The 72,089-nt window shown below is 44.4% G+C and overlaps 1 protein-coding gene across 1 annotated transcript; it reads right to left on the bottom strand.

Annotated features, from left to right (window-relative positions):
• Window positions 1–2,914: 2,914 nt before the first annotated feature.
• RAB32 (RAB32, member RAS oncogene family) lies at window positions 2,915–47,036 on the bottom strand. Its single transcript, XM_075596534.1, has 3 exons — window positions 46,463–47,036; window positions 9,653–9,933; window positions 2,915–3,964 (listed from the first exon to the last, which is right to left on the bottom strand). Exons 1-3 carry the CDS (start codon window positions 46,698–46,700, stop codon window positions 3,815–3,817), a joined length of 669 nt encoding a protein of 222 aa, XP_075452649.1. The 5' UTR covers window positions 46,701–47,036; the 3' UTR covers window positions 2,915–3,814.
• Between the last annotated feature and the right edge of the window lie 25,053 nt (window positions 47,037–72,089).

Genomic DNA, 72,089 nt, shown 5'->3' on the forward strand with positions numbered 1-72,089 from the left:
CTTATATATAGGATACTTGCCTGCTTTAATTGTATCTATTTCGGCTGGGAGTGAAACTTACCTGCAGACCTGGAATATTTGATTCTGAATAATAGACGCTCACTGATAGCAATTAACTTGATATTATCATCAGGATACCTATTGTATTGCCTATCTTGCCACTTCACTATGGGGTTATTTTAATGTTTGAATGTGATTTATGTGTTTTTATTCCATATATTTGAATAAAACTTTATTATTTTTCTTCCTGGCTATTCCGGTAATGATAGGCTAATTTTGACCTCTCGACAGTATTTACCTGTTAGACCATTGTTAGTCTACTCACTGTACTCCACACATTGAGTGCTCTACTGTGAGGGAACCTTTCTGATCCCCCTTTGGATCAACTCTGATATACAATAAAGCTACAACAGCACTGGATACATACCAATTAGACTGTGTTCTAAATATTATATTTAACCTATTTGTCAGTCATATGACGACTTTGGTATTGAACAAAAAGATAACTGTGGTTTATGTTTATATTTTCCTATAAATACTAAACTGCATAGATGTCTGTAAGAAATTAATTTATCTATACATCCGAGATATCAATGATTGAGTATGTACTATAGATGGATATATACTTTTCAGAGAGTAATACAACTCTCTGTCACAGATTGCCACGAATATATTCTGTGATTGATCTTTTTGCAATATCTTCGCATGACATTTGAAGTAACACAGGTACTATTATACCCATTATAACTGGCAGTACGTTTTACCTATATTATATAGTCGGAGCAGGGACTCCTTTTCCTTAATGTTGCTTTTATGTCTGAAGCACTTATTCCCATGACCTGTTATTTATAATATCTATTATTATTTACTTGATTACCCCGTGTATTACTACTGTGAAGCGCTATGTACATTAATGGCGCTATATAAATAAAGACATACAAAACAATGAAGTATGGTATGGTGATCCAAATTTAACATCACATGGATCGGGAGGATAAATGCAGTAGAAAAACTCCTAACCAAGTATCCTTTACTTGTTCCACACTTTACATATCCCATTGCCTCCCACTAACGCTATTCAATACATATTAATGCTTTTATTTGGAATAAGAAACCCCACCCAGTGAACAAATCAATCCTTTGCCAACCCAGATCGTCCGGAGGCTTAGCCTTACAGTGTCTAATTTCATATCAGAGCGGCTCAATTTAATGAAATGCTTTCGTGGCAGTCCAGAACCAACAGAGATTGGTGGAGTGAGCGGCAGAAATAGTGGCACAGCTTGATATAAGCTCCCCACTTTGGCAACTGGACTTGGTCTGTAAAATGACCAAGAAGACCCTACCCACTATCATTTACAATTTCTGGGATAAGAATAAAAGGAAGTTTCACCAGTCAGCCAAAAACTCCATCGTGACCCCAATTTTTTTCAACTCAGACTTTGCCCTGCCCTGAGCCTCCAGGGTTTCAGGGTGTGGAGGGAGAGGAGAGCACACATAGTGAAGGACATGCTCTGTAAAGAGAAGAGCCAAGATTTCACTGTACTGGGGGAGTCCCTTAAAATCCCCAATAAAGTATTATTCCGGTATTTACAGGTAAAAGGGCTTTGTCCAGCGGTTTTGCCCACTTCCTCCTTTGTCCCAACTAAAGATCTGCATGTAGGCTCCTGCTCAAAAGGACTTAACCTCTACTCTCTAAAGCTCAATTTTTCTCGAATCCCCAAAAGATAACTAAAATCTCATAACACAGTGGAAATCCAATCTCAATCAAAGCTAGGAGGCACAGGACTGGGGAGAGATCTTTGAGGTCGCTGCTACAAACTCCATTTGCACTTCAATTAGAGAAAATTTCTAGAAGGTATTATACAGGTGGAATTTAACACGGACAAAGCTTTCTCGGATATTCCCAGGAGTATCTTCCACCTTTCACATCTTCTAAAGGGTGTGATCAGAGCCCCTATGTTACCCATGTGGTGGTCTGTGCAAATTTGGGCAGAGTGTCCTGGGATTTCCTTAACCTCTAGACACACGGTCATGTCTCTTAAATAGACCATTGATGTAGATAGGAACTCCAACAAACTAATCTCTCTCATGACGGTGGCGAGATATTCCATTGCGGCCTCCTGGTTGGGGGCGGACATACCAACCCTATCCCAGAACAAAGAACTTGGTTCTCACTCAAAATAGAGAAATTAACCACTATCTTCATGGATATATGCCCCAAATTCCAGAACGTCTGGCAACCCTGGCTAATATGATAGCCTCCATTCGAGAGGACAGCCTCCTCTCACCTGCCACTATTTTGGTTCAGTGACACACAGTTGGGGGTCAGTTGGTCAGATTCTGCCATCAAGTTCTTCTGTTGGGATAAAGTCCTCCGTTGTTTGACTGTCTCGTGACCTTGGTTGGAGTAAAGTATTAATTATCCAGATTGTACCGAATATATCTGTGTGGAAGAGTATTTCATGTATGACCCCTCCCCCCAATCTCTTATATTGTACTCCTCCCCCCTTTTTTTACAGTATTATTCAATGTCAAAAACAATTAAAAAAATTAGAAGTTAAAAAAAAAATGGATCTTAATTAGTCTTCAGTATTGATATTCTGGCAGACACAAAACAGTATTGGGAGGGGGGAGGGCGGTGAGGGTGCAATATCCTTCACATTTAACTTTTGGCATTTGAGCAACACTATACTAAATATATTAATGTGTGCCTTCTATGCAGTCATGTATGATTGGAAATGATGATGGACGGCTGCCTTTATAGAAGACGCGGTGTGCAAAAACATAAAAATGTCACATCGCAACACATTTTGCATGCAGGGATAAAATAATGCCAAGGGATCTTTTTTGACAGGTAGAGCAAATATTTTATTCATTTTCACCACCCCCGAAACAAACATAGAATACAAGTGTATAGTGTGTTTAATTGTTCAGATTTATTTTTGTAAAATAATGCATGTTGGAGAATACCTCTATAGAAAATAACTTTGCAGCATCAGATATAATATACATCATAGACATTAGACAATAAGACAGAACTGCACAAAATTACTACATCATTACCCATACCTCCACTTACCAGGAAGATTTAAAAACAAGCTGAAGCAGCTTAACAGAGGTGGCTCTAACAAGATATTTAGTGAAAGGTCAACATTTGACCAATTCTCATACTTATTAGGATGGAGAAAACGTTAATAGAAGATCAGGGCTGGCCTTGTTTCTGGGATCCCATAATACTCGCCCACATTGGAAATTGTAAGTTTTCCTTGAATTGTATGCTTAGTATGCAAAAGCAAGGTCATGAATATTAATACTAGTTCATAACTTCAGTGCACCTATATGTGGCTACATCAGTTTTTGCTTTGGAAAATGCATAGTGTGTTGGCTTGGTAGTTTATGTTATTTCTCCGAATGTGCAATAATATGCAATGAATAACTATTATTCTGTGAAAATATTTCCTTGCAACCTCTAAACAACTTATAGAATGCTTGGCATTTTATTTTAAAGATACACATTTACATTCCTATGGTGAGAACACCAACACCTGTTAAGTTTAATTAGTATAAAGTTCACAATTACTTTAAAAACAAACTGTGCCAACACCTACTACCCATTGTTCTGAATATGACAAACATACCATAAATGCATGATACAAAAAGAAAAAAGTACAGCATTTGTAAACTCCATTACCATCAAGATAAATAAGATCTCCTGTAGCTGGACATGGAAACAGCATTTAGCAGCAGTTTGATTGCCAATGGCAGCTACAGATTCTTTGGCTGCATTGTTTGTCATGTTTATGCACACGTGATGTTAACAGCATTGCGATTTACTCTCTGCTGGCATGGCTTCTGAGTTGATCTCTATAGTACCATCATTATTCTCTTCTGCAGGAAAGTTTTTGGAGTTTGTAAGTATATTTTCAACCAAGAATCGAGCAGCCTCGTCTATGTTGACGTTGTCCTAAAAAGAAATAAGTAAATCCGTCAATAAATGTGAAACGTGGCTAAGAAAGTATGCACATTTATAGCAACTGATGGCAAATAAGTAAATTATGCAGATCACATTCTCACAAGTGCTATGTACAATATATCCTTCAAAACGAAGAACTAACAATGGCAACACATAATTGTTGGCCAGGCAATCAGTGCAGAGGTGCACTACTGTAATCATGCCCCAACTTGAACATATTTTGGAACCAGATATACTGTATATAAATTAGTGTTGACACTGAGCACATTATGGCCACTACAGATGTATTTTAAAGCAGCAGTCCAAGCTGGTGTGTGTGTGTGTGTGTATATATATATATATATATATATATATATATTTATATTATATACACACACACAACTTTTAATATGGGCATCAATATAATCCACACAATGATAAGTAATTAGCTAAATAGCTGATCGCTCCGTTCTCCTGTGATCAATCGGTGAAGATTCAGCTCAGGGGTTCACTAAATAGCTCTCAGGGCAGCAGAAGAGGACCAAAGATGCAAAGTTCTGTGGGGAAGATCATGTGACCAGGCAGTCACTAGATACAATTTGTGCACTGCTAGAGAGAGGGCAGGGCTCAAAAAGGGGTGTGCCAGAGCCTGTTCCAGAAGAGGAAGGAATGTGACTTTGTAAATAGTTGCTATAGAAACAAAAATGCTTGTTACATTAAATGTTATTATAATACATTAAAAATGTCATTCAGAATTTTTTTTTTTTTTTTTTAAATGTTAGTATTTTCTCATACTACAGAACTGATTCATTAAAAAAACACATGTAGAATATTGCTTGGTCTGCAGCTTAAATGTCTTCGGTGCCTCGGCCCCTGGATAATCATATGTACAGACTATAAATATTTGAATGTACTTCCAGTTTTATGTATGACTAGCTGAGAGACCCGGCGTTGCCCGGGATGTAATGTTCCCGTTCCTCTCTCTCCTCCCCCCTCTCTCTGTTTGTCCCCCATTCACATCAATCCAGTCCCCCCCCTCCCTCCCTCCTTTACAGCTTCATGTAGCGTGTGTGCGTCAGTCACTGTGTGTTTGCTCGCGCGTCAGTGAGTCTGAGGCAGAAACACAAACACACACAGACTGACTGACGCACACACAGTCAGTGTGTGCCTCAGTCAGTGTGTGCGTGCGTCAGTCAGGCTTTGTGTGCGCGTCAGTCAGTGTGTGCGCGCGGGGCGTCAAAGGCAGGGGGGGGCGTCAAAGGGAGGGGGGGGGCGTCAAAGGGAGGGGGGGGGCGTCAAAGGGAGGGGGGGGGGCGTCAAAGGGAGGGGGGGGGGCGTCAAAGGGAGGGGGGGGGGCGTCAAAGGGAGGGGGGGGGCGTCAAAGGGAGGGGGGGGCGTCAAAGGGAGGGGGGGGCGTCAAAGGGAGGGGGGGGGCGTCAAAGGGAGGGGGGGGGCGTCAAAGGGAGGGGGGGGGCGTCAAAGGGAGGGGGGGGCGTCAAAGGGAGGGGGGGGCGTCAAAGGGAGGGGGGGGCGTCAAAGGGAGGGGGGGGGCGTCAAAGGGAGGGGGGGGGCGTCAAAGGGAGGGGGGGGCGTCAAAGGGAGGGGGGGGCGTCAAAGGGAGGGGGGGGGCGTCAAAGGGAGGGGGGGGGGCGTCAAAGGGAGGGGGGGGCGTCAAAGGGAGGGGGGGGGCGTCAAAGGGAGGGGGGGGGCGTCAAAGGGAGGGGGGGGGGCGCCTCAAAGGCATGGATTCCTCCCCCTGCATTTCCTGCAGTGGACAGGAGGGGGGGGGCAGTGGACAGGAGGGGGGGGGGCAGTGGACAGGAGGGGGGGGGGGCAGTGGACAGGAGGGGGGGGGGGGCAGTGGACAGGAGGGGGGGGCAGTGGACAGGAGGGGGGGGGCAGTGGACAGGAGGGGGGGGCAGTGGACAGGAGGGAGGGGGCAGTGGACAGGAGGGGGGGGGGCAGTGGACAGGAGGGGGGGGGCAGTGGACAGGAGGGGGGGGGGGGCAGTGGACAGGAGGGGGGGGGGCAGTGGACAGGAGGGGGGGGGCAGTGGACAGGAGGGGGGGGGGCAGTGGACAGGAGGGGGGGGGCAGTGGACAGGAGGGGGGGGGCAGTGGACAGGAGGGGGGGGCAGTGGACAGGAGGGGGGGGGCAGTGGACAGGAGGGGGGGGGCAGTGGACAGGAGGGGGGGGGCAGTGGACAGGAGGGGGGGGCAGTGGACAGGAGGGGGGGGGGCAGTGGACAGGAGGGGGGGGGCAGTGGACAGGAGGGGGGGGGCAGTGGACAGGAGGGAGGGGGCAGTGGACAGGAGGGGGGGGGCAGTGGACAGGAGGGGGGGGCAGTGGACAGGAGGGGGGGCAGTGGACAGGAGGGGGGGGCAGTGGACAGGAGGGGGGGGCAGTGGACAGGAGGGGGGGGCAGTGGACAGGAGGGGGGGGGCAGTGGACAGGAGGGGGGGGGCAGTGGACAGGAGGGGGGACAGGAGGGGGGACGCAGTGGACAGGAGGGGGGACGCAGTGGACAGGAGGGGGGGGCAGTGGACAGGAGGGGGGGCAGTGGACAGGAGGGGGGGGCAGTGGACAGGAGGGGGGGGCAGTGGATAGGAGGGGGGGCAGTGGACAGTGACACACACACACACACACACACACACACACACACACACACACACACACACACACCTCTCAGTTGATGCGCCCTTTCTCAGTTCCGTTTGGCGCCGGAGGTGGGGAGCGACACCTACCTGTACTTCCGGGCGCCGCCACCGTCTGACTCGGCGCCGCGAGGGAGGAAGGGGGTCCGCCATCTTACGCGCCGCGTGGCAGCTGCGGGAAGCGAGGTGATTTGGAGCGGGGAGGGGGAAGAGGTGATTTGGAGCGGGGAGAGGTGATTTGGAGCGGGGAGAGGTGATTTGGAGCGGGGAGAGGTGATTTGGAGCGGTGAGGGGGAGAGGTGATTTGGAGCGGTGAGGGGGGAGAGGTGATGCCGCTGGGGAGGGGGAAAGGTGATTTGGAGCGGGGAGGGGGAGAGGTGATGCCGCTGGGGAGGGGGAGAGGTGATGCCGCTGGGGAGGGGGAAGAGGTGATGCCGCTGGGGAGGGGGAAGAGGTGATGCCGCTGGGGAGGGGGAAAAGGTGATTTGGAGAGGGGAGAGAGGTGTGTGTGTGTGTGTGTGTGTGTGTGTTTTATTTTTTTATTTTTTTGGACCTTTGGCCCGTCACTCCGCCTCAGGCCAATGAGAGGTGTGGGGGGCGGGCCAAGGGGGTGGTGTGAGTGTGTGAGGCCAATGAGAGGTGTGCGGGGGCGGGCGGGCCAAGGGACCAATGAGATTGCCGCTAGGGACACCGGACATCCAGCAGGCAGGCATGCATGCAGGCAGGCAGGCAAACATACAGTGCTTTCACTAATATAGTATAAGATTATTACACTTTGTCGGAAGACAAATGGTATGAACTGTGGCAAATGTATGCACTCTTTAGCCACAGAAAATAAGGAGCACATGATACTGCTCAGACAAACACAGAGCAAAACGAACTGAGTGGTTATTTCCCATCATCTTAAATCCAGCAGGTCGGGATTTTTTTTTTTTTTTTTTTTTTTTTTTAAAGGGACTTAATAAATACCATTCAAACCAGTACAACTGCCATAAAACTGCTGTTGACCTTATAATAGCAGCTTTCAGCACATTTTGAAAGATATTTAGGCGGGATTCAACAAGCTGAAATCACACTCCCATCTGGGGGGAACTATCTTTAAAGTAAATGGCAGTTATCGCTGAATTTGGGTGTGATACGCTGCACTACAGCTTAATGAACCAGCCTCTGTGCAATTGGGTTCCTTATAAAAGCATGTTTTGCTGGTAGAGAGATAAAAAATATGATATGGCCATGGGGTCAACCAATAGAAAGCTGCCAGGTCAGCGCCTGATGGCTAGTTTTCTATTGGCTGCCACAACCAGGTTCCCCTCTGGCAGCTATATCGTTATCTGAGAAACACAGATCAGCTTGCTTAAAGGTGATGGGGAAAATAATGGCATGGGGCATCACAGCTTTAAAAGAGTCCAGCAATTTAACAAAACAGAAGACATTATGAATAGGGAGAGGGATAAATGGTAGAAAGGAGGTAGCGATGGCACATTACAAATCGTTAGTGAGGCCACATCTGGAGGCTTCATCTGAAATAGGACATAGAATAGATTGAGTCCAACATACAAAGATAGTATGGGAGTTTCTATTTTAAGCAATAGAAAGATAGACTAAAGTACCCCAATACCGTATGTACACTCTACATAAAGTAAGACAAAATGGGGGACGTGACAGACTTTCAGATACAGGCATACCCCGCATTAACGTACACAATGGGACCGGAGCATGTATGTAAAGCGAAAATGTATTTAAAGTGAAGCACTACCTTTTCCCACTTATCGATGCATGTACTGTACTGCAATCGTTATATACGTGCATAACTGATGTAAATAACACATTTGTTACAGGCTCTAGAGTCTCCCTGCTTGCGCACAGCTTTGGTACAGGTAGGGAGCCGGTATTGCTGTTCAGGATGTGATGACAGGCGCATGCGTGAGCTGCCGTTTGCCTATTCGGCGATATGTACTTACTCGCGAGTGTACTTAAAGTGAGTGTACTTAAAGCGGGGTATGCCTGTACTGCAGAAGCACAGGAAAGACGCTTCTGTCTGAGAAAATGAAACACAAGAATAAAAGGTCATGCTTTAAAAAGTGCAACAGTGGCAAATTCAGGGGAACTGTGAGAAAGTTTGTTTATACATTAGTAGCAGAAGCTTGGAAAAGTCTTCCAGAAAATGTGGTTGTGTTTTCCCCTAACTATACATTTCAAAATGCTATACACCCAATGAGACTCCTAACAGGGAAAGGAAGCATTGGAAAAAAGGTCAGATTCTGATTTTGCTAAAATGGGCAGACTACATGGACTTAATAGTCCTTATTCACCGCCAGTTTCAATGTTATATGTTTATGTGTGTTCAACAAAATATTAATTACCACCCCAAAAAAAAATCTATAAAAAATACAGCATTTCAGTTTTTTTTTACTTCTGATTCAAGCTACAGTACCAGTAAATTATATTCATATTTTAATTAATGAGTAACACTCATTCTAGGCTTTGTTCCTAAAATGATGGTAGATACATGTAGTGATTTATAACACCAACATTTTCTTCCACTGAAGTGCAACCACATTTATATATAATAATTAAAATAGCAAAAAAAGAGACAATATATCTCCCTGGGTGGAAATCTGGGTGGGTCTCAGGAGCTTTACATGTTAATTCTGGGTTGGGGAAATCTCTGCTCCCTGAGATGCTTACATCTGAAGGCGATGCCGGTATTTCACTTCTGTTTAAAGCTCCCGCCGCACACGGTCAATAGGAAGCCACATGGAATGACGTCGCGGCTTGCCATTGGCCTGCAGAATGCAAAACCGTTCAAAGTTAATTTTGTGTGCCCAGCCAGAGGGGCTACCGGCAGCTCCAACGACTGTATAAGTATCTAGGGAAGCATGGGGTCCTCGTAGCAGAAATCAACGATGTCCAGCTCAGGAGGCCCCCTGCTTCAAACCAACTAAAAATAAAAAAAACCCTAGTGGCAACGCTTAAAGTCCTAGTTAAAGGAGGTTTTATGGAACTATGTAAATGTTTACTGTATTGGGTACTGTAGATGTGTTACCTTCGCAGAGGTTTCAAACCATCCAGCAAAGCCGTTTTCTTTGCAGAAGTGGTCCATGTGAGAAGGGCTCTGGATGTTGTTTTCCTTCTTTTGGTCACATTTGTTGGCCAGAAGGACAGCAGGTATAGGACCACCATTTGGAAGAAAAACCTTGCTGTCCAAGTCAGTTTTCCACTTGGCGATGGCTTCAAAGGTTGATCCTCTTGTCACATCAAATACCACAAAAGCTGCGACTGCCTCCTTATAGTACACCCTTGTCATGTTACCGAACCGTTCTTGTCCTACAAGAGAGTAACATGTTCCTCATTTAATTCTTAAATGCATATGGCTGTAAAACCTGGCATAGACAAGTTAAGAAACATTAAATAAAGCACAAATTCAAAAATTGTATCACTCAAGGAGGAATTGCCTTTTTTACAAAACATAAAAAAAAGCTGTGCGTGCTGTGCACGGACATAGTAAGTGAAACTTCTTTGTGTGTTGTCAGCATTACTGCTTAGAGCATGAGTAAATTTGATTGGCGGGGTCATGTTTATTGGCAGCAGTACCAGCATCATGGATGTTGAGCGGGTGGGGGAGCTCACAGGGGGGGTGGGGAGCTCACAGGGGGGATGGGGAGCTCACAGGGGGGGGAGCTCACAGGGGGGGGAGCTCACAGGGGGGGGGAGCTCACAGGGGAGGGTGGGGGGGGAATAGGCACATCATTCAGGGGCGGTGTTCGGCGCATCACTGGGGTGTGCGTGTGTCACAGTGTGCGCGCGTGTGTCACAGTGTGCGTGCGTGTGTCACAGTGTGCGTGCGTGTGTATGTGTGTCAGTCAGTGTGTGCGTGTGTATGTGTGTCAGTCAGTGTGTGTGTGTGTGTGTGTCAGTGTGTCCTGCCCCCCTCTCTCCTGACTCCCCCCAGCACCCTTATCCTTTCCCTGCAGCACCCTTATCCTTTCCCTGCAGCACCCTTATCCTTTCCCTGCAGCACCCTTATCCTTTCCCTGCAGCACCCTTGTCCTGCCCCCAGCACCCTTGTCCTGCCCCCAGCACCTTTCAGCAGTCCCCCCCCCCTTATTCCTACCAGATCGCGGCACAGAGGCAATGGAGGCAGTGGCGGCAGGGGGAGGGGGGCAGCGTGTCATCGTCAGCTGGAGCCTGCTCGGAGGGGAGCGCTGCAGCGATGCCCCTTCTGATGATGCTGTGGGGGACGCAGCGTACTCAAACCCCCTCCCCCCCGTTACCGGAGCAGGAGCCGTTCCATGCCTCGGCCGCGGGAGGCCTGCAGGGACACGGGCATGCACCAGGGGGAGAGGCCGCGGGAGATCAGGGCCTGCATAGGGCCCCGGGGAGCAGTGTCCCTGTGAGGAGAGCCATGGCATCTTGAGCGTCGCCATGACTACCGTGCATGCGCGGCATGTCAATGGGCCGGGAACGGCGGTAGTTAGGAGTGGCTGTATCTCCTCGGGCTGCGGTCCGGCACCGGGTCTCCGAGCCGTGGTGTACGGTGTGGGGGAGCGTTAGGAGTGGCGGCGATTACATTTTGAGGGGGAGCGGCGCCGGCGGGGTGAGGGGTGCGGCACTCGTTAGGAGCTGCGGCGGCGAGTAAATGTTGAGCGGGTGGGGGGGGGAGCGTGTTTCCCATTTTTCCTGTACCCAAGCTTTAAGGTTTCAGAGCCTGTTAGGTACTGTAATATTGGTAACCCTGGCAGCCAAGGAGAGTGGCTACCAACATCTAATTTGGAGGATATCTGTAAGCAAGGGGTCCCTAGAGCTGAAATATATGGGATTCAGCTTCGGAGACCCAATGCTTCAAATGCAATATATATTTTAAAAAATGTGCAAAAAAAAATACAACGGCTTGGATTGCCTCTTTGAATAAAAACAAAGAATAAATATACATTTGAAAATGGCCAGACATTTAATTGTTGTTCAAATCTGAAACATCCCTCCTAAAAAGATAAGGGACAAGGAGGAAAGCAAGAGAGAAGGGTAGTAAAATTCAACCTAAGCTTAGGTTACAACAATTACCAATATTGCCAGAAACACTTTCAAAAGTAATCTAAAATTTTTTCAATAGGCTTAGTGGTATCACTCCGATGATTGGGGCCATTTTTTAATTTTAATTTGTTAGTTATATGTAATCTGCTCAATATGGTTCCATGTGGGATTGCACATTTACCAGACGTTTTCTAGCTTTATTTAGACAGGTTTGCACAAGATTTCAGTAAACGTGAGACCGTAGGGAACTACATACAGGCATACCCCGCATTAACGTACGCAATGGGACCGGAGCATGTATGTAAAGCGAAAATGTACTTAAAGTGAAGCACTCCCTTTTTTCCACTTATCGATGCATGTACTGTACTGCAATCATCATATACGTGCATAACTGATGTAAATAACGCATTTGTAACAGACTCTATAGTCTCCCCGCTTGCGCACAGCTTCAGTGCAGGTAGGGAGCCGGTATTGCAGTTCAGGACGTGCTGACAGGCGCATGCGCAAGCTGCCGTTTGCCTATTGGGCGATATGTCCTTAGTCGCGAGTGTACTTCAAGTGAGTGTCCTTAAACCGGGGTATGCCTGTATTCATTTTTCACAGTAATTACAGTAAAGGCACTTCAGTGTAAGCAAATTACTATTTATTAACCTTACATTGCATATCCAGTAATCTTCATGCTGTTGAGACCAAAAAGGTCGAAACAGCTGTCTGTGAGTTTCCTGGCAATGCACTTGTTTAACCCAGGCTGTGCAGAAAGCTGTGTAATACAGGAGGCATAAGCTTATAGGGGTCCATGTTAAAATGGACAAGAAGCAAAAGGTGACTGTGAGGATCCCTGACGCCCGGCAGCCCCGCACGTCTTCTCACGCACCCCCGCGGGGCATCAGTTGGTCGAACTTCGGATCGGGTTTGCGCGGTGCGCATGACGTCAAGTGACGCCGCTGAGGTGGGCACTGGATCACGTCGCACGCTCTCGATGCGCGGCGCACGCACGTGACTCGTATGCGACACTCCTGAGCTCTGTGGCAACAATCATTTGCTTTTACAAGCTGCAGCTGTGCTTCTATCGCACCACCTATCACAGGCTCCTGTGGAGGCCACGCCTCCGCTCCACCCCCCATGGGGATTGGCCCAGCCCTGTATATATACTCAGCTGAGCCACAGGCTCTTTGTCTGAGCATAGATTGTGTTACAGTGTTTACCACTCCTGTCTTGCCTCGATCCAGTTGTGCCTTGCTTCTAGTTAACCCTTCGTGTACCGACCGGCTTGCCCCTGGACCATCTGCTTTCTGGAACTACCTCTGACCCTCTCCAACCCAGACCACGGCATTGCAACTCGACCATCCTGCACTCTCCAAACCCGACCTTGGCAAGTATTAACGACTACCCTGACCTCTCTACCCCAGACGCAGCTAGCACGACTACTCTACACTCCGGACGTGATCCCTGTGTCTGTGGCTGGTGTGTTCATACTCCCATCTCAGTACAGGGGTCTCATCTTGTTTGTGGTGGGCACAGCGTAACAGTGACATTGTGTGCTCATTTGCATGTCATTAGCCAGAATCCCTGGCTGCAATGGAAGCATTTGATGCCAAGAGATAATGGGGATAGGTGGATTTGTTGACTTGTCTGAGATATGTGAATGTGCTCATAAAAATATCACTCATTTGCTATTTATTAACAAAAATTGGCAACGTTTTGGCCCCTATTAGGAACTTTATGAATACAATAAAAGGTCTTACAAGGGACCGAAACTTTGGCAATTTTTTAGTTTAAGGATGATTGAATATTTCAATGGAAGCTGTAACAGGGGACTTATCCCTGTTCAAAAATGTGCCTCCAATCCAGCAGTGTGGTGGTTAACTGCTGGAAGACAATTAAACCAACACCACCTGGCTGATTACAGGTGTCAGAAAAGCCTGCCTGTGAGACAGGAAGATGGTTCTTCCTGAGCTCATACGTGATCTAAGCTGACCCAGGAAGCAGAAAGACAGAGTTCCCTAGTCCACAACTGTGCTGGCCTGTGGAACAAACAGATGTCTTGAGCGGCAAAGAGAATGCACGCTGCCAGCAAGACACAGGGAACAATACTTCTAAACCTGGATTCTGACATTACCTTAGCACACAAGGGTGCGGACACCAGGAGAACAGAGAAGCCTTCCCCTACAGCTACAAGAGACAGATAAGACTTTTCTTATAAGACTGTTATCTAAATCTATATATAAATGTCTCTATGATTTGGGCTGGTGAAACGCTGGGCTAACCACGCAGTTAAAGAGGGCTGGACTGCAAATGTAAATATACTCCAAAGTGGAGTAGATTTTGTTTGCAGATTTTCACATGTTTGCTGTGTTTAAAGGGACAGGCACAATAATGCCTTATCTTAATTTTACCTTAAACAGTCTCCATTGCGTACCTCTGCACATGTCCTCTTACAGAAGCTAATAACATTTACATATGTAGACAACGTTATTTGTTATTTGATAACAGAGTATCGCGTTATAACACAGAATATCAGAAAGTTGCCATAAGATTCAATGGCAGTGATATTGCAGAAAATCCCACCATAATGCAGCAGCGGGAGCAATAACACAGGTCACATCTTTGCTTGCTTCTTGGGACTTCTCATATAACAAGTTATTACATTTGATGCAGTCACAATCTGATTTTTTTTTTAAACAAAAGGGCCCTACCAAGCACCTCAGTCAGGCAACGTCAAGCTGTTTCTTCTAATGTCAATGAATAAAGCTGCTCAGAGTAACATTTAAGGCACACATACAGGCATACCCTGCATTAACGTATGCAATGGGACAGGAGCATGTATGTAAAGCGAAAATGTACTTAAAGTGAAGCACTACCTTTTCCCCACTTATCGATGCATGCACTGTACTGCAATCGTCATATACGTGCATAACTGATGTAAATAACGCATTTGTAACAGGGTCTATAGTCTCCCCGCTTGCGCACAGCTTCGGTGCAGGTAGGGAGCCGGTATTGCTGTTCAGGACGTGCTGACAGGAGCATGCGCGAGATGCCGTTTGACTATTGGGCGATATGTACTTACTCGCGAGTGTACTTCAAGTGAGTGTCCTTAAAGCGGGGTATGCCTGTATGTAGTGAGCATCACTAGTTCTGCTGGTACATTACAGCAGGTCACACACAATGCACCCGCAGGAGAAGCAACCATTGTTTTAAAATCAGCAGTGTGCTAGAAAGGGATGGGGTTAATGTGCCATTTCCCCTGTGGGAGCGTGCCAGCAGGTGTAATAACTGTTCTGGCCCAGGCACACCCTTATAGATGTCTAGGGACAGGCAGGTTAAAGTTGCAGTTCAGTCAATATCCTGCATGTGTGGTTTTTTTTTAATAAATCAGTTCTGTAGTAAGAAAAAATACTTTTAGCATTTTCTGTTTTTTTAAAAAAAACTTTGAAAGACCAATTTTCTTGTATTCTATTTTAACAAGAATGCTTGTTCCTATAGCATCGATTTACATTCCCCATATTTAAAGATGTCGCCAAACTTTGCCGATCAATAGACGGAGAACGAATTAACCAGCAGCTATACAGTTTTTTTTTTTAAGGTAAGTAGAGATTGCCCAGATAAAACTATTGAGATGACTGCTGAACTAAAAGAAAGCACGCTGGTCTGGGCTGATGGGAAATTAACTGGGACAATACCATCTGGCAAGGGTGAGGGGGGGGGAACAGTCCATCCTGTTAAAAAAAGGCAGGGGGGTTGCCAAGGCAACAGCTAGGCTGAGGATTGCTGCCAGCCTGAAGACAGAGACAAAACACAATTCTGTTCCAGGACAATAACATTGGCTACATATGTACTCTAAAAATTTAATCTTGTGGTACTTTATTACAAAATAAAAATGTCCAGTGACTATTTTGGAAAAGGGGATAGGCTGCCATCCACAACAAAACTGTGTTGTTTTAAGAGAAATGAAACTTGCAGATATATCAAAAGGAATGTTCAATATGTTCCAATGCTGTTTTCACTTCTCTCTGTGGAACACAGTCACGTTAACAATGGTACTTTATTTACCACTAAATAAGAGTACCCGGCTTTGCATAAGTTGCATTATTCTGGAGTCATCTTTTTCAGTGCAGACTTGAAGCACTGGCTCAAAAATCAACAACAGTGCCCTCTTTAACCTGATCAATTATTCCACCTTGCAGCGAGTAAGGCTGCACCCCAAACTATAGTTACCTTCCACTGAGTGACACTGACATCCCATCAGTGCCTTCTCTCCCTCTATAAATAGGTAGAGGCGGAGTGGCCGCATACTTACAGTGCTCTGTAGATTATAACATATGAGACTACCAACATATTAATAAAGGTCTTATTTTTTTCCTACAGAATGATTGAGGAAAGTATCAAACTACAAATACTTCCTTAGCTACCTCATTATGAAGTTGAACATTTAATATTGTTCAGTAACCGTCCTGGAAGTAGATCACAACCCAAAATTTTAAATAGAGCAGTATAACAAGTATTTGAAGGCATCAACACATTTATTTAATCAATATACGAGAGATACAATATTAATACAATATATGACCAAAATAATGAAATCTCATCCAGGGAAAAGACTCTCCCGACCAATATCAATGTGTACCACTACAAGATTGACCCTAAAAATAGAAAATAATAGCATCACGTAAATTACTCCACTCACAAATATTTGAAAATGTAAAATACCACTAGTTCTTTTCCCAGAGCTTCTCTTCCTCACTCAACACGCATTCCGCCATGGTGTCTGCTTCTTACAGGGTCTTTCAAAGATTCTCTCTTTAATTCAATGTTCTAAAAATAGTTTCTCCCCCACAGAAACAAAATCATGTTCAGCCTTCACACATTACTGCAAAATGCGTGTACAGTGCCAACCATTTATGCAGCCCTTTCATATTACATAGTGACATAATAAGGTTGAAAAAAGACGCACGTCCATCAAGTTCAACCTATGCTAAATTTAGACAATAGATACTTTATCCTATATCTATACTTACTTATTGATCCAGAGGAAGGCAAACAAAAAACCCCATTAAGGGGAAAAATAAATTCCTTCCTGATTCCAAGAATTGGCAATCGGATTAATCCCTGGATCAACATCCTTCCCATGTTTACTTATTTGGTATATTCCTGTATACCTTTCCAAAAGATGTCCAGAGTATATATATTAGGCATAGTAGAGAGAAGAATATAAAAACTTCTTAAGACATGAAAGTAAACATTGGGGGAGCGGTGGCACTGCCCTGAAGACTAATACCGTGTAGAAACCTAAATTCAGATAGATGCTTAAAGTTGGGGGGGGAGGGAGGAGAGAAACCTCTTAAAAACGGTATCTAAAACCATCACGCACACAAATAAAGTATCCAGCTACCATCCAAAGCAGAGAAGCTAACCACCTGTTTTGATATCTACTTTTCTGCAGTAGCGCTTTAGAATGCACGATGAATCAAATTATCTTACATACTGTATGCACTGTGAACACTACATGATTAGCTACATACTGTATCTGCTGGAAAACATATTTAATCCAACTCATTCATTGTTGAAATATATTACAGGTATTGTGAAACAAACTGTAGCAAACATTTGCACAACCGACTTACCCAATGATTAAAGAGTGTTTATTAAATAGTATGTATGTACAAAAAGACATATACACACACAAACACACACACACACACACACACACACACACACACACGATTAAGTTTTAGGATAAAATTGCATGTTGCATTTAATTGTCACTTCTACATTAATTTTTGTATAATGAAAGCTTACTTTCTGGAAAAATAAAGTTATTTTTTATGTAAAATACTTATTCCCAGCAAATAGAATAATAGTGTGGATGGGGTAGCATATTCATCCCACTGACCTCTATCCCCGTAACGATTAGCAATGTTCATGTACATGGCCGCTTCAAACCAATTTAGCGGAACTCGTATTGAACAGGATTTTCAAGATTAATTTAGTAGACACAACCTTAAAGCTGCAGTTCAGTCTTTTTTTTTTTTTTTTTTTTTACATTTATTTTTTTACTTCAATAGTTTTATGTGTGCAATCTCTAATTAGCTAAAGAACTGTATAGCTGCAGGTCAATTCGTTTTCCATATATTGATAGGTCGAAATTTGGTGACATATTAAAAGCTGTGATTTGTTTATAATCTGCTTGACTGGCAGTGGAAGCTCATGAATATTCATGAGCATTCCTGCACTGACAAGTGCTAGAGGGAGGGCAGTGCTGACAAAGTTGTGTGCCAGAGCTTGTGACAGGACATGAAGGGGCAGTGCCTTAGCAAATGGCTGTTAAAATAGAATACAAGAAAATTGGTCTTTCAAAGTTGTTTTTTTAAAAACAGAAAATGCTAAAAGTATTTTTTCTTACTACAGAATTTATTTATTAAAAAAAACACACATGCAGGATATTGACTGAACTGCAGCTTTAATGCTGTAAAGAGATCTCTGCCTAAGGACACAAGCTACATCTGTAGCATTGATTTTAAACCAGTGATAACATAGAATACAATGGTAATGTTGACACAGTACTATGTATATCACACTCACAAAAGGCCCGTATACAGTAAGAGGCTGTAGGTATATCAATTATGCAACATGCACATACTTAAAAGGCTGAACAGATCCCATTCATGTTTTCCCTGCACAAAGTGAATAAGCTTTGCTTGCATTACACATGGCAATCACACTTAAACTTGTTCAAGTTTAAATACGGTACCTCTTCACTTGTGCAAAATATATGGTTTAGACCTTTTTTTAAATCATACACGAAACACAGAACTGATGAATAATGCCAGGGATTGCTATGTATGGTCTGTTTCCCCTCCAGCAATCCCCTGTTTTGGGGAAAATAACCAATTCTAGTTCTGTTTTCACTCATGTGACCAAATAAATGTAATTCTATCAATGATGATGGTTGCATATCAAAAGATTATAAGATTATACAGTAGTTAAACGGAATATTCAACATGTGGGCTTACAGCAAAAACTCATCAGTATCCACAGTTTGCTTTAAAAAAAAAAAAAAAAAGTGTGGTCTGTGGTATGCATATAGAGCACGTATTTATATAGATTTATTAGGAGTTGTCAAAATTGCAGGTATATGATATACAGTCACAGTACTTGCCGTTGAGGTTGGACTGCAGAAAAGTGGCACTTGATCACCTAGCTCACCCAAAAGCAAGGTCTCCGTTAACTACTACAATAAAAACGCAGAAACTCACAGCGTAGAAGACATATGGAATGAGGTGTGGATTATAGCGGCACAAAACATGCCATCTTGTTTCTGTCTCTTCAGGTTTAGTAATAAGAAAACCCCTCCAAATTATACCATTTCTAAAATGTGCTTCTAATGATTGTCAAAATAAATTCAAAAGTTTTAAATGCAATTATATTTTTTGTTAATGCAGACGAAAAAAAAAATTGTTCAAAAAGACCGTTTAATACACAATACAGAAGTCCTGGGATATTCGTACAGATATAGCAAAGGTTAGTGTCGGATGCTGCTGCCCCACACAGCCACTGAAGGATGAACGCTGTGTGGGGTCCCATTCAGACGCATGGATCTCCCGCAGCGCGATCGCAGAAGACACTGTCCCCTACACCGCAGACATTTGCTTGTTAGTCCACAGTGCCGGGCACAGCAAGTCTTGCTACATCTGTATCTCTTAGCACTTTTGCAAGAGGCCAAAAGGACACATGGTGGCTACACTGCTATAGAAGTTGTGGTGCAGGGTACTGGGATCAGAGGCATGTTAACCAGTCATTTAAAACATAAATGATTCTAGGAACATTTCTGCTCAGCCACTAGAAGTACAGTAGTAGCAACAAACTTGGGAGGGGAAAGATACTTTTCTGCCATTCAAAAACTGGGAATAGTAGGACTATTGGGAGAGAAAAAAAAAGGAAACTATGTATAAAATTTCTTTGTTCCACACGAGAAATCATTTGGAAAACATTCCACAAATGTTTGCAATTCTGGGCATTACTATAAAGTCAAGAAATAGGTTTTAATCCGTTTAGCAGAGTGGTAAAAGGATTGCCGATCACTCAAGAGGTCAAGGAAGGTCTCATTCCAGCAAAACACAAAGGATAATCCTCTGCTCGATTTTGTTTAGTGAAATTAGCTTCAGAAAGCGCAGGTTATTTTTGTAAACAGACATAAAATGACCAAGAATAACTATAACCAGGGACACCGGGAAAACATCACCGATTGATCATCGTGCAGTATTGTTTAAAAATCGATAAAGACTGGAAATGTATTGAAATTAAGCAGCTTCTTCTCGGAGTGCCAGTGCAGTGATAGGAGACAAAGGACAACACATGGGTTGTATGAAATGTAAAAATAATTCAAATAAGTAAATATTTTTCTCATTGTTAAACACAAAATGAAAATACCAGAAAATCTAAATGACCAAAAAATAAATAAAAAAAACCACACTGAAATTAGTAATCCCTAATTATAACCCACGGAAGCACAAATTCATGTCAAATTAGACTTGAACATGATTACATTGCAATGTATTGTGATAAAACAGGTCACTATACTGTATACCTCACTACCTTAGGAGAAAAAAAAAGAACCACAAAGTCAAATCTTGGTATGAAACAAGGGTCTCAAACATGCCATCACCACACAGGCCATGCTTACCACCAACACAAAAGCATTTTAAAATACTACATATACAGTACCACAAATGTTATTACCGTAGAACAGATGAGCAAAGATCACTTTAGTTATTCGGGACAAAAATAGGGGTTTATTAAAAGCAGCCTTTTTTTTTTTTTTTTTAAAGAAAGATATTCAGTGTCAAGAAGTACTTCTCCATACTCCCTTGTAAAGGTTAATGACAGGTAATTGACTCTCTAAACCAGGGGTGCGCAATTTTTTTGGTGTGCGCTTCCCTTCCTGGGAGCCCTAGCGTTCGCGACCCCCCATACTAGAAACCCAACGTCAAATGATGTCGCGGGTCATGTGACATCACATGACCCCGCAGCGTCATTAGACGTGCGTTGTAATGGCGATGAGTCGCGTCACATGACCTAGCGGCATCATTTGATGCCACCATGCGTCGCCGAAGACCCAGCTGGCAGCAGGTAAGGGACGTTACAGAAGCCTCACGCCTCCCCCGGCATTTAATTGAAATGCCTTGGGGACGGGCGCGGGGCCTCTGTAACCGCCATGCCTCCCCTACCAAATCTTGCGCCCCCCAGTTTGTGAACCACTGCTCTAAACCAGGAACATTTGCTCTTAATATGGTTAGCAGTTCAGCATCAAAACTTTGCTTAATATTTCACGTTCACTTAGCCCTTTTATCTTCTCTGATGTGGCAAGGGAATTTTTTATGTAGAATTTAATGTTATCCACCAATCAGAGTAATGTGATGTCAGTACTAGGTGCATTTTTGGAATAGGACTATGGCTGAGATTATACTTGGTGCAATGGCGCGCGTGCATAATCCCTATAAGGCTGCCCCTAGTGTGGACACGATTGAGCGACCACGTTTTGAAAAGACAATTTTTATTGTCCCTCCTACGGTTTAAATAATAACACATTCTAGTACTGTGCCAGCATTAGCACGACTCAATTTTGAAGTACTGTAAATGAATGGGAGTTAAGGTGTGCACCATTTAATGAAATTGATCCTTAGTGTCCAAAAGTTTAACTCTGTAGTGTTCCTCTGCAGAAATAAACAAAAACCCAAAATCATTTCCTTAAAAGTTTTTATTTTTTAAGAAAGTTTACTGGCATTTTTATCAATAGCTGTGGAAAAATCATAGATTAATAGGTCTTAAAAAATTATTTTCTGCGATCTTAAAAAGGTGGCTGCTTGTGAAGAATGAGTTATATTTACATTTAATTTTTCACTTACATTTACACACATACAGTACATTATATACAGAATAGTGCTGTGACTTATTACAACCTAGAACATTACATAGTGCAGAAGTTTGACACTATTTAAACATTGTAAACACATCACTAGCTATAGACTGTAACCAGGCAAAAAAAAAGTGCTAACTTATTACTTCAATAATACTTCAGATCTCATTGGATTCCCGCTGGTTATTGCTCTATAATGCATAACTTTCACCTGAACAATAAGAATACAAACAGCATCAAAAATATTGCTCATCAGTTATTCATACATTGAGTATTGCATTAATTCTATTTTATATAAATACACATTGTGTTCCATACTATGAAAGTGATCAGCGCACTTCCTTTTGTAAGCACACTTTAATAACATTTATTTTTAAAGCTCCACTATTTGACATGTTCCTCAAAAAGTGTCAGCAGCAAACAGATTTAGCCAAACGACATGTACTAATTCAGCAAGATTACAAAGCATTAAGCTTTTGGTACGTTATGATAAAAAAAAAAAACACACACAAAAAAAACCCAGCATTAAGTATCATAATATAAATCTTCACACAGACCAAATGGGGCCTTTCAGCGGTCGGTTTTCCACTAATGAAGTACTATAATAGAGCATACAGCAACTGCTAGTTGGACTTCCAATAGTAGTTTCACAAGTGTGTCACAAGATGCATAATACAATGTTAATCTCTGTGCCATGCTTTGTACTGTATGTTACAGCTTCAAACGGATTTCACAAGTTCCCGTTTTTTTTTCTTCTTATGTCCTGTTTGCTATGATTTTCTGTTGTGTCATAACGTTATGCTCTTCGGTGGTTTTAACCCTGGTCCACTTAATGTGGTCACAATAGCTGGTGGCACCTACAGCAGTATTTCTCATTTGGATTACAAACTCAATTTTAGCCTTTTTTTAACTGAAAAAAGAATTAAGATTAAACAAACCCCCCTCCACCACCATGTACATTTAGTGGCCAAAGTGTGATGGTACTGTGGGGTATGATGTATTTGCACACAGAGAACCCACCACTGTTAACGCAAGGCCGCGGGTCCCAGTGTGCACTGCAGCACGCTTGCCCGGTGGGAAAGGGGGGGTGGGGGGTCAGCGCGTGCACAGCGCTTCCTTGCGATCTGGGAGAAGATGCCGGAGATTGCGCCGGGGGGGCATGGCTGGGGGTTTGTGAAAAATTGTAGTAGAGCGCGGCTGCACATTCCACGTGAAGGTGCATTCTAGGCCCAGCCCATTGAGGGGCGGTGTTTAATCGTGCAGCGCACGCCTCGAGAAGGCACTGGGACCAAGGCCTTAGGCTGCGCGTATAGTGCCCATGATGCGTGATGTCACCCGTCGCCGTCAGCGAAAGTTGTATTTCGCTTTGCGGCGGCGTCACGGCAACCAGGCCACTGGTTGGTTCAGGGGCTGTCACGAGGCGACAGCCACTGAAAAATCAAATATTCACGGCTGCAAAAAAAATCGCGGCGACAATGCATTTGTTTTCGGGCGACATCGCGTCGCCGGCACTATAAGCAGCCTTAGCATGATGCCAAGATTACAAATATACAAAATAGATATTTCTCTGACAAAAGCTTTGCAGTGTAAAAATTGAGTATGTGTGTTCATTTCAAAGATTAGATAAGGTTATCACTGTTCAAATAATTTTAGCTCAGAGTATACAATCACTTCAAAACTATGTAGAGCAGGATGTCCTTTACTTACCTCTCCTAAAAATTAAACAAAAAAGGTGGTTGACGAATAAACATTATTTAGTTATTTGAAGCAATACATTTGCCCCAAGCATGTGCATACGTTATCACAATTGAATATGTAAAAGGTGCGGCAATAATTGCAAACAGTCAGCTGAAAGAACATGAAGTTCTGGTTTCATAGGCGAGCCTCAAGATTTTTACACAATTTGACCTTTTAATAATTTACAGCGTTTTCCTGATGCATTAGCGCAGCATTTTTCAACAGGGCTTCGTAGGAATCCTTGGGTTCCACGGTATTCCTGAAGGGTTCCCTGCAATTGTCAGGTAATTTGGAAATTGTACAAAATACAGAAGAATTTACCATGCATCTGACCTCAGACGCGCTATTAGAGAGGGTTGGGGTTCCTTACAATGCATCTGATCTCAGACGCACTATTAGAGAGGGGTGGGGTTTAGCAGAATTTCACAATAGAATTATAGGATTCATTATAAAAAATAATTACAAACAAAAAAGGGTTAAAAACCATTGCATTAATGCACGGTTGATTCATGTGCTAGTATTCCCCCCAGCTACTGAACATAAAACATGGAACCATGTAGAGCGTGGACAAGTCAGGAGTGCAACCCTGTGACAAAACTTCCCTTACCCTTCGAGTGCCCCAAGACGCAGCCACTATGTCATGAGTCCAAATATTACAGGAGGCCCCATGACGTGGTGGCTACGTCTTGCCCATAAAGTGTTTATTTTCCAGGGGAGATCACGTCAGGAGCCTAGGACACCATCTGTTGCGCAGGGAAATGGGAAGTGAAGGTTTGTTGCACAATTTAATGAAACATGATAAATATTTATAGCCCGAATTGAACGCTAGCTTCCAGGACCCAACAAGTCTATATTTGTCCAACAGTGGCGGTGGTTCAAGGAGATTAAAATAGCCACTGCCAAGTGTAGATACTACTCAGACAGTGTGTGAGTGTGTGAGTGTATGAGTACACACACACCATTAAAAAAAATTAAAAAAAATAATTGTGCGAGACAAAAATAAATGTAGAGATACTACACCCAACACCAGGATCGATGAAGACTCGGCACTGCATGATAGCGATCAATAAAGAATTGTATTGGGACAACATAAATAAACAACGTTTTGGTCCGCTGTGGAACCTTCCTCATGGTAATTTACAGTCATAAAGGACTGGAGAATATAAAAAGCGAGGGGAACCGGAAATGAAAAAGCCGAGAACACGCAAAAAATATGGGGGCCACGGCGCCTGAACCTGGTTGCCTAGCAACCCTGTGTCAACTAAACAAATAATGTGAGGTATGCGATCTCCCAACCCGGGTCCCTAGCAAGAAAGAAATATAAAATAGACTATGAGAAAGAGAAAAATGGAGGGTCCAAAAAATGATTACAGGGATCTAGGCCAAAAGCTAAAGGCAAGGACCTCCAAGGTAGTAATTTCTGAAATACTACCAGTGCCATGCGCTACTGCAGGGAGACAGTCAGAGATCAGGGAGGTTAATGCATGGCTAAGAAAGTGGTGCAGGAAGGAGGGGTTTGGGTTTTTAGAGCACTGGGACTCATTTTCTGAGAGGTGCCATCTATATTCTAGGGACGGATTGCACCTCAATGAAGAGGGATCTTCTGTGCTAGGGGGGAGAATGCTTAAAAGGTTGGAGTAGATTTTAAACTAGGATGGAGGGGGGAGGGGAATGAAACAGATAATGAACTAAATGGAATAGATGAGGATTCAAGGTGGTATGCAGGTAGTATGGGGGCAAGTGCAAGTTTGACAAGCAGTGAGACACCCATAGTAAATAGAGATAATACTAGAAAACTTCTAAAGACTAAACCAAGTGGGCGCAGAAAGGAAGGAGCAGATAAGGTAATAGTACAGGCTGAAAAAAAACTTAAATGCATGCTTGCTAATGCAAGAAGCCTCACAGATAAAATGAGGGAGCTTGAATTAATAGCTGCAAGGGAGCAGTATGATATCATAGGCATTACTGAAACCTGGTGGGATGAAACTCATGACTGGACAGTTAATTTAGAGGGTTATTCCATTTTTCGGAAGGATCGAACAAATAGAAGGGGAGGTGGAGTATGTTTATATGTTAAACCGGATCTAAAACCTATTATAAGGGATGATGTCTATGAAGGGAATGATGAAAATGTAGAGACCTTGTGGATAGAAATTAGCAGTGGAGGTAAAAGTATAAAGAAAATGTTTGTGGGAATATACTATAAACCACCAAATATCTGTGAGATTGAGGAAGCTAAAATACTTTTGCAAATAGAGAAGGCATCAAAACTGGGTCATGTTTGCATAATGGGGGATTTTAATTATCCAGACATAGACTGGGGCAATGAGATTAGCGTTACAACAAAGGGAAACAGGTTTTTGGGGGTGCTTAAAGATAATTATATGACCCAAATTATTGAGGAACCAACCAGGAGAGGGGCAATACTGGATTTGGTCATATCAAACAATGTAGAAGTAATAACAAATATTCAAGTCCTGGAACATTTGGGTAACAGTGATCATAACATGGTCTCATTTGAAATAAATTATCAAAAAACAGATTACTTGGGTTCAACAAAGACCTTAAACTTTAGAAAGGCAGATTTTAATAAACTGAGGTCTAATCTAGTAGTAATACAATGGGATGATGTTTTTGCATGGAAAAATGTAGAACATAAATGGGCAGTCTTTAAAACATTGTTAGAAGAGCACACTTATCAGTGTATACTCTTGGGTAATAAGTATAAAAGAAATAAGTCAAAACCAATGTGGCTAAATAAACAGGTAGGGGAGGAAATGGACAGGAAGAGGAAGGCGTTTAGATTCTTTAAGTCAGAAGGGACAGAGGCATTGTATCAGAATTATAAGGAATGTAACAAAAATTGCAAAAGGGCAATCAAATTAGCAAAAATGGATAATGAAAAAAGGATTGCAATAGAAAGTAAGGTCAACCCTAAAAAGTTCTTTTAGTACCTTAATAACAAAAAAATGAGAAACGAAAATATAGGACCCTTTTAGTGTGAGATGGGTAGGCAGATTATTATTGGAGATAAGGAAAAAGCTGTGGTATTAAACAAATTCTTTGCCTCTGTGTTTACCAGGGAAGAATCAAGTTCAATAGTAGCGCCACAGGAGGAAGCCACAACCTCCATATTAATGAACAATTGGTTAACTGAGGAAGAAGTTCATAAGCGACTTGAAAAAATTAAAGTAAATAAGGCACCTGGCCCCGATGGCATACATCCAAGAGTTCTCAAGGAGTTAAGCTCAGAAATAGCAAAACCATTATATTTAATATTCAAGGACTCCATTTAGATCAGGGTAATGCAGTTGATGTGGTCTACTTAGATTTTGCAAAGGCTTTTGATACGGTTTCACACAAGAGGTTGGTGTACAAAATAAAGAAAATTGGACTCAGTAATAATATATGCACCTGGATTGAAAACTGGTTAAAGGACAGACAACAGAGGGTTGTCATAAATGGAACTTTTTCAGGTTGGCTAAAGTCGTGAGTGGAGTACCTCAGGGATCGGTACTGGGACCCCTGCTTTTTAACTTGTTTATTAATGACCTTGAGGTTGGGATCGAGAACAAAGTCTCCATGTTTGCTGATGATACTAAATTATGTAAGGTAATAGAATCAGAGCAGGATGTAATTTCTCTTCAGAAGAACTTGGAGAGACTGGAAACGTGGGCAGGTAAATGGCAAATGAGGTTTAATACAGATAAATGTCTTATCTTGCATCAAACGGGCAATGGATGGAAGGGAAGTAAACATAATTATGCCCCTTTTCAAAGCATTAGTAAGACCACACCTTGAATATGGGGTACAATTTTGCCACCAATCCTAACAAAAGACATTATGGAACTAGAGAGAGTGCAGAGAAGAGCCACCAAATTAATAAAGGGGATGGACATTCTAACTTATGAGGAGAGGCTAGCTAAATTAGATTTATTTACATTAGAAAAGAGGCGTCTAAGAGGGGATATGATAACTATATACAAATATATTCAGGGACAATACAAGGAGCTTTCAAAAGAACTATTCATTCCACGGGCAGTACAAAGGACTCGGGGCCATCCCTTAAGGTTGGAGGAAAGGAAATTTCACCAGCAACAAAGGAAAGGTTTCTTTACAGTAAGGTCAGTTAAAATGTGGAATTCATTACCCATGGAGACTGTGATGGCAGATACAATAGATTTGTTCAAAAAAAGGTTGGACATCTTTTTAGATGGGAAAGGTATACAGGGATATACCAAGTAAGTATACATGGGAAGGATGTTGATCCAGGGATTAATCCGATTGCCAATTCTTGGAGTCAGGAAGGAATACATTTTACCCCTTAATGGTTTTTTTTGTTTGCCTTCCTCTGGATCAATAAGTAAGTATAGATATAGGATATAGTATCTGTTGTCTAAATTTAGCATAGGTGGAACTTGATGGACGGAAGTCTTTTTTCAACCTCATCTACTATGGACAGGACCCCATACTGGAGGTGGGGAAGTAGTAAACCACGCACCCACAGCAGTGGATGAGTGCCTGGCAGGCGGATTGTCAAACGTAGCTGGGTCTGGGTTGGGGAAGAGTCGGTTAGTCCAGATACTTGCCAAGGTCTTGGGATGGAGAGGTCAGAATAGTCAAAGTACGTTAGCCGTGGTCTGGGGTTGGAGAGGTCTGCAGAGTCCAGGGTAACCCGGGGTCAATATCCAGAGAGGTTCCAAGGTCAAGCCGGGTCAGTACACGAAGGGTTAAACTGCAAGATAAACACAGAACAAGGAGCAAGGCACAACAGACGTAGGAGCTCACGGCTACAAAAAGTTATGCTCAGCAATGACTTGGAGTGAGAGCAGGGTATAAGTAAGAGACAGGAACCAATTGCAAGGAAGGCGGAGCGGAGGCGCGACCTCCGGAGGCTTAGGATAGGCTGCAGGAAACAAGTGGGCTAAAGGAATACTTGCCACGCAGCTGGGGAGCGGTGCACGTGGTCGCGCCGTGTGAGAGGGAAGCGCGGTGCGTCCGAGGGGGCGGAGCCAAGCGCCGTGGCATACTAGAAGAGCTGCGTGTGCGCTCTGTAAGCAGAGCAGGGGTGCGCGCACGCGCTGGTGCCAGAGCGGAGGTCTGAGATAAGACAGGTAAGGAGGGAACACGTCGCAAAGCACGTGTTCCCTGATTCCTTACAACTATAAAGATATTGTATACCCTAGGAAGGCAGTGTATACATAAGCAATAAAGACACAAACATACTGTAGGGCAGGCCTGCACAACATACGGCCCGCGGCCGGGGCACCCCGTGCGGCCCCCCTTCCCTGGTAAGGAAAGAAGGCGCGCGCGGCCGCATGCTGTACGCAGTGGTGCGCAAACTGGGGGGGCGCAGGCTGCGTACGGGGAAGCCTGGGGGCGGGCAGAGCTGTGCGGGCGCGGGCAGAGCTGTGCACGGGCAGCCAGAAGCTCACAAGCTCCGTGCTGCTGCTCCCTGTGTGATCTCTGCCTGCAGCGGGGACGGGGCCTTCCCTGCACACACACAGCCCCTCCTTCTCCTGTCCCAGTACTCAGCCGCACATGGAGGACTGCAGCAGGCTTATAGTGAAAGTAAGTGAGCAGGCTTAAGAGAGTGAGAGAGTGGGGGAGGGGAAGAGTGTGTCATATTGAGGGGAGGGGGAGAAAGTGTCATATTGAGGGAAGGGGGAGAAAGTGTCATATTGAGGGGAGGGGGAGAGAGAGTGTCATATTGAGGGGAGGGGGAGAGAGAGTGTCATATTGAGGGGAGGGGGAGAGAGTGTCATATTGAGGGGAGGGGGAGAGAGTGTCATATTGAGGGGAGGGGGAGAGAGTGTCATTTAGGGGAGAGAGTGTCATTTAGGGGAGAGGGTCATATTGAGGGAAGAGAGACATGGGGGGGCTGCTGACATGGGATGCTGACTTGGGGGGGGTGAGCTGACTTGGGGGGTGCACTGACATGGGGGGGTGCTCACATGGGGGGGTGCTGACATGGGGGGGTGCTGACATGGGGGGGTGCTGACATGGGGGGGTGCTGACATGGGGGGGGATGCTGCTGACATGGAATGGGCTGGGGGGATGTGGAGGGGGTATTGTGTGTTTGATGTGGAGGGGGGTATTGTGTGGGTGAGGGGAAGAGATGGGGGTATGAGAGATAGATGGGGAGTATCGTAAAGTTTGATAGTGAGGGGTTCTGGGGGAGATATGAGGATGATGATGATGAGAGGTGCTGGAGTAGAGATGATGATGATGACGATGACGATGACGATGACTTTAGCCGTGCGGCCCAAATTTTTTTTCCTTGGAGCAGTTCGGCCCTTCTCACTTTATGAGTTGGGCAGGCCTGCTGTAGGGTAATAAAGTTTCTTACAACAAAGTCAGGGTTGGGAGATCGCATAGCTCATTGGTTTGTTGACATGGGGTTGCTATGCAACAAGTTCCAGGCACTGTGACCCCTGTGTTTTTCGCGGGTTTTTCTCTGCTGTTTCACTTTCGGGTTCCCTATACTGTATTTATAGTCCCCAGTCCTCCATTACTATACACGACCCTGAGGTAGGTTCCACAGAGGAGTGAAACGTTGCACATGCTGTGCCGTGTCATGTCTTCTTCATCGATCCTGGTGTTGGGTGAAGCACACACACACAGTAACAAATGTCTTGTCCTATGGCATGGCTGGCAAGCTGATCACTAGTGGAAATTTCATTGGACACAGATATGCATTCTAAACATGGCAGAAACCAACTATGTGGCCTGCAGCCAGATTGTACTCATTACAAAACAAATACTACTGAAGGGCAATCAATCAAAAACATTAAAAATGGGGCTTCAAAGCTTTAAAACAAATCACGTTTTCAATGTAGTAGGCAGAGATTTGTAAAGGTTTTTTCACTTCTAGAAAGGGTACGGTTTGCAATTTTATTATGTAAATGTTAAGCTATTGAACAACAATTTATCTATTTTAATCTTCACTGTAGGCCTACATAAACTTTAATTAAAAGGAATTTATATTGTTGTGTATCTAAGGAAATAAATGAGCCCCGTGACAACGTAAAACAACTGTAATTCAATTCATCTTTAAGTATAAGGAGGCCTATTCTACTGTATGCATTTGCAATTGTTAAAGCTAAATAAAAATACACCAATGTTTAAAAGTTTCATAGAAATCTTCAATACGGTATTAACTAGTAAAAGAAAAAAAACTGTGTTGCAATTGTCACTGGCCTATGAACTGCAGTCTTGGTGCAAGATAAAACCCATCATTATCACAATAACACCAATAATAAGAAGGATCATCAAACAGCAACTTCCATTTAACAGAAGCTTCGGTTTCACATGATAAAACACTGTCTTAGTGTGCATGGCTATACAGTACCCTGTACAGACTACAGTATACAGTCAGATTTTCACAGACAAAAACAAACATGTTGGTGAGCTTTCAAACTGACCATACATTGAAAAACCTGTTTTTTAGTATTTCTATACAGTTTGACTCCTTTCTGTAATAACTCCTACAGTGTCGGAGGGGCTACCAAAGAATTTTGCAGGACACCACTTGTGCTACAGTATTAGTAAGATATATTGGGCCATATTTACTGTTTACGGGCCTAAGTTACCTTGCTGTGCCTCTTTTGAAGAACGGGATATACATACAGCTCAACCCCATTATAACGCGATCCGTTACAACGCGAATCCACTTATAACGCGCTGCAAGTGTGGCTCCCAATTTTCGTATTTATGAATACTTTACAACACGATTATTGGAATCTTAAATACTTTATTGTACAATGCATACAATTGTACATTATTTCAAACGTGATCCGCTTATAATGCGATGTGTTTCTTTGGACCCAAAGTACAGCGTTATAAGGGGGTTGAGCTGTACCTATAACTTTTTTTTTTTAATCACAATGCAGCATTAGTAACTCTATGGGACCATTCTTAATGCATTTTGCTTATGTTTGTTACTGTAGTTAGAGTCTCAAAAAGCTTTAACAAGCTACAGGAGGAAAGTATATTTCAGAGAAAGAGGTGCTAGAATGAGAGGTTATGCTCTGAATCTAGAGGGTGGCAGGCTCAGGATAAACTGTGAGGAAGTACTTCTTTAAAGAAAGGGCGATGGATTTGTGGAACAGCCTCCAAACAGAGGTAGTACAGGGTTAGAGAGTAAGGGACAAAGACTATTCTAAATATGAAAAATCCAGAGACCAAATGGGTCTGATGTTTTACATTACACAAGAGTGTGGTCGGTCTTCCTGGATCACGGCCATGTGATTGCTTGGGGCAACGATCATGTAGTCGTAATCATCCTCAAGTGATGAGGAAACCATAGTATAATTAATAATGGTTCCACCCCTCAGCCAGGAACCTAAACAGTACAATAAGAACCATCTCAAATGTAGTTAACAACTTCTATAGCTGCTTCACTAATGAAAGAATAGGAACAGAATTCAGGATGGGGAAATCCACAAATTCCTTTGGACGGTGGTCATTTCAGGGTCTCATCGATCACAACTGCACTGGGCCCTGGATGCTGGAAACTGAGGTGGAGAGGGCTTCTACAAGGCACCCAGACCGATCAAACCTGGAAAATGGAGTATGTGCATCTTTGGGGCACTGTAACCATTAAATGAAGCCCTAAACTTAGATAAACTTCAACGGGGATCAATTTTTGTAAACTTTAAGGAAGCCCTGAATTGGAATAATTCTTAAAAATTCCTGCAGTGTTTGGGCATCTCAAACTGTCAGGCAATGCCCGCAGGTGCAACCAAATCCCCTTTCCCAATTAGAGAGACTAAGCCCCAAAGGAATGGGAGACATCTGTAATCCCACATCAGCAAGTCACCAGCTATTATTTGCCGTTTGTGCTCCTACTGTATGTCTGGAGCTAAACATATGGTGCAGGGTAAAAAATAAAAACAAAGTGTCTCTGTAGCCCCACCATGGGGGGGAGAGCTTGCAGTTAAAATGATCAATTGCTAAAACTTCCCCCATATTTAAATAAAACATGTTTACCTTGAAAGGAAGTACCCCATACTTCCACTGTAAATATGACAGAAACAATGCAAACACCATTATGATGTATGTGGTACTGCACCAAAGCAATCCCTCTCAAAGGCCTGCAGAGCCCAGGGCTACCGGCGCTCTCCAGACTGAACACCAGGGGGCTCCATAGGATGTGGAAGGGGCAGCACCTCACCCAACCCAATCAGCTTTCCTTGCGCCCACTCCAAGGAACTACCTGCCAGTCAATTCCGAGAGCCATCACACCTCAACCTGGTAACTCTCCAAATTCTTTTCTCGTCCATAGTGCCCAGAAACAGGTCACCTCAGAGATGTTTAGTTAACCCATTTTGGCTGAACGAGGGAGGGTGCAACTCCAGTCCCAAGTCGCCCTTCTGTTAATCATCCCTAGGGCTTTCAGGGCAGCCATTTATTAAGCACTCCCACAAAATGTTTTTATCACATCTATATATCTATCTACAGAACAGAAAAAAACTGAAGGATTACAAAACTGAATACCATGAGTTACTAAAGCAATACGAATTAGTAAATAGAACACTAGCTACATTGGTTTGAATTATTAAACTGGATATATGGATTGTTATATACAGCCAACTATGAACCACACTTCAAAGACCTTATTAAAAAAAACCAATATGCAACACAACAAATTTATGCAACAACAGGATACAAAAGTTAGGGTTTGTGCTGTAAAATGTATTTGTATTGGGGTTTTTTTTAAAGCAAACTCAGTATCTGGTTATCGTAAAAATAAAAAAAAACAAAAACCAAGTACACACAAACAAAATGCGTCCAAACTTTAGGTTAGCCGAATCAGTACCAAAACATTTATTGTGACCCAAATCTAGCTTGAAACACTTGTTTTCATTAAAACACAAATGGAAAGAAGACTGAAAGTGATGTACAGGAAGCAGATACCGATAGGAGGAACTTTTGAGAGGGAACTAAAAGCCACTGCAGAAAGAGGAACATAAAATGCAGTAAACAGATAAAGTAGAAAGAAAAAAAAAAACTATTGAAACCAACTTACTGTATGGGTTAGATAGAGATTCTGAATTTGTTATTACCATGGTTTTAAACAAGAAGTTCAATATGGGTATATAGTAGGGGGGAGGTGGTTATAGGCAACGTTGGAAACAGAAATCATGCCAACCAGCAAATGTTTGCAGATGGGGCGGGAGAGCGAGAGTCTGATAGTTGTACAGTTGCAGCCCCATTTCTTCGCAAAAGAAATGGAAAAACACTTCTATGCCGTTGATGGTACTGTAGGGTTGTGGGTGTGATCCCCTCAGGGGTTACTCACGGATCCCGAAACACGGCAAGCGCCAACTTGAATCTGGACCTGGGCTGCTCCGTATATGTAGCTGTAGCATCTCTGTGATACACAAGAACCACTCCTGTTTGTTATTACTTTATTGGGAGGTGAATGAACATGGCAATTTGGTAGCTTGCTCTGTGCTACACATTGAGCATAACACTCTAAGACCACAAATAACGTTGTGTCCATCTACAGACTGATTGCTACTTATCAACCTCCTTTGTACTAACAATATACTCAGCTAAATTAATTTTGGTGGTGTTCATTAATACACCATGCTGAGTGAATGCACGCATAACAGTGGTCAAGTAGTATCCAGCATACTGTATGGTGTTCAATTATACACCCATGCGACCAAAGATTAAGCTGCATACTGTATACAGCAACCCATCAGAACAGCTTTTTGTAACACTGTGATTTAGCAGTGTGAAGGTGATCGGATCTCACCAGCCATTAGCCCTTCTAATGATACACGGCACCAATTAGTAGTGCTTAGATTAAGAGTATATTATTTAATAATTGTTTTATTAATTTTTTTTTGTCATTAGTTTTGTGACTATTTGTTATATGTGCTGTTCGTCCTACTTTATATTAACTTTATTAATAATTAAAGGTTACGTTTTAATACATACTATACAGTACATTTACTTAAGCGAGTGCTATTACGGAAGGGGTCTTTTTGTACTTGCTTAGGCAAGTATGTGTTTGTTCAGCGCTAAAACATGTACCTTTGCTACACAGCATTTGCAACTAGCATGTATGGATTATATAGTTCCCACTACAGCACTTTGATCTCAGCGATAAGTGACAGTAAAACAATTAGTTTTTGTTTTGCAGGGTTATTACATTTTAGGATATCTTATTTTAACTGGAAGAATAAAATAAGCTGCAACCTTGTAGTTGACAAGGATTTTCCGTCATACAAATCTATGCAATTACTTGGTGTTGTTCAGGTGTAGAGGCTTTATTCACAGCCATGATTGCCCTTTTTATACGCTGAATGACGACTAAATCGAAGAGATTGTAAGTGAGAGGCCTGATTGAGAAATTCGTAGATAGAACAGGTTTACAAAAATACACATTCCATTCCTTACTAAATATGGGCCTGTTACATTATTTTCTTTATACAATGGGATCAAAATGATAAAGTGTTTCTTTAAGCCTCAATTTACTTTTGATCAGAAATTGTCCTCTTATTTTAAAAGAATGGCATTTGCATCAGAGTACTACTATGTCTACTATAAATAATGTATTCAACTCTTACTTTCATCCCTAACCATATGGTTAGGTTCTTAACTCAAGACATGTTTTTGGCCTTGTTCAATCGTCAACTACTATATAATTATACAACGCTTTTATTTTACACCGATTAGATAGCAGCTGAAATTATTACATCAAAATGACTCATCACCTCTATGTTTTCCTCCTCGTTCGCTCCCACTCTAAGTATAGTTAATAACACAGGCTGTTTTAATCAAGTGCTGATCTTTAGGCTTAGTTTAAGGTACAATAGACATTATTTACAGTATCATGGTAGAGCTTTTGTGAAGTAGATCAAATATGGTCTTATCTTTTGGCTTTTGTTTGGATCATTCTTCCACAAACTAAGTTCATTAAAATGTATTTATTGTACATCTCTGACCTATTAATGAAATCTCGCTACAAAACGTAAGCAAATTAATTACACAGAAAAGTAATAACTTCAAGGGACTGTCCTCAAAATAATAAAAATAAAAACACAAGTATAAATATTTTCATCTTTAAAATTGACAGTCCTGCCCAGGGACATAGGCAAAATGTAACACTTTTTTTCCCCTCTATTGTTTTTGAAGCTTCACATTTCAACGACAAAAAATGCTTTCGAAGAGTTACAGTATGACAATCCTTATCGCATCTTTTGATGATGTCATGTATTGCCAATCCTCTATGCCAGGGGTGTGCCAGCTTTGTCTGCGCACCCCCTGCCTGCTCCCCCCCCACATACCTTTTCTCCGGTGTTTTCTGATGTCACAATGATATGTGATGCCCTGGCAAAGCAATGTCATGTAACTCGGCAGCATCATTTGACGACGCATCGCCAGAAGCCGCCGATCAGGTAATCATGTGATCGTGGTGACCCTTAACCCAGAAACGGAAGAGGAGCGCTGGATGCAATCTCCCCATGAAAACGAGCACTTGAAGGGTATGAGTGCCAGACCCCATGACATAGTGTGTACGTCTTGGGGCATCCAAAAGGTAAAAAGGGTAAACAAAAAGTTGGAAGTCCCATATTTATTTATATTCAAACAGGAGTTTTTAAACGGAATAAATTAAGGCCTATAAAATCGACTGAACTGCATCAGGTCATGTGATGTTAACAGAACAGAACGCCTAGTTAATAGTAACGTACTTCTGAAGGACCACAACATAAAATTAAGCGGAAAGCCATGCTTTCATCTGTAAAGAGCCTAGCATTAACTAAACTCTATGTTAGTGATGAGATGCAAATGAGACATTATCACATGATCCCTTATTCACTTAAGTGTAGATGGGTATTCCCTAGCTACTATTCTACCCAATGGGCTGGCAGTTAACCCTGGTATTACAGGTTTGCCAGTAGTTGGTATGGGGTTTTCCCATTCACCTTTGGTACTGCACTTGAGTGACAGCAGGGGGTGGTCCATCCTGTTGTAGCTGGGACAACGGGGTGCCCGCCTTCTGGCTGTACTTAAGGGCAGGACCGCCCTAAATTTGGAGGTTGTTCTTCCCCCGGAGGAAGGAAGGCCACACGACTGGGAGCCTGAGATTGGGGCCTTCCCATGTGCTCTTCCCTGCGGGGAGGAGGGAGTGTGATCATACATCTGCCTCCGCTAGGGATGTGGGGAAGAGTTAGGACAGCTGCGGGTGTCCTTAGCCTGTAGTGGCGGTCCAGGGATCATCTCCATTGATAGCTGCGAGTAAAGAGACTGTAACCGGCAGAAGACTGCTGAGTAGCTGTATATTACTGCAAAGACTGTAGTAATAAACCGTTCCTGTTGGCAATATACCTCCGTCCTGGTGTGTGATCTAACTGGGGGGAAGTACAAGTTCTACCGTGGGAGATCGCCTCCATATTCCTGGAGCCTACGTCAGATGGAGGCGCTGCACTGCTAAGTATTATCTGGGATATGGACCCCAGAAGCCTGTTCCTGTGTCCCAAAGACATCGCGGACGACTCAGCCCTCTCGTTGCCAGCAGGTATGCACCACACACACCTTGTAATGGCCCCTATCTGTGATTTGGGGGTGGGGGGAGGGGGTTAACACCGTTACATAAGGTTAACAGGGTGAAGTGACATTACGCTACTTACAGTAAATCAAGTCAAAAGTTAAAGTGGGAGCGTTACTTCCATTCAGACCGTGAAACAGGGGGTTTAAAGTGTCTGCATGGGTGCAAAGTCAGAGTCACCGTACTGTAGCTATAACTTAACGCTGTTGCTGTATTTCCGATGTTTTTCCTTGCTCACTCCAGCAAAAGCTCTATAACAGGGTCTGCATAGCCACACACAATGCAAGTTAACGCATCGATAATGTAACATTAGACTATGCTAATGAGCTATTACTGCTGTTATGTTTGCATACATTTAGTCGATTATGACGTTAATTCAAGGAACGTAATGTCCGTTCCTGATTTAGGAAATGTCACATTATGTGCCCTGATCAAACTGAGTGAAGTGTATTCTTCCTATATCTCCACTGAAATTAGTGGTAGCGCATAATATAGCCAAGGCTGCGTCCATACAGGGGCAAACCGCACGGACGCGTCCGCACGCTGAGCGATCAGGCTGCCTAAAGGCAGTGATTGCGTCTATACAGCGTGCGGGCGCGTGCAAGCGGGAGGGGGCGCGCAATGCATGTGAAATCAGTCAAAACAAATTTCTCGCACGATAAGGCGGTCACGTGAGCGGTTTGCCCAATGAGGGCGAACCAGCTCCGTGACGTCACTAACCCGCCCATAGACACCCCCCCGGACGGCACGTGTACTAAGGCCAGGGAAAGCAAACGCTTTCCCACAGCCTCCGCGCCTCCGCACGGCTGCAGTGTCTATGGACGCAGCCTAAGAACTTTAACAGAATAGCATTTTAGCAAAACTTTACATCTGAAATGTGGGCAAAAGTACAAGTTTTCTAAATAAACATAAAAAGAGAACCATCTCTCAAACAAAGATTTCAAAGATTTAATTTAAGCCAGTGTTTTTTTAACCTTCTTCTGGTTAATGAACCCTATAATTATATTGTGACACTGAGGAACCCTAACCCTCTCTAATAGCGCGTTTGAAATCAGATGCATTGTAAATTCTTCTGTATTTGGTACAATTTTCAAAATTACCTTAAAAGTGTAGGGAGCCTGTTGAAAAACAAAGATCTAAGCCATACAAAAATGAAAAAAAGAAAAATCATTGTGATTTAAGACAGGGCAGGCAAAACGCATAGATAAGCTCATTTGCACAGAAAAAAGGGAAAACCAGATGATGTAACTCACATCCAAGTTATAACAATTCACTGCCCGAAGTCAGGCATTTCATAACGTGACACTTCTTCCTTACGTCATTTGCACATGGTGAGAGCAGCTCTCAAATGAGTTTACATCTGATGAGACCTCTGATAAGAAGCACTAGTTATTCATAACATTTCGCCAGACCTACTCAGCTACTTGTCCAAAAATAAAAATACACACTCAAAAAAATCTGGGGCAATCTCCCAGTAATGCTGCAACATTTCTGCAGACAAACTAATGGCCCATCGGATTAACACAGCGGGGGTCCCTGGCAATCCTATTCAAATTGACCAGGGATCCCTGCTGTGTTAATCCGACGGGCCATTAGTCTTTCTGCAGAAATGTCACAGCATTACTGGGGGATTGCCCCAGAATTTTCAAAGCAGTGTTCGGATACTCGTAGCTGCATCTGTATACAAAGAAATGTATCTTTAACTTGACAACTTTCCCTCCAAGCTCAGTGCATGCTTGATTTACGCACAACCATTTGTACAATTTCTTTTGACATTTTTCTCGCCAGTTTAAAAGCAGCAACCCCGCCCCCATAAACGTCCCCCAAAATTAAGTCAGTATTTTGAGTTCATATTGCGATGATTATTTCCTGCTTTTCATTTTTTGCCAAAATGGAGTGTAAATGGTAGCAGCCATTTACATTTCTCTTGAGCGCAAATATTCAGCACATGATACCCCCAGAATGCAACGACAAAAATGTAAAAAAAAGGTTGGCATTGCTAAATACGGCAGTAAAAATTACATCACAACAGAAAAAGGAAGGGGACATTTTTTATGGTCAGTAGATTGCTGCTCAAAGCCAGAGATTTCAAAACGAATGTGCAGTACAACAGTCTCCCTTTGCCAAAAGTTGGTCATGACTGCTATAATAGGGTTACCATATGTCTATTTTCCCGGGCATGCCCGGCTTTACGATTGAATCGCTGTTTGGGAGGAATTTTTAAATAAACTAAAAAAATGTTCAAGAACATCACTCGCGTGGTCGGTACATGTGCAAGCTATGAGCACCGATGGCACGTGCATGAGCACCGACCACACATTTTGGGTGGGTAGGTAGAGGCATACCCCGGTTTAAGGACACTCACTTTAAGTACACTCACGAGTAAGGACATATCGCCCAATAGGCAAACGGCAGCTCACGCATGCGTCTGTCAGCACGTCCTGAACAGAAATATCGGCTCCCTACCTGTACCGAAGCTTTGCGCAAGCGGGGACACTATAGAGCCTGTTACACATGCATTATTTACTTTGGTTATGCACGTATATGACGATTGCAGTATAGTACATGCATCAATAAGTGGGAAAAAAAGTAGTGCTTTATTTTAAATACATTTTCGCTTTACATACAGTACATGCTCTGGACTCATTACGTATGTTAATGCGGGGTATGCCTGTACTGTATTTTGGGTGGGTGGGGGGGAGGAAGCGTGTGTGGGGGGGGAATAAGTGTGACGGGGGTAATTAAGTGAGAGCGAAGGGGGGGGAGATTGTGAGAGTGAGGGGGTGGGATAGGGTGATGGGGGAGTTAGAGGCGAGATAGTGAGTGAAGGATAGGGGGGAGAGAAATACATGGGGAGAGGGGGGCTGGCAAGGTGTGAGAGAGGGATAGAGGAAAGGGCTCGCAAGGTGTGAAAAGGTGGGGGGGGGGCTTGCAAATCTGACATGTGGGGACATGTTAGCAAAGCATTATCAAGCTGTCGGCTGGGAGGTTGATATATTGTCCAATGGAACAGGACATTTCTGGGTCAGAAACCTCAAAAAAGTTACTGTAGAGCCAGACAAATGGTCTACAATATATTTAGCATTATAAATCTGAGTGAGCAAAGAACAGAACATTTTAACCATTTCCGGGAAGGGTGGGGAGGGGGTGTTGCACACGAGGCATATTAAAGCTGGAGTCCACACATGTAGAGTAATAATAGATCAGTGTGTAGTTGAACAAAATACAGGGTATATATTTTTCATATAATGTGTATTTACAGTAGACATGTTATATATACTGTAGAACACATGTACATTATCTCATATACGGTGTGTTATATATAAATATATTGTACAAAAAATATATAAATTATATAATATCTCTTTTTTTTTTTTTTAAATCACACACACATGCAAGTTTGATCTTGCTATGACTTTCTTCTGTTAGAATAGCCATCTAGGATTTGTGTTAGATAACTACTGCCTACAGAAACATGTGACACACATACTTCACAGTCTTTCACAGTTACTCTGACTCACATGACAAAGATCACATTGCTGTAAACGTGTGTGTAGTAAGATTTAGGAACCAGTATTTCCACTTATTTTCGCCTGATTTAAATTATTAGGTGCTAGAAAGGGGACGAGTAAAAGCAACCACACAAAGACTTTGAGTATACAGTACTTTGCAGTGCCATTTAAGGCTATTTAAGAATCCTCTGCAGTTTAGTTCTAATGTCACACAGCAAGATCGCTGAGTAAATAGCAACGAATGATTATGGCAATCTGATTTCTGCGTTCCCAGCACTCAAATTACCAGACCACAGGGTCTGTTTGACAATAATAATTAATTTGTATATACCTCTAATAGAGTATACAGTGATATATATATATATATATATATATATATCTTTATTTATACAACACCAACAGTGTTCGCAGCTCTTTGCAAAGACAATACAGGGAATTCTAAGACAATACGCCCAGCAAAGTCAGACAAAATAGGAAAGGAAATCCCTGCCCCAGAGAGTTTACAATCTAAGTGGTGTGTTAAGAGATTTACAGAGACAGCAGGTGAGGAGTAAGTGCAGGAGCTGGCAGTGCTTGGCCACAATGGTTGGTAGGAGTCACTGAGTGAGGGACAGTAGCAATGAGTTTGATGCTTCTTTTGAGAGGTGATTTTTAAAGGTTGGTTGATATTGAATTAGATTTAACACCATTAGCGGGGAAAAAGGTGGCAGGGAGGCATGGGCGAAAGCAGGTGTGTATATGGCTGGGTCCAGGATTAGGAGAGAGATCCCCAGCAGCAAGGAGAAGAGAGAGCGAGTGGAGGTGAATAGAGGATTTGTGGGGGTGCTTTTTATTGAGTGGTGTAGAAGTTGTTGGAAAAGGTGTGTGTAAATAGTGGTGCAGTGTATGGGCACAAGCACAGGTGGATGGAAGGAGAGGAAGAAAATTTGGATAGGAGGGAGTTGGGGAAGGTGGAGAGAACAGAAATGTTTACAAAGGAGTGAGGAAACAACAAACAGAAAAAGCAATACAGAGAGAGGTCAAAGGTATTGGAGGACAAGAAGAGTAGGAATTGAAAGAGCAGGTGTATAAATCAGGCCTGGGTGGGCACTGTAGCGCTGAAGATTAAACAGCAGCTTAGAAAGGGAGTCTGTAGATGTGTAAAAATTGGCAGAGCATTTAGAAAGTCAAGTTCTCACAGTTGCAGGGTTGATGATGAAGGGCCGAGTCCAATTCTTGTATTCTTCACCTCCAATTTTAACTCCACAGACACTTAAGATGTTACACAGCAATATGGCACAGCCAAGATAGACTGACTTAAATACTCTAAACATATTCACATGACTAATAATTAAGGGAGGGGTTGCGCCCCATAAGGGTTATTTGTACATGGAATATACAGATACAATGGATATTTGCTAAGCTGCTTAGATGTATAGTATTTTAGGGCAGGGGAGCGCAAACTGGGGGGCGTGAGATTTTGCTGGGGGGGGGGGGGGCATGGGCCGTTGCAGAGGCCCCGTGATCTTTACCGCGGCATTTAAATTAAATGCCGTGGGATAGCGTGAGGCCTCTGCAACACTTTACTTACCCAGATTCAGCCGCTCTGTGACACGTCACCATGGCAATGCGATGTCAAAGGATGCCGCGGGGTCATGTCACGAGACGTCACTCGCGTCAAATGACGCCGCGGGTCAAGCACGGTCAGCAGCAGCGTGGACGCAGCATAATACCCTTTGCCATAGTTTAGCGCTTGAGGAAAATCTTATTGATTGCGCTTAAAAAGACAAAAAAGTATGCACACAGCGCACCAGGGATTAGATAATTCAATATTTAATAAGATCACAATGGATCCTCTGGTTAAAATACCAGCTAAAAATATTAATACAAAAAAAAAAAAATCAACAAATATGATCACCAATGGTGAAACAAGTGAACAGTAAATACAACTAATCAAAATAGCATAGAACTACTGTGAATAAGTGAAAAACAATAATACCTTCAACGAGCATTACACTATAAATATAATGCAAATATACCCAAAATAAATATTAAAAAAAAAGGGGGAGATGATAAACAACACACAAATCAGTGAACCATATACAAAATAAATACACAGTGAACGTGCATAAACAGTGCAAAGGTCAATATAAATCGTGCTTGTATTGTGATCTATATCAAGTGAACACAATGACACAATACAACAACTGACACTCCAATGATTCTAAATAAAAAAACACAAAGTGTTCTAAAACAGGCCACTAATAGGGAAAGATACACTCATCATGGAATATCAGACAGGACATCGAGGGAGCCACTGATGAGAAAGGTCCGGACTGCAGCTACTCCTCGGCACACAAATCACTGCTGATACTTCCTGGGAGGGATCTTCCACCAATGGGCAAGCTCGCACAAACAGCTTCGGGAGGCGTTGCAGTGGCAACGTGACATTATAACGCCAGGATGTCTGAAGCAAGGTAATCGGGGGGGGGGGAGGGGGTGGGGGCGGGGACACGAGGAGAGGGGGACAGATGGCAGGGAAAAAAGAATTGCGCTCCCCTGTTTTAACCAGAGGATCCATTGTGATGTTATTAAATATTGAATTACCTAATCCCTGGTGCGCTGTGTGCATTCTTTTTGTGGGTTCTCTCTATTTAGGAGATTACGGGGAGACTCCTGTGCACCTAGCAGCAAAGGGATTGGTTTCCAGAGCGTATTCAAGAAAGGATGAGCGCAGATTCACAAATTGCATTCTGCACTTAAAAAGAGTACACATTTTATTGTTTGGAAACACTGTTGCGACTCTGTAAGGGTTAAAGATGCCGACTACAAAAAAAAACTATGCGTTTTTTTGTTTTTAAATGTTACTACAGATGTGTATGCAAAGACCCCAACTCACTCGCAGCAGATACATCCCTAAGGCCTCGGATATAGCATGGCGTCGCGAGCGCCTGTTGGCAGAGCGATCTGTGGGTTGACATCCACAGCGATGGGGAGGCATGGCCATGACATCACGAGGCTGGTTCACCCTCATTGGCTGAAGCGCTCACGTGACGTCGCACAACAAAATCAAAATCTTTTGTCGGCTCAAAACACAGCACGCGCCGTCAAACTTCATCACGTGCTCTATGGCCTGCATCAGGAGGTGCGGCCAGTTGTCCGTGGTCGCTCACACTATGGACGTGGCCTTGGATCTCTTTCAGCATACTTATTAGGCCCAGATCCACAAAAGGGTGCTAAGTTTTAGCATGCTTCAGCTCCAATTCATGTGAATGGGAATAAAGCAGTGCTAAAGCTTAGTACCCTTTGGTGGATCTGGGCATTAGTGATATCTTTTTTTGTATTAGTGATATCTTCTTTTGTGCACAGTAAAAACATACCAAGATTTGCTAGACATGACACAGGGCCTTCTTTGTCAAAAAAAAACCTCTCCCGTGTAGTAATAGCTAATTTTGGTATTTTTACCAAATTGATAGTATCAGATAGCATGAAGGCCTCTAGTTCCCAGTCTTTTCATTTTGTTAGTTTCAGCGCCAAATGTGAAATACTGTATATTTCTTCAGTTGACTTCCTATGATGTTACTTTTTTTTTATGAATAACTTCAAAGCAGTTTTACTTAAAATGGTTAGCAATATTTCACTGTTCCTGTTTACCACAGAGTGATTTACTATTTTGGGGAAAAAAATTAAAATAAGTTATTTCAAACATTTTTTTGGAAGTACAAAAGATTCCGGCTTGGTTACCACCACTCCAGGTTTTGGTGTAGATTCTCCGAGCGAAGGGCGGCAGACTAGTTGAACTGTGGACAAGAGCGAATTTAAAGCAGAGTGGCAGATGACGACGACTGGGGAGCAGCGCGCCCCAGCGGTCCGACCCGGAAGTCTTCACTGAACTTCTCAGACGGCATCTCCCCCCCCTGCATGCTCCTGTCAAAATGGCTCAGCAACATCAAATTACGTTGCTATGACAACGGGACGTCACAGCGCCATGCAGCATCACGTTGCCATGACATTGTGGCGTCTTATCGCGCTGTGAAGTCACGTTGTCATGGCAACACGACGCCATTTGATGTCGGGAACCCATTTTGATGGGAGATGCCGCCCCGGAGAAGGGAAAACAGTTAAAAAAAAAAAAATAAGTAAAAGTGTGTGTGTATAAAAAATATATATATATATATTTTTTTTTTTTTTTTAAAGTCTTCGGGTTATTAAAAGGTGGCAACCCTATTGGCCACTCATGCCAGGGTTTCTCAACCGCATTCTTGAAATACAGCATTCAGACCAGAGTTTAGGACCAATGAATGAATGGCCAAGGATACACACTTGCACTTTGAATGCGTGCAGTGTGTTTAGTTAGTAACCCATACAATATGGCCTTGCTCTGGTGTCACAGAAGAGGATTGAGAAACACTGATTTATGATAAGCAGACACACAAACAGCACTATGTCAAGACCTGCAATCCAGGGGTTTAGACTTTAGAGGATGTGAAACAAATACAGTAGTACAATACTCTCAGTTGCACTTGTCCAGGTGCTGTAGGTGCCGATACTGTAGCAGAGAAATATGAAGGCTGCCTCTGCAGTAATATCTTTTTTATGGACTCAACCTTTCACCCTAGTGTTCAAATTGCTAACACTTATATGACCACAATCTTTACATATTTCTTCTGACACGCAACCTGTGTAGACAGGCACATGTGCCCTGTAAATTACCCATTTATGGGTTACAACTTGGCTCCACAATATCTATGGGCAGGCGGTGGGCTCTGCCAGTCTGTATGGTTTTGCTGCTCATTTCCTATACAACTCAATGAAGTTTCTGTAGGAAGATCCACCAGTGTGTTATGATAAAAAAAAAACAGGGCTAGCCAAGCTTGTCCCTGGTCATCCGGAATCAGATCATAAATGTCTAGTGTGTCTTAACCATTCTTTAGATAAGGATCGTACCGCAATAAATCATTGTAGCCTTTGAATCATTGGTAGCCATGGGAGGAAACCAGGCAGACTAGGAGGCATGGGAGATTTGGTTGCGGCCATTTCGCCTTGACCAAAATCGCCGCTTCTAAGGTAAGTTTTATTATTGTTTAGGGTAGGGTGTTAACGCAAGGGTTTTTAGTGATTAGGGTAGGGGGTTCATTTAAGGAGTTTTAGCGGGCATGGGATTAATTTAAATGGTTTTAGCAGTTTTGGTAGGGGGTTTTAGGGTAGGGGGTTTTAGGGTAGGGTTTAGGCATTTACGTTAGTGAAGTGCCAGCGGTCATTAGGTCGCGGTAAAACAGCCGTGACCAGATGTCAGTGACCGACACTAGGTGAGAAAAGGGGTTTGTATTTGTCGACAAATTACAGATGGAGAAGGGGTCATTGCACCTGCCGGCGCATTACGATGGGATATTCTGCGCCATCATGGCCATTGAATCTTGTGGAAACTCAGATATTCTGGGTTCTAATGCAGTATTCTGTGTTATGACCCTTGCTACATATGTATAGGGTGGTTATTCATTCGTGATAATTCCCCGATAGGCACTCACACAAGGAAACTCTTCCTGAAGTCAATATGACTTTCTGTGTGGCAGTGCCCTCATCAGCATTAGTAAATAACACCCTATGTTTCTAGCCATAACCAATAAAATGTAAGGTGATGAAAATGGATAACACACAGTACGTTTAAAAGCACTGAATGATGTTGTACAGCGCATTGTAACATTTTTTAGCAACCATGAGTTGATTATATTTGACTACATATTGGCCCCAAATGAACCCCATGTTTATTGGGGAAAGTTATAGAAAATGGGAAATTGCATATTTTGAATATTATATCTGTAGGGTTAACTTAATAGTTGGTATTTAAAACCAGGTTGTATTTATAAAATCTCTAAATCCTTATTGTATTGCCCTGCGATATGTTGGCGCTCAACAAAAACAATAAAATGTTATTAGCCAAATGTATTAAGCGATGGGAAAAATAGTGCATTATCAATACACCCAATTGTCTCTCCTGCTCTTAGACTCAACAATGCTAAATGTGTGAGGGCTGGACATGTTGATTGGGTAGGATACCAACATCATACATAGATATTTATATACCCGATTGCTTGCATAGTTACGTTATAGGGTGCTTACCTGCAATGTCCCACAGCTGCAACCTGACCAGTGTCTTGTTATCCCAGTTAATGACTTTGAGAGCAAAATCCACGCCTATAGTGGCCCTGTAATGCTGAGAGAAAAGCTGATGCACGTAGCGTTTGATGATGCTGGTTTTGCCCACCCCCAGCTCGCCGATCACCAGCACCTTGAAGAGATACTCTCTGCGCTCAGATACCCCGGGGCTGCCACCCGGCTCCCCGCTCACCCCAGCCATGCCAACTCAGTGACAGGAGACTATTACCGACCCTGCTCAATCCGGCACTGGGTGAGCTGTGTCTGAGGGCAGAATAATTCAAGTGGGTGTGTGATCGCCCTGCTCTGGCTGCAACAAAACCTCTGCACAAAGCAAACCAAGGTGCAGGTGGGGCGGAGTGGCTTCCCCACTCTCTGATCTGTTTTGCACACCCTCTGATCTCTTTTGCACACCCTGGATACCTGCATAAGTGGTTGCTAAACCTCAACTAGGTCAAGCCTGTTTTGCCCTACAAGTATTTGGCTAACATGTACTTCTACGGGGAGTGTAAAGTTTGTTTCATGAAACTTTTTTTTTCTTCTCCTAATTGTTCCCTCCCCACTTCAGTGTCATTCACTGAACCAACCAGCTGATTGCAAGTCACAGGACCGGAAACAGTCAGTGCTACTAGAGAGGAGGCTGTAGCATTCCGAGGGGGGAGGGTGATTTTTACAGTGACATAAGAACAAGTATGTGGTCTAATAAAATGACTTGAATGCATTGTTTCCACTTTTAAATGTAGGATTACCTGTTATTTCCTGGACACCTTTTTGTTAAAGGTGATGATGAATATAAGTAATCATTGTGTTTTCCTTCAGTCTGTTCTGCAGTTAATGAACCTGCTGTAGTTGCAGTCAGTGTGTGACTCGCTCTGTGTATACAGTATGTACAACAAAGTGTATAAAAAAATATATTGAAAAACATGTAAAAATTGTGTGTGTGTGTGTGTGTGTGTGTGTGTATGTATATATATATATAAAAACAAATATCACAGCTTGCACTCAGTGTACTGGTTCATATAGACAGGTGCTAGTCTCAAATAATAGAAAAACAACATTACCATTCTCTCGTCCGGTAAAGAAAGACTGCACTCAGTTCAGTAATCATGAAAAACTGTATTGGGCATTTGAATAGAAAAGATAAGTCACCCAATCCGACGTTTCGGTCCTGCAATAGGACCTTTCTCAAGGGGGTGCTCGCGCTGAAATTTTCCCTGCTCGCGCTGAAAAAAATAAAACTCCCTCTACCTGACAGCTGATTGGCGCGCGCTCCCAGGCTTTGTGGGCGCGCGGCCAGGCTCTATATGAGCCCGCCCCCAACGAGCTGCCATTTTTTCTCTGCCAGGAGATCTGTTGGAGAGTAAGTACTCTCCAATCTCTCCATGCTGCGGCCCCTCTGCTTCTTCCCTGCCTCCTGCAAGACAACCTGCGATCCCCACATGGCTCCCCACTCACCACCGCGGCCCTCTGCTCCTGTCCTCTGCCGCGCCTTTGCGTTAGCTCTCCCCTCCTCCTGTCCGCTTCCCCTCCTCCTGTCCGCTTCCCCTCCTCCTGTCCGCTTCCCCTCCTCGTGTCCCCTTCCCCTCCTCCTGTCCCCTTCCCCTCCTCCTGTCCCTCAATCCACCGATCGCTGCCCGGGACGGGAGGTCCCCACTGCTGCAGCTCGGTTGGCGTACGCGTGTGGGGGGGGGGGGGGTCCTCACCACGTGAGCCGCCTCCCCAAAGATTACACTAAGCCCAACTATCTTATTGATGGCGCAGCCAGCCGCATGAGGTGAGGTGTGGGGGGGAAGGGAAGCCGGTCTGCCCGCCCGACCGCCCGACCACTAGCTTCATGCCGCCGCGGAATGGGGGGGATCTGGCAAACCTGCGCAACAAAACTGCGGGACATGCCGGCAAGGGGAGCAGGGCAGTGGCGGCCACAGCGGGGCTGACTGTCCCCTGGGGCGCCCGCTGGGGGACACCTCGTTACGTCACTCCCACCCACCCTTCCACCTCCCCAAAAGCTTCCACTACGCCCGCGTGAGAGGGGGATGTTGGCTTGCCCCCCCCCCACGAGCGGGAGATGGGCGCGGGTGGGGGTGGAGCGTGGTGGTGGTGCTGGGTGCGGCCTTTCCTCCACCCCCCCCGTGTGTGTGTATATATGGGAGTGTGTGTGTGTGTGTGTGTGTGTGTGTGTGTGTGTATATATTTGGGAGAATGGGTGTGTGTGTGTGAATGTGTATGGGAGTATGTGTGTGACACCAGAGGTACCCCCCGCCCCCAGTCAGTCAGTCACCCCCACCCCCCCCAATCAGTCACCCCCCCAATCAGTCACCTCTCCCCCCAATCAGTCACCCCTCCCCCCAATCAGTCACCCCCCCCAATCAGTCACCCCCCCATCAGTCACCCCCCCCCAATCAGTCACCCCCCCAATCAGTCACCCCCCCAATCTGTCACCCCCCCAATCAGTGTCACCCCCCCAATCAGTGTCACCCCCCCAATCAGTGTCACCCCCCCCCATCAGTCCCCCCGCCCCAGTCAGTTAGTCACCCCCGCCACAGTCAGTCAGTCACCCTCGCCCCAGTCAATCAGTCAGTCAGTCACCCAGCCAGTCAGTCACCCACCCTCTCTCTGTGTATCACCCACCCTCTGTGTTTGTCTCCCCACTCTGTGTCTCCCCCCCACATTCTCTCCCCCCCACACTCTCTCCCCCCCACACTCTCTCCCCCCACACTCTCTGTATCCCACATTCTCTCTCTCTCTCCCCCACTCTCTCTCTCTGTCACCCACACTCTCTCTCTCTCTCTGTCACCCACACTCTCTCTGTCACCCCCACACTCTCTCTCTCTCTCTGTCACCCACACTCTCTCTCTCTGTCACCCACACTCTCTCTCTCTCTGTCACCCACACTCTCTCTCTCTGTGTCACCCACTCTCTCTGTCACCCACTCACTCTCCCTCTGTCACCCACACTCTCTCTCTCTCTCTGTCACCCACACTCTCTCTCTCTCTCTCTGTCACCCACACTCTCTCTGTGTCACCCACTCTCTCTGTCACCCACTCTCTCTCCCTCTGTCACTCACACACTCTCTCTCTCTCTGTCACCCACACTCTCTCTCTCTGTCACCCACACTCTCTCTCTTTCTCTCTCTCTCTCTCTCTCTCTCTGTCACCCACTCTCTCTCTCTCTGTCACCCACATTCATTCTCTCTCTCTCTCTCTCTCTCTGTCACCCACACTCTCTCTCTCTCTCTCTCTGTCACCCACACTCTTTCACACTCTGGATCTCTTATTTACCCTATATATCTTAATTGCCCTATACTACACCGAAATAACCTATACTGCTTTCTTGCAGATTTGACTCAAGCTTCACACGGAAGACATCGGGACCCCCCCTAACCCAGAAGACAGGTAGGGAACACCTCCCCTCCAATGTATAACATTACGGGAATGAGGGTACCTGGACATTGAGGGACTGCGGATCAGGTAAGATCCCAGACGGATTGCTGCTTTAGATATTGTGACACAGGGGCGTCCAGGCACTGGTTAAGGGGTTCAGGAAACTAGTCATTCACACCTGGCTTTTATTTCTAGATCCGACATTTACACACACACACATACACACGTAACAAGGACTAATTGTAGTATAATGTAATACAATAAATACATTTGTCAAAAACGAATGTTGTTCTGACTAGGAATTTATTAAATGTATTTTATTTATATATTTTATATTAAAGCGGGGTTGGGGGCGGGACTAGGGGCAGGGTTGGAGGCGGGACTAGGTGGCGAGTAGATTTTTTGGTTGGGCGAGTAGATTTTTGGGTGATTTGTCGAACACTGTATATGTGTGTATATATATATATATATATATATATATATATATATATATCCTGGTTCCCCTCGCCCTCTCCTTACCTCCTGGGAGCGCTGCGACAGTGTAGTGCAGCTGCATGTGCTGCCGGAGACAAAGGCGGACCCACTGTCAGTCAGGGAGGCAGAGAGGTTGGGTCAGCTGTGCAGGGAGCGCTCCGGAGGCTCCGCGGTGGTACGCCAGGAGAGTGCCGCCATCTTGAATGTGTGCGTGTATGCACAGTATGGTTCGTGCATGCGCAATGATGCCCTAAGCTAAAGCGGCCATCTTGGTACACCTCGCGCATGCGCAGGAGGCATTGCAAGCGGTGGCCATTACAAACAGAGCTCCGCAGGGGAACTGCAATCCCCAGCAGCCACTGGGATTGCAGGATCAGGTGGCACACAGCAGCCAATAGGGCTCCATGATTCCCCTGCTCAGAGAGTTGCTACATTTGGTGGCTCACCACTGATGAAGTGACCATATGGAGTCACGAAACGCGTCTGGAGAGGGAGGAGTTAGAACTGATACGTCCGTCAGTAGCTGAGAGATCAGGGGAGACCCCACCGCGTGACGTCATTGAGCTGCGCACGGGTTGACGGCAGTCGCTCAGAGGGGGGAGCAGAGCACAGAGTGTAGTGCTGGCCACCATAAGCTGAGTTAGAGAAAGCAACCATAACTGGAAGAGGTGGGCTACGCAGAGCAATTGCGCAGAGCCAGACGCCAACTCCAGGGTTTGCTAAGAGTGAGAGCGCCATCATCCCGGAAGCTAGCCATACCTGATTGTATCAAGCTGCGGACGGCACGTTGTCAGCAGTTTTATTACAGCCTGGCTTATGTGAGTAAGCCTTTGGCTATTTTAATTTTATTGTTATTAAATTTTATCAATCTGCAACATCATTTTTTTTATGTCATCTCCTTTCTGGGATTACATGGGGACCATTTCTGAGTGGTAATACTGTGAGCAGATAGAAAAACTGGATGAATGACAGACAACACGGGGGATTCGTGATATCTGAAAAAGAGGAGGTTAAAGCACAGATTGTCTCAAAGGAACAAGGATTGTCTCAAAGTTCATTACTTTAATTCTGTTGTGGAGTCATTTATTGGTTCTTGTGGCTGCGCAATGGTCTTTTCTCTTTTGTCTATTGTACATTAGGAGGAACTTGGAACCAACAGCCAGAAATTGGATCATCATTTCTTCATCGATTGGAACATTGTAAAGAACTTTCCTTATCCACATGGACTGACCATTGGACTGGGGTATTGTTGTCACCTGGAGCGCCTGTGCACTGCATTTTGTGTACCATTATCTGTAAAAGAGTTTGTGAGAAATTTGTTAGGCAGAGACCCTTTTGACAGCTTTCACTTAGCAGTAAGCTTATCATTCACATATTGTATTTACACGTTTATATTTTTTGCCCTGAGCTATAGGTTTTATTATTATTTTTAAACACGTCTGCTGAGTTGGATGCTACGGGCCATCGCTGGCTGGCAGCACTCTTGAATTATCAATTCACCCTTAAGTACAAGCCTGGGCCTATGAACATTGGCGCTGACGCCCTATCCCGTTGACGGTGACTAAATCCTATTCCTGATGAGGGTGTTTGGGAAGAAATTCCTGGACCAGGAGTACGGGCCTTGTGCTCCCTAGCAGTGGTGGTGCAAGACAGAGTGGCTTTCTTGGAATTGAGGATAGTGGACTCGTTAGGGTGTCAAGCAAAGGCTATTCCAGGAGCGTACCGTCATCCGGACCGCATGAACATCACTCCAGAAAAATTATTGCCTGGAAGGATCTGGTACAATATCAAATTCACGATCCAGTGGTAGGAATAGTCCGTCAAGCTCTTCAACAAGGAAATCGTTCATTGCTCAAACGGGCCCCAAAAGAAATGATAGCCCTGTTAATGAAAGAAATGAACAAGTTCGAGATGTGTAACTGTCTATTGTATAGGGTAGTGCTGTATCACAACCATCCAGATAGACGACAGTTGTTCCTACCCAAGATCCTGCAACCTATGGTTCTCCGCGCATTACATGATGACCATGGTCATCTTGGGGTTGACAAAACATTCGGGCTACTTTGTGACTGTTTCTTTTGGCCCAAAATGAGAGAGTCTGTGGAGCTACACTGTAGGTGGTGTACTCGCTGTATACAGCGAAAGACGCTACCCACCCGGGCTGCACCCATGGCACATCTGAAGAGCTCACGACCCATGGACCTGGTGTGTATGGACTTTCTTTGCTTCGAACCTGACACCCGAGGTATCGGAAATGTACTGGTGATCACAGATCACTACACCAGATATGCTCAAGCCTTCCCTACTAAAGACCAACGGGCTGTGACTGTAGCTAAAGTCTTATGGGTGAAGTACTTCCTGTTGTGTGGGAATTGCCAACCCAGACAGGCAGCTGAGGTAGTGTGCATGAGTCCTACCTATAGCCAGTGCAGCGCCTCCACCTCATCAGGATCCCTGCGTCCGCAAGGGGATGGTTCTGATGAGGAACTCCTTCTTGGTGATGCCTTCCCCTGCTGAGTAATTCCAGACTCACACAGTGAAGTGTCTTTATTCATGGTCATCTTTATTGGCATGGTGGTATGGGCCAGCTGCCCCTCACAGCTATCAGCTTAGCCGCTCATTCCTTTGCTGCACTCCATCTGGAAAGATCCTCCTTCTCCTAATGGAGTTGCTTTCCACCTCTCCCGTTAGGGAGATTCAACAGCTTCTCTGTCTCTCTGCTCAGAGCTGCACAGACTCACAGCTAGCATGAGACTACTGCAACACTGTTGCAGACCTTCACGTGCCTCTCACTGAACAGAGGCAGCACAACACAGGAAACTGAACTCTAACTTTAGGCAGTGCTGTGTCTTATATCACCTCAGGAACAGGCACATCTCTGATGTCACTAAGGGTGGACACCAAGCATGTTGTCACTTCCTTTGGGACATACAGTATGACACCTCACCAGGGTTTGAGGGCAAACCTCCATGATGACTACTGGCAATCCTGCATACTTACCAGGTTTACTGCCAGCATGAGAAAGAGATATGTACACCAATTTTATACATGGCTACATTCTCCCCCCGGTGGAACCCAACGACCCGGCTGGGATCTAAATTTGCGGAACCTTCCTTCAGGTAGCACTGCAAAACACAACAATACACATTACAGTACATATCTTCATCATAACATAATAACAGATACATCCTAACGTAGATGTATAACAACCAGGATTACTCCCTGATGGAGTATCCATTAGTGGTACTACCATACCCTCTTAAGGTGGCCTACGCACAGCATGGTCCACTGGGTTTAGAGCAGCAATGCTGTAACACTCTGGGCAACATACTGGACACCCACAAACAGCCCATAACTCTGGCCTGGATGATAGTGGACTGAGAGGATCATGCCCATACACTTCCTTAAGGCGTTTCCTGGAGATGTAAGCTATCCTTTCTGCTGTCTCAGTATACCAATTTTCATCTGATACTTCACGATCCCAATTTTCTATGGAACTATCAGTATCCCAATTCTCCTCGTCTGATCCTTCCTCATCATCAGAACTATATCCTCTATCCTCATCATTGGAATCCATCTCAAACTCAATTTCTCCCTCCCTTGGATAGTGAAAATAAAGTAATAGCTTTTGGTGATCCCTGGCAACCCTTGCCGACACTGGAGGTACATAGGGGGTTCCCCGGTTCCGCTGTGCCCACCGGAAATTATGTCATGGATCTCGCGGGATTCGCCGCTGCCATCTTGCGTTGGGCTCCCAACCGGAACCTCTTCCTCCAGAACGACATCCGCCGCTGGAAGTGATGGTTCTGCTCTCCGTTCCGCTCGGGCCTGGGCTAGGCCTTCCTCCGCCGTTGCCACGGCCATGGGACTCCGCCTCTCAGGTTGTTTCTGCACCGAGACACGAGACTCCGCTCCGCCGTGACACAGGTAAGTGCCGGTTCTTTTCCAGCACCGCTGTAGTGGTCCGCCGGTAGGCGCATCGCCACCGTCATTAGGGTCACTTGTTCCTCTTTCGAGGAGTCGAACTCCGATTCAGGGAGTGGCACTCCCATAGGGGACCGACAGTGAGGTTCCGGGTTCTCACCGTGGTTGTAGACCCCTTTCTCTTCAGGCTCTGTTCTGATCATTAGGAGCGATCCCCATTCTCCGGGATCAACTGGTTCTTGCTTGAACAAGGGCGAGGCTTCAGCCATCAGCTTGGCTGTGTCCGCTCCCGCCTCCACGGTCTGCCCTGGTACGAAGGGCTGCACGGCCCCTAGGTAGTGGATGCCACTTTGGGGGCACCTAGCCGTTGTGCTGGCTTCTCCACCGGGCAACCTGCACTGCATGCACAGGCACCGCAATGTCTCTTTGTCCCCAGCCTTGACTACCAGGAAGCCTCCTGGCAATGAATAGGGATATACCCCAATGTCCATCTCGCTCTTTGTAGTGCTGGTTACGGGAGACACTTTGCCCAGTGGTCTCTCCTGTTCACCAGCTCCTCGCAACTGTGGGACAGGAAGCTCACATCCAGCTCCTCCCTCAGACAACTCGGGTCTCGCTTGGCAGAGGTAGAGACCCCTCCCCCTGGTGAATATTTGGGGAGGGTCCCACAAGGTAATTGGATGCCCCGGCACGGGCTGAACATTTCACAGTCTTGGGGGGCGCGGCCTCCGATTTCGCGCCACCACCCCCTGAGCGTAACTCCTTATTTGGCACCAATCCCGGCCAATTTCCTGCAGCCACCTTGCTTGCAAAATCCTTGTCCTCTTTTCCCCGGGCAGCACTGATTACAGGAACTACTTTCTGTAATGATACGGCCGGTTCACCAGCTCCTTGCTCCTCTGGAGTCATGCCCACGGGGCATAATTGGAAACCACTCCCCCTGGTTGAGATTAGGGGGAGGTCCCATAGATTTATCGGGTGACCCAGCACTGGGGCTGAGCTGGTCATAGTCCAAGAAGGCGCGGCCGCAGCTTTCGCGCCATACCCCCCATCAGGGCGGGGTTTTCCTGTTGGCGCCACTCCTGGCCAACTCTCTGCAAGTCCCGCATTTGCAGAATTTTCTGCAACTGGCCCACGCGGTCTCCCAGGGAAGCTGGAGCCGCCATTTTGATTTGCATCGCCAATCTCTTTAGCAACTGAGGTAGCTTTTTGTGTGTTGTACGCTGACTGGCAAGCAAATTCACCATTCTCCCCACACATTACGACAATGTCCTCCTCGCTATCATCCGGAGTAATACTCCGCGGCCCTAGGCAGGACCAGAACGGCGCTGCCACAGCCTTGGCGCCACTCCACAGCAGGCGCGCAAAAGTCATTTCTGTAGCTTGCCCTTCACCTGCACACACGCCATGTGCGCTCTCTCCATCGGCCTCCGTCCGCCATTTTGGACTTTCCGCACCGAGCGGATTCTCCACTTTTGCAGTTGCCATTTCATTGCTGTGCTTTCGATTATTGTACATGGAGCTCCTCTCTGCGGGGCAGCTACCACACCGGTACAATAAAGATTGCCTTGATGCACCACCTTGTGTTCCTAATGTAGGCTGGACTCGTGTTGCACTACCTCAGGCTAGGCTCACTCTCTCTGTGTCTGCTGTATCTCCTTCCTCCCAGTCTGTGCTCCCTTCGGTAAGTGGTCTGGAATGGGCTAGAGTACTCTGGCTCTTCCATGCAGTACTTGGGCGTCTACCTACTGTTGGCTAGCCTAGCGCAGACCCTCTCCAGAATTCCTGACCACGTTAACAGGCTATCTCTTTAGGCATCCTACCAACTAGCACTGCCTCAAGGTGACTAGAACAGCTATAGCCCCTCTCCAAACCTCCATCTCCTTTCAGGCCCCTAGGTCGTCCCTGCGAGCTGACAATACTCCATCAGCCCCCTGACTACCCCTAGGCTCCGTCCCAACACGGCACAAAGTGGCAGCATACACTTTCCTGTTTCCCAGTGTGCCTAGCAAAAGCCTGTCCTGTTGACAGGTATATCTCAGCAGCGCATCCAAATGTAACGGATTTTCTGGCCTAGCCTGACCCACCCAATCTCACATTGACCCCTGTGGTCTAACCAGTCCCCATTACAGTGTAGTGTCTGGTGGTGCACCTGTTGGCAACAGGACTCCTGAGTCTCCCGCATGATGTTGTGTGGGGATTGCCAACCCAGACAGGCAGCTGAGGTAGTGTGCATGAGTCCTACCTATATCCAGTGCAGCGCCTCCACCTCATCAGGATCCCTGCGTCCGCAAGGGGATGGTTCTGATGAGGAACCCCTTCTTGGTGATGCCTTCCCCTGCTGAGTAATTCCAGACTTTATTCAAGGTCATCTTTATTGGCATGGTGGTATGGGCCAGCTGCCCCTCACAGCTATCAGCTTAGCCGCTCATTCCTTTGCTGCACTCCATCTGGAAAGTTCCTCCTTCTCCTAATGGAGTTGCTTTCCACCTCTTCCATTAGGGAGATTCAACAGCTTCTCTGTCTCTCTGCTCAGAGCTGCACAGACTCACAGCTAGCATGAGACTACTGCAACACTGTTGCAGACCTTCACGTGCCTCTCACTGAACAGAGGCAGCACAACACAGGAAACTGAACTCTAACTTTAGGCAGTGCTGTGTCTTATATCACCTCAGGAACAGGCACATCTCTGATGTCACTAAGGGTGGACACCAAGCATGTTGTCACTTCCTTTGGGACATACAGTATGACACCTCACCAGGGTTTGAGGGCAAACCTCCATGATGACTACTGGCAATCCTGCATACTTACCAGGTTTACTGCCAGCATGAGAAAGAGATATGTACACCAATTTTACACATGGCTACATATATATATTATATATATATATATATATATATATATACAGTGTTCGACAAACCTATACATTTGCTCGCCCCGGGCGAGTGGATTTAACCCCCGGGCGAGTAAATATTGGCCCAAGCAGCACACGTTTGGTACTAGGTGGCGAGTAGATTTTTTTGTGTGGCGAGTAGATTTTTTGGTGATTTGTCAACCACTGTATATATATATATATATATATATATATATATATATATATATATATATATATATATATATATATATATATATATATATATATATATATATATATATATATATATATATATATATATATATATAGCAAGGAGAGGAGGGGACAGAGGGAGAACGAGGAGGAAGGAATGGAGAGGAGTGTGCACATGGGCAGGAGGGAATACAAAGGGGAGGTGAGACAGCAAGGTGAGTAGGAGGAGGAAACAGAGAGACAGCAAGGAGAGGAGGAGACAGGTGAGATGAGTGAGAGAGGAGGGATTGTAGGCAGGGAGGGCAAAGAGAGGGGAAGAAAGAGTGCAAAGAGGAGCAGGGCACGATAGAGGAGGGAGGGGAAGAGAGACAGCAAGGATGGGAGAAGAGACAAATAGAAAGACAGCAAGGAGAGGAGGAGGAGAGAGAGAGACAGCAAGGAGAGGGGACAGAGTGATGATGAGGAGGAAGGGAATGGAAAGCAGTGTGCACATGGGGCAGGAGGGAGTGGAAAGAGGGGGGGGGAGAAGCAGCAACGTGAGTAGGGAACAGAGACAGCAAAGATAGGAGGAGACAGATGCGATGAGTAGGAGAGGAGGGAGTATAGTGTGCACAGTACACTGTGCAGACACAGTAAGGCAGGGAGTGCAAAGAGAGGGGAGACGGGAGGGCCAAGAGGAGCATGGCATGATGGAAAAAAGAGTAAGGTGAGGAAGAGGGGACAAGAGACAGCAAGGCATTATAGGAAGGGGTTAAAACATTACAGTTTCATTAATAACCTTTAAGATCTGCTAGATCGTTGTATATTATACCAGGTATAACTAGTGTAACCCTGTTTCCCCCACCCAATCTCACATAGGGTCTCCTAGGGGAAATGCTACTCCGGTTACATGGCTTTGTGTGGTGGATACCTGCTGGTAACAGGAGGCCCTGGGTTTCCCGCATGGTGGTAAAGGGTAATAACAGGACAGGCTTCTGGGGTCTTGCTCAAATTCTACTCACAGGTGCAGCACCTCCATCTCGTGCAGCCCCCAGGTGTATGGGTTGAAGTCTGCAAAAGAATTCTCGTTCCCCTCATCCTAATAGACTTCAGTCTTAGGCCAGGAGGTATAGGTAAAAACATAGGATCTTTATTTGATCTTCCAGGATGTAGCAGCCACAGATTACAGCAGTAGAAGGGTCTTCACCCTCAGAATGTCCCTGTAGCCATTCCCAGCCAAAGGACGCAGAGAGTGGTCCTTGCTCTTCCCTTATCCCCTTGTAAGATAAGAAGTATGGTTCCCCACCTCTCCCCGGAGGGCGGGCCTCAATCCTGCAAGAGCCCTGACAGAGTCCAACTAACTAAATCAGGAAGTGCAACTCACTTAAACAGGTCCAGTGAGAACCAGCCCTCAGTCACTGATTGGACAGCAGGCCTGATTGCCCACCTTCTCTGACTCACTGTGCTGCATGTGTGGGGAAAACCCTGATTACTCCTGACAAACCTACCCTTACTAGGCTTTACTGCCAGGAGGAGGACAGAATAATAGCCCCAACTACCCAGGGCTACATTAGTATAGCCTTATATTACTAAGTGTAACATTGTCTATTGTCACAGTTTTAACCTCAGCCACAGGTTCCTGCTAGAAACACTGCAACACTTTCCTGTGTATTATAATGTTTGCCAAAACTCTTGCACGGATGGGGAGGTGTGCTAAAACCTAGTATAGCAACCAAAGTATTCTTAGTATATTAAAAATCATAAAAAATTGCATTATGAGTGGGACACTTTTATTTAAAAGTTTTATCTAATGAGCCATCAAAATCCAAGCAAAAGTCCCGAAACACCCGCATGTACCCTTCAAACAAAGTAATATAAATAGAAATACAGGAGGGAATGTGAGGGAGAGAAATATATGAGGTGGAAAGGGACAAATACATGGGGGAATATGGGGGAGGGAGGTTGAGAAATACATGGGGGGAAGTGTGGGGAGAGAAATACATGGGGGTTAGTGTTGGGCATGGAGTGAAATACAATAATGGTGGAAGTGGGGAGGGACATGTGTGAGAGGGGGTGGTGCTTGCAAAGCCGCTAACATGGGGACCCTTGACATTTTTTTTCAGGGGGCCCCCAAAAATGTATTTACACCACCCCATTGCCCACTCTTTGCAACCCCCTCCATTCGGATCTCTCATTTCAGCTACTAGTTAACTCTGATTTCGTGAGATCCCTTACTTGCCAATTCCATCTAGATCTCGCATTCCTTCCTGTTTTCTCCAATCCCTCACCCCATAAAAAAAAAAGAAATATACCAGATCTACATACGGCGAGACACAAAACATCTACACACCAATCTTTAGTTTCTTCCTTTGCCTCCATATTTTGAGAATGAATTATCAGGCGGAGGCAAGTAGTACAAGCATAAGAGAGGAACTACAGAACAAAGGAGAGGAAGAGGAGCGTGCAGGCCACCAGGGCCACTTTATACATTAGAAAAAATGGCGAGTGAACTCCAATGTTCCAATGCTGCAAATCATAAAAAACAACAAGAAATGTAATCACTGTCCAGGAGTAACTAGGAAATGTCTCGAGGCAGGTGTAGGATAATAGATGTAAAAGAATAAGGTCAAGATGGCTATGAAGGTATATGCACACCAGTCGGGGGTTAAATGCAAATGTGAACCAGAGATAAAGAGTAATGAGACCGCAGCTTCACCAACTTATACTCAATAATTGTCCCAATAATGCTAACCTGACCCGACCGGTAATCCTGCCACCTTGTCAGCCGTGGAGTGCAATGAAGCAAAAGTCCCCTCCAACCTGTATATGGCAGGGGAATCCTGGCTGAAAAAGGATCGAAGAACCGGGGCGCTCCTATCGCTAGATCTGCAGATGGAGATCGCAAATGCTCTGCTGCCTGGCGTGTGTGCCAAATCCTCCGCTCACCGATGTAGATGACGTGGGAGCTGCGTCACCAAAGGCAACGGCCGCCCTGTACTTGGGTCCCGTGGGTAGTGCGTTCAAGCCCATGGATCACACTGGGGCTCCCAACCAAAAGGCAACCAGCCGTGCTGTGACCAAGACATGACATGTAGGTAGTGTCACGGCTCACCGGCTGTGCTGTACTGGGGTCCCCGGGTAGAACGCTCCAGCCCTCTGATCTTCCTGGGTCTGCCTCCAGAGGCAATCGGCCGTGCTGTGACCTGGGAGACTGCATGCAGGGTGTTGCCGTGGTGCAGATCAGCTGGATACCACCTCCGTTCAGTGCTGATGATAATCACCTGTAGCCATAGAGACTGCTGTGTGCTCCATACCAAATGAGTAAATAGAGGTAGGAAAAGCGGATGGTCACTACTCCTAGTAACACTACAAGCTAGTAAAATAAAATTACTTTATTAGAAAAAAAGGCTGGACATCATAGTAGAACCACTCTGACGCGTTTCATCCCTAGCATGGGACTTTATCAAAGAGTATCATACTCTTTTATAAAGTCCCATGCTAGGGATGAAACGCGTCAGAGTGGTTCTACTATGATGTCCAGCCTTTTTTTCTAATAAAGTAATTTTATTTTACTAGCTTGTAGTGTTACTAGGAGTAGTGACCATCCGCTTTTCCTACCTCACTTTATACATTAGGCCGACTAGGCACAGTGCCTAGGGCCTACGAACCATTTAGGGCCTACAATATTTCACATGAAAAAATACCTAAACAAAAAAAATCACAAAATAAGTGAAAACAGCAAATTTTAATTTAAAATGCCTTCGAAGTATCGATACCTTTAAATATCAAAACAAAAGTATCGATGCCAAATATCGCTAGTATCGAAAGAAACAAGCAAACAATGAAATTAGCATAAAAATGAGTAAAAATATCGGACACACAGGCCTCTAGAAATAAAAGTGCCTAGGGCCTATGAAGGTCTTAAAACAGCCCTGCAGGCCACAGGGAGCTGTTTCCTTCCCTTTAAGCGTTTTGTGCGTGCACAGGGCCCCTTGGCAATTAGAAGAGTTAAGTGGGGAATCTATGAATCACTGAAGACACAGAAACACGGCTGCATTCTCCAGTGACAGTGGGACAGTGACCTTTGAATTACAGAAACTTCCCATTTCCTGGATATTTGAAATTGAATTTCAGAGATGGGTAACATTTCCCAGAAAGTGAAAACACTGCTTACATACCCTGTTAGGGCCACCCTCTTCCCCAGACCCAAATCTTATCCCCTCTCCTCCCTAGGCCCCTACCTTCTCCTCACCTATTCCCCAGACCCATACCTTCCCTCCTCCTCCTTAGGCCCATACCATCTCCCCACTCTCCTCCACCATATGAGCATACATTCTCCCCCCATCACTCCAGGCCCATACTGTACAATGTCCTTCTCACACCCCTCCCCCCAATACTTTGAAATGTAAGGAGAGCCCCACCCCCTCTAGCCCCCCTCCCCCCATTTTTCCTGGGCACAGTTATTTCTATTGGGGGCCCTGTGATAATGTAGTCAGAGTAGTATATGAGTTGCTCAAGTAGTTCCGGATATCTTTAAACAAGAATCTTTAATAAAAATATCAAAATAGTTTCAAAGAGACCTCCATCAAAAAGTGGATGAAAGTATTAAGGAAATCTCAAAATATCTTTGAAAGTGAGAAGTCTTTGCACTCTTTTCAATGAAAAGACAATAGTTCCCTGAAGGTACAAGTGAGTGAAATTAATACAATCCACACCGCTAAAACCTCATTGTGAATGTCTATTCAAATCACTTTCTATAGCAAGACATAGTACTCACATTTTTCTTATTTTCCTTTTCCTGTGATAATGTCCCTAAATAGGCAAAAAGCATTAAATATTAAAAAATTCCATATACTGTAGTATCCAGTATTACACAAATCCATACACATAATAATATGCTGCATATGCTATTATAATAGGTTTTTTTTTCTTCACAAATTCATACAGTACATTATGAAAAATATCTTATTTTATTTGCAATAAACAGGCAATATGATACATTTGACTTAGGGCAGTAAATGAGAAACTGAAGTTAGGGAGAAAACTAATTTCTGTTGACTTTTAAGTTATTTTGCCTTCAATATGCTCTATTAATGATATTCAATAGTCATCATTTTCTGAAAAGAAACATTGTGCTTGATATAAGCACGCAACTCACTGAAATTTGTCACCACAAGCGATGCAATTGTAGATAACAAGAGACAGAGGGTGCCCAATGCTGCATCCAATTGACAAAACATATAAAGTAAAATACTTCAATAATAATAATTGGTTATTTAGTTAACCCTTTGGCCAAAGGCGTCATAAGCCTGCATACCAACGTCAAGGTATAACCAAAATAATGCAGGTCCTACACTACACTGTGAAACCTTTCCTTTTACCTCTGTGAGAGGGGAAAAAACCATAATGGGTCTTGTTCCTGCAGCAAGTGAAATGACCTTCCAAGTTAAAAGGGTGAAGGAGGAGGAGTGAGCTCTGGGGGGAGGTGCCACAGCCTCCAAAGAGACATAGGTTAACACAAATACCCAGCAAGCTCAAACTCCCCCACCCACCACAAAGTGAATATATATGTCAACCAGAGAGCTACTGAGCGTGGCAATTGTATATAACAAGAGACAGGGGGTGCCCAATGCTGCATCCAATTGACAAAACATATAAAGTAAAATACTTCAATAATAATAATTGGTTATTTAGTTAACCCTTTGGCCAAAGGCGTCATAAGCCTGCATACCAACGTCAAGGTATAACCAAAATAATGCAGGTCCTACACTACACTGTGAAACCTTTCCTTTTACCTCTGTGAGAGGGGAAAAAACCATAGTGGTAAAAGGAAAGGTTTCACAGTGTAGTGTAGGACCTGCATTATTTTGGTTATACCTTGACGTTGGTATGCAGGCTTATGACGCCTTTGGCCAAAGGGTTAACTAAATAACCAATTATTATTATTGAAGTATTTTACTTTATATGTTTTGTCAATTGAATGCAGCATTGGGCACCCCCTGTCTCTTGTTATATACAATTGCCACGCTCAGTAGCTCTCTGGTTGACATAAATATATATTCACTTTGTGGTGGGTGGGGGAGTTTGAGCTTGCTGGGTATTTGTGTTAACCTATGTCTCTTTGGAGGCTGTGGCACCTCCCCCCAGAGCTCACTCCTCCTCCTTCACCCTTTTAACTTGGAAGGTCATTTCACTTGCTGCAGGAACAAGACCCATTATGGTTTTTTCCCCTCTCACAGAGGTAAAAGGAAAGGTTTCACAGTGTAGTGTAGGACCTGCATTATTTTGGTTATACCTTGACGTTGGTATGCAGGCTTATGACGCCTTTGGCCAAAGGGTTAACTAAATAACCAATTATTATTATTGAAGTATTTTACTTTATATGTTTTGTCAATTGGATGCAGCATTGGGCACCCCCTGTCTCTTGTTATATACAATTGCCACGCTCAGTAGCTCTCTGGTTGACATAAATATATATTCACTTTGTGGTGGGTGGGGGAGTTTGAGCTTGCTGGGTATTTGTGTTAACCGATGCAATTGTAGGGCTGGAGTGTATACCACACTTTTCTACCATAGGGTTATGAAATCAGATTTCTTACATAAACCAATGGCATAAAACTGGTTGCCTTCAGGCTCCAAAGCTATTAACATAGAACATATATACACTGGGAAAATGCCCTTTTAATGTGATGGTTTCTTTTATTTTCCTGATTTTGCAATCAGGAAATACCATGCTTCAAAATCATGCAACTCCCCATTGTCAAGTCAATTGAATACAGTTTGAGTAATATAATGTTATGTACTTTTTATTTTTCTCAGCTACATGGAACTACAACCTTAAAGGAACACTCACTCTGCTCGTTTTTTTTTCACTCCCCCATTTTTTAGTTACATGGATGAAACACTATAGTTGAAACACATTAATTTTATCTCCAGAGACTACCTGGTTCCTGAGATACAGAGCTGTAAATGTATTTCCAGTTCTGTCTCTACCAGGGGAAACAAAAAGACAGTTTAAGTTTTGCAGCCCAAATTTAAGTGGAGCTGTCATCCATCGAGGATTCCTTTTGGCCTCTGGGCTGCTGGAGATATAAACGGGGCAGCTGACAGGGGTTAGAGCTGAGACAAGTGTCCCGGGCATAGCGGGTGCGGGGAGCCTGGTGTAAGAGTTCTAGTCCAGGGTTTTGCTGGAACTTGCCCTTACATGGCTGTTGTGGCCATCATGCTTCCTGGCAAACCTCTTCCTGAACTTGGTAATTGGCTGCACCGGTTCCAGGGCTTTAAATAGCAGTAAGTTACTCCAAGTCCCAGTCTGAGCACGGTCCACTCTGGACCCCGTGAGTTCTTGTTCATGTATACTAGCCTTGTTCCTGCTCCCCAGAGCCCATCAGTTCCTGCTCCCTGGACCCCGTCAGTTCCTGCTCCTGGACACCATCTGTTAGTGCTCCCTGGACCCCATCTGTTCCTGTGCCCTGTTCTGGTGGAGTCCCTGTTGGTGACTCAGCCCGTGACCCCGACCTGGCATCTCTGTCACCCGCCTTGACCCCTGCCTGCCTCCCAACTACAATTTACTCTAACAGAATTCTGTCCCCTGGCTCTGGTCGGTGATCACATGCCCCATACTTCAGCTATGCTCTGAGTAGGAGCAGAGAAAAAGAAGGGGGATTGCACTGCCACCAACAGGGTGGGTTCCGGTGGAAGCTCTAGTTCTGGGCCCCTCGAGAAAGCTGCTGGCGGCTCTGGAAATAAATATGTGAAGTACCGGTGCTAGCTTTCTCTGTATATATCTTTGGAACCAGGGGGTACCCAGAGCTGAAATTACATTGGTTTAGGTTGGAGAACGCCCTGCTTCGAACCCACGGAAAGAAGAGCGGGATTAGGGGGGGGGTAGGAGCAAGGGGCTGAATGCACTTTTAACAGGTGCATAAGTAAATAGTCAAAAACATTGCTTTCCACCTATATTAAAAAGGTAATTTTTACAAGTCACCTCTTAACTGACAACAAATTAAAATGCCTTTTTAAAACAGATCACACCATATCAAGATATACAAGTAAACAAAAGGACCGGGAAGCTTACCGTCACTTGCATTTTATGGCATAATGAAATAGCATATTAAAAACGGGGACGCTGTATTATCAGAATTAATTAAATATATCTATCACATGTTGATTGTTTTTCTGTCGGGTATGCTAAAGTTATTCCTTTGTTCTATTTTATTTAATTATTTTTCCATTACAAAGGTAGTTTCAATAAAAACTGTAATTAGTTATTGGAAAAATCAAGCCCTGGCCTCCAGGAAAAGGCATTGCATTAATCTTGAGCACCATGTGAAGATTTTATAAAAACATGAAAGTCATATATTCCCATAACCTACAGTACAGGTGGCCAACTCAAGTCCTCAAGGGCCACCAAACGGTCAGGTTTTAAGGATATCCCTGCTTCAGTACAGGTGGCTCAGTGAGAATGACTGAGCCACTGACCCACCTGTACTGAAGCAGGGCCTAATACCTGGCCTGTTGGTGGCCCTTGAGGACTGAAGTTGGTCACCTCTGACCTATGGTATTTACAAGGGATTATCTAAGAAAACTATTTTCTTCTGTTGATCTAACTGCTTTTAATATGGAAATAGATTTATACCAAAACCAATATCTTGCAGGTATCTTAACGGCAATTAGTCTATACCATAGGGGTAATATCTTGTAACCTGTACTCTTTTTGCATTGACACACTGCAGTCATTTAGTTACAACTATCTACCTATCCTCCACTTTTCTGCAAAATAGTAATGTTTCTTGCCACCTATTTCTTTCAAATGTATTGGAAATATGGGGTATCCGGAGCTGAACTGCATTAATTTCACCTCTGCGGACCCCCTGCTTCCCTTGATACTTCTCAGAAAAAATGCCACCAAGACACTCCCCTCCAGTGGAAACAAAATGTATCATGCCATCCAATAGGAAGATGCAATACGCAGCGGCTTCCTATTGGCCCGTGTGATGCAAAGGATTTCCACCTCTATAAATTACCTGTGGCAAGAGATGGGTGAATTTTTTCCCGCAGATTTGGCTCTGATTCGGATCGGCCTGCTCCTTTGCAGATCAGTCTTTTTTTTCAACCACTGACAATCCACATGGCGGATTAATAATCTGTGGTTGAATTGTTAAAAATTCTTACTACGATTAAATCCGCAGGATATGAGGGGGGGGGGGTCTCTCTCCCTCCCCTCTCTCCACTCCCCCCCCCCTCTCGCAATAGATTGTGGAATCCGCAGATTGCATTCTTAAAAATTAATCTGGATTGTATCCTATTGCGGTTTTGGATTAATCTGTATGGATTGAAATTGGAACAATCTGTCCACATATTTTATGTCCTCGGGCCTCCGGGGGCCCCGTGCTTCCTCCTCTCTCTCCTCTCCATCCTGTTGGCACCAGGATCCAACTTTTACCCGACTGGAGGGTGGAGCTGGAGAAAGGAATGTGAGGCCTCCCCTTCTCCAGCTCCCTTCCTCCAGCTCCCCTCCTTCGGTCGGAAGTTGGATCCCGGCACTGATAGGAGGTGGGAGCGTGGGGCCTCCTCCGGACCGGCAGAGAGTTAGATGTCCGCCAAATGGATTTTTGGCAGTTCCGCCCATTTCATACCTGCAGCTCGTTCCCCAGTATCTCAGGAGGCAGGTTTCCCCAGAGCTGAAATTCATGAGGTTTAGCTTTGGAGACCCCCTACTTCCTACAAATGCTAAAGAAAAGGTGGGTATTTACCTTGGACTGCTCCCTTAAGCTTCCGCATTTTCTCATTTACACTGAAGCCATATGATCCCAGAAGGGACAACTGATATTCATGCTCATGTGCAAGTCACACCACTAAAATGTCTCTGATTGGTAATGACATTATTATACAAAGTTACAACTGTGATAATGAAAAATCACATTATCATTAGGTTAACTAATGCTGGACAAGTTTAATCTGAACTGCAGATTTTATTCTTTGTAATTTGGGATATCTTTTAACGAATCTCAATCAACATTCGCCCATTCACCACTAGAATATTGCGTTCATAACGAAACCTATATATCACTTACTGAAGCTGTGTAATAATAATGAGAAAATTCACACTCCTACATCTGCAGTGTGTGTGACTTTTGTTGACACTCCTGCAGGCTTCTGCAATAACACCTCACAATTTCATGCACTGTTTAAAATACCTACTCCATCTTCTTTAGTGTGATGAGATAGTTTGTGGTCGGGATTTTTTTCTGACAGTTTCTGTTAGTATGCCTGCTTCCTAATTGCTGATTTTCCATTTAGTACAACTTTGCAAGTGATGAGTACACATACTTATATAACACAAGTTATGCACTTTTATTATTCGTTGTTATATTGTTGATTGGATGCTCACGCACATGCCCCAAGCATATTTCCCCTTAAAAGCAGCAATCCCCCCATATTCTTTTTTGGTCCTTTTTTTTTTTACGGAATTTGAACCAGGATGTCCTCTGGACTTGAACCATGCTATTTTCAGCACCACAGGTTCACCGGTTCCCAAAAATAGTTACTGGTTTAGTTGCTGGTGTTTCTGCTCTGTGACAGGTATTCCACAGAAGTAGATAGAAAATTTTGCACTGGATGTCAAAACGCATCAAACATATTATTGCGGTAAGGCCAGTGAGCACATGCTGCTGCTATGCACTTGACATCTCTCAAAACCTTACCAGCAGGAACAAATAAATGAGGATAACAATGAATAATTTGAATTGGTTTTGTCTGTCTTATAACAACGTTCAGTAGATTGGTTGAGCTAGTAATTTGGATATTAACTGTGTGAGAATAATTATACAGCAGAAAGGATACTTGCTATTTCTAGCAGGTGCAAGTGGGCAATAAATTGAGGGTTGAACCCTGAATTTCACTTGCTAGGTGGAGCCCACATTTAATGTACTGTAGACAAATTCTTGTAATTAGAGCGCACAAGCATTGCTTCTGTAGGAGTAAATTATTCATACTACTTTGCATTTATTCTGTCATTTGCTTATCAAAACTATAATCTTCACTGTAAAATATAATTGATACAGCAGATTTAGGGCCCAATGTTGTAAGTGGTGCTAAGCCATACACCCCCTTATAACCCAAGCAAATGGCTTACAGCGCCATGTGGCATGTTGTGACTTAGCACTGCTTAATAAATAAAGGGTGTCCCATAATCTTAAAACATTTCTTGGAAATGAAGACACTTGAAATTTTCAAAAAGTTGGGGAGCGCGGGTACAGAGAAAGAAAAGATAAAGGCACAATGGTGTGTAGCCCTGGTAAGTTTATGAGAATTTGGAATTACCCAGTATACCGAGGCTGCTAACAGGTAGTGCACACACTTTATGGCAACTTGATTGAAGAGAGACCCAGCAATGATTAATGAAACAATAAGCCGCCGGTATTGAAAACAGGGAGTTGGGTAATAGTAAGCCGGATAGAGGTACAGGGGGACACCTCCCTAAGGGGCGCCCCCAAGTAAATCACAGCCCGGCACTAACCACCTCAATAATCTCCCTGAAATACCGCGTGGAGGTTAGGAGTACTCACGAAAAAGCCGTCCCTGTTGGTGCAGGGAATTCTGCAGCGGCTTCCTCCTCTGGTGTAGCTGGCGTCAGCGTGCTCCTCCGGAAATGATGACACAGGAAGAAGGGGGTAGGATGGTCCGTGGTTCACAGCAACTTCAGCAGCCAACGCATGGATGTCTAAAAAAACTTTATTGATCGCTAGCGGTAAGTTTATGGGCTATATTTCTACTCTCCTCCTGGCAGTAATCCCTGTGTAAGGGAAGATTGCCAGGAGTGATCATTGATTTTCCCTGCTTCAGACAATGCACTGAATCAGTGAAGGTAGGTCACCTGACCCTGTGTCCAATCAAGAGACACAGTGGCGGTGCCTGCCGAAGCTATTTAGGGCAGAGTCACTTCCTATTTAGGGTTGAGTTCAGTCTGTGAGTGTTGAGAGTGTGTTAGCCACCTGATGAGTAGAGCTGTTAGATCTATAGGTGGACCAAATACCTGCTGCCTTGCTTAGGAGGAAGGGAAAGAACAAGAACCACTCTGGGTGGCCCTTGGCCCAGAGTGGCGTAAGGGGGGACATCCTGAAGGAGGATAGTTGGCTGTGTACAGGTCTGTTCCTGATTTACTGCTGCTGCTGCTGCTGCTGCTGCTGAGAAGCAATAAAGCGTTTTACTTAAGAGACAGTGTGTGAGACTGGAATCTCTCATACCTGGGAGGGGATTCTGCTGTAGGGATTCCACCCTATATCCACCCTATATCCCTGGGGCCTGCACCAGATGGAGGCGCTGCACCATTGAAGGAGAACGAAGGCATCCACCCTAGAAACCTGTCCTGTTATCCCCCATGTCACCGCGGGACACTCAGGCCCTTCAGCAGGTATGCACCACACTCAGACACGTAGCCAGACCTTGAGACACCCTAGGGTACCCGATATGAGATTGGGGAGGTGGGGGGTGGGGGGCGTCGCTGGGCTATAGGTGCAATACTGTATCTTCAATAGGAATGTGGTGGGTGATCCCATATAGGAATTGCACTCACATTTTCTAGAATTTCAACACATTTATCCATCGCAGCAAAGAACATGTTAAACCTTCTCCCTGCAGTGATTCAGGTTATCTCCGATTGAAAAAAGAAGACAGCGCTGAAGCCTCATACATGTAATTGCAAATTAGCCATTCAGAAAATAATTGATTAGAATTAATGCATGTCATTTTTTTTGATGCATTATAAAAATATTAAGACTTGTTAAAAGTCTTAAGAACGGATTATTTTTTTTTATGAAGTATTCATTATTCCTTGCTCACATTCACAACTGAGATGTAAATTATAAGTGTTTTTGTTTTTTCTTATGATCACATTTGCAGTAATTATTTGGTTAATATCAGGAGAATAACAGCGTTAGTGCTGCAGGAACAAATTATTTCATGATTATTTTGTGAAACATCATATTACTCTATAGCATTGAATGATTTAAGATTTATTAAAACGAGAAAGAGTATATTTAAGATTTTAATTCGGTTTTCACAGCCCCAGAAACAGAATATTTTATTGTTACAGAAAGAACAAAATATTTATTTTCAAGGACAATTGACTATATGCCCAGACAGTAAATTACAGTATATGCCCAGATTAATGCCAAGGTCTTCAGGACATATCAAAAATTAGGTAGTAGTGAGACTGTTCAATGGACAGAGTCAATGTATAATTTTTTAACGAACCATACTGTTCTACATTATGTTGATGATCTGTTACAAAAGAGGGTACATGACGTCGAACGGGGGCGGGATTAAGAACATGCAATACATAAGGGATCTACAGAACACAGCAGAATTACCCCGGGGATCAGCAATAATTAAAATCAGAGCCCAATAAAACTCACAGATAAAAGACAGAGGAGAAAAGAAGAGAAGGACAGAATGACGTACCCGGGGAAGGAGAATGGGTTTATCTGAGAAGAAAGATCAGGAAAGGTATGGAGCCACAATGGAAAGGACCATACAAAATATTTTTGACCACCAACACCAGTATATGTAAGAGACTGCTTAGGGATGTGCCCCCCGCAACCCTCTCACCCCCCGTCACGAGAAGGTAAGGGAGAGCGGGAGTGGCGAAGTAACGCATCTGTTTTTTTTTTTTTCCAAACATTTTTATTAGGGAATAATCAGGATTACAGGCATATAACAAGTCATAGCAGCCTAATACAAAATGATTTTCAACATTTAGAATAGGAAAGGATATCGCCAAGAGAGGCGTGACCTCTGGGCCACGTAGTGGCCTGGCAAGGGAGAGGTCTAAAAAAGAGAAGGAAATAGGAGGGGGGGGGGGAGAGGGAGGGGTATTTCCCTTCCCCAATTGCTGCTAGCCATCTATTAGTCTAGACAACTAAATTCTCTGCTCGATAATCGTTTATGCGGGTTCCTTGGACTGGATCAATGACCCATCCAAGGTTCCCAGACCTTATAATGTTCCACAGTTTTGCGCTTGAGGAATGCTGTTAGTCTCTCCATTAACATCACTTCATCCACTCTTCTCTTAACCATCTGCTTGGAGGGGGGTGATGTCTTTTTCCAGGAGAACGCCACAGCGCACCTTGCCGCTGTAAGGATGAAGGAGATTAATTTCCTAACTGGGCGGTCAATTTCCTCTATTGGCCTGCCAAGTAGGTAGATCAGTGGGTCAGTGGGTCAGTGGGAATAGTGAGGCCGGTAACCTCTTGGATTAAAATTTGTATTGTGAGCCAAAAATTCTGCATTTTTGGACATGTCCACCAAATGTGGGCCATGTCGCCTCTCTGTCCACAGCCTCTCCAGCATAAATCTGAGGCCAGGGGGTAGATTTGCTTCAATCTTACTGGGGTAAGATACCAGTGAAACATATTTTATAAATATTTTCTTTCGTTGTGGTACAAATGGAAGTTCCTGAAGCTGAGTCCCATGTATCTTCCCAGTCCTCTCTGTATTTGTCTATATTCAGTTCCGCCGCCCACTTGAGCATATAGTCATGTGTGGAGGGGCCAGCTGTTATCTCCATTCCAGCGTATATTTTAGAGATTAAACCTTTTTGATGGGTGCCAGTTTGTGAGAGGGGGGAATTCAAATTTTGGGGCCAGTTTTTGAAGAAAGTGCCGAATTTGGAGATATTTAAATGGGCCAAGTTCTGGGGCCTCGTATTTGGCGCGTAGATCTTGGAAGTTCAGCAGCCTTCCACCGCTCAGTAGGTCAGCGACCA

This window comes from Ascaphus truei, chromosome 4, assembly GCF_040206685.1.
Source record: "Ascaphus truei isolate aAscTru1 chromosome 4, aAscTru1.hap1, whole genome shotgun sequence".
NCBI lineage: Eukaryota > Metazoa > Chordata > Amphibia > Anura > Ascaphidae > Ascaphus > Ascaphus truei.

Bases quoted from the DNA above. Each gene is read 5' to 3' on its own strand.
- RAB32 (XM_075596534.1), bottom strand. From the start codon at position 46,700: ATGGCTGGGGTGAGCGGGGAGCCGGGTGGCAGCCCCGGGGTATCTGAG. The intron at 9,934-46,462 runs GTAAGCACCCTA...ACTCTCTTGTAG, and splicing joins GCAGCTGTGGGACATTGCAG to GACAAGAACGGTTCGGTAAC. The intron at 3,965-9,652 runs GTAACACATCTA...ATTTCTTTTTAG, and splicing joins GGTTTGAAACCTCTGCGAAG to GACAACGTCAACATAGACGA.